The sequence below is a fragment of the Hippocampus guttulatus genome, chromosome 12, assembly GCF_054856545.1.
Source record: "Hippocampus guttulatus isolate MCC_2025c chromosome 12, RoL_Hgut_1.0, whole genome shotgun sequence".
Taxonomy (NCBI): domain Eukaryota; kingdom Metazoa; phylum Chordata; class Actinopteri; order Syngnathiformes; family Syngnathidae; genus Hippocampus; species Hippocampus guttulatus.
Window position 1 is genome coordinate 6,747,967 of NC_141272.1, and position 71,134 is coordinate 6,819,100.

At 42.6% G+C, this 71,134-nt stretch overlaps 5 protein-coding genes across 6 annotated transcripts in view; 1 reads left to right on the plus strand and 4 right to left on the minus strand.

Annotated features, from left to right (window-relative positions):
* Positions 1-5,508: 5,508 nt before the first annotated feature.
* rab38a (RAB38a, member RAS oncogene family) lies at positions 5,509-12,305 on the minus strand. Its single transcript, XM_086125458.1, has 4 exons — positions 11,984-12,305; positions 11,388-11,807; positions 9,759-10,039; positions 5,509-7,520 (listed from the first exon to the last, which is right to left on the minus strand). The coding sequence occupies exons 1-4, from the start codon at positions 12,120-12,122 to the stop codon at positions 7,365-7,367; spliced, it is 996 nt and encodes a 331-aa protein (XP_085981584.1). The 5' UTR covers positions 12,123-12,305; the 3' UTR covers positions 5,509-7,364.
* Positions 12,306-12,527: 222 nt separating this feature from the next.
* On the minus strand, positions 12,528-19,640 carry ctsc (cathepsin C). Its single transcript, XM_086125456.1, has 8 exons — positions 19,184-19,640; positions 18,452-18,597; positions 17,257-17,411; positions 15,846-16,001; positions 15,031-15,149; positions 13,895-14,026; positions 13,329-13,561; positions 12,528-13,214 (listed from the first exon to the last, which is right to left on the minus strand). Exons 1-8 carry the CDS (start codon positions 19,353-19,355, stop codon positions 12,948-12,950), a joined length of 1,380 nt encoding a protein of 459 aa, XP_085981582.1. The 5' UTR covers positions 19,356-19,640; the 3' UTR covers positions 12,528-12,947.
* Positions 19,641-20,940: 1,300 nt separating this feature from the next.
* On the minus strand, positions 20,941-48,539 carry grm5b (glutamate receptor, metabotropic 5b). Its single transcript, XM_086125374.1, has 17 exons — positions 48,374-48,539; positions 47,837-48,271; positions 47,643-47,757; positions 44,454-44,528; positions 44,105-44,279; positions 36,260-36,495; positions 35,217-35,338; positions 34,645-34,769; positions 34,348-34,516; positions 33,986-34,112; positions 31,660-31,777; positions 31,273-31,459; positions 30,856-31,014; positions 30,223-30,348; positions 29,585-29,767; positions 28,206-28,372; positions 20,941-27,552 (listed from the first exon to the last, which is right to left on the minus strand). Exons 1-17 carry the CDS (start codon positions 48,524-48,526, stop codon positions 26,466-26,468), a joined length of 3,759 nt encoding a protein of 1,252 aa, XP_085981500.1. The 5' UTR covers positions 48,527-48,539; the 3' UTR covers positions 20,941-26,465.
* A 10,516-nt stretch (positions 48,540-59,055) lies between these two features.
* tyr (tyrosinase) lies at positions 59,056-64,448 on the plus strand. Its single transcript, XM_086125607.1, has 6 exons — positions 59,056-59,262; positions 59,375-60,240; positions 61,482-61,698; positions 62,474-62,621; positions 62,699-62,880; positions 62,970-64,448. Exons 2-6 carry the CDS (start codon positions 59,413-59,415, stop codon positions 63,215-63,217), a joined length of 1,623 nt encoding a protein of 540 aa, XP_085981733.1. The 5' UTR covers positions 59,056-59,262; positions 59,375-59,412; the 3' UTR covers positions 63,218-64,448.
* Positions 63,698-71,134, minus strand: part of nox4 (NADPH oxidase 4) — a 17,741-nt gene continuing 10,304 nt past the window's right edge. Inside the window, exons 10-18 of one of the 2 annotated variants that reach the window (XM_086125606.1) lie at positions 70,709-70,873; positions 70,547-70,609; positions 69,932-69,992; positions 69,103-69,184; positions 67,838-67,957; positions 67,629-67,737; positions 66,521-66,589; positions 65,287-65,387; positions 63,698-65,208 (exon numbers count right to left, since the gene is read on the minus strand). In XM_086125606.1, coding sequence (XP_085981732.1) covers positions 65,088-65,208; positions 65,287-65,387; positions 66,521-66,589; positions 67,629-67,737; positions 67,838-67,957; positions 69,103-69,184; positions 69,932-69,992; positions 70,547-70,609; positions 70,709-70,873 — 891 coding nt within the window. In that variant the 3' untranslated portion in view covers positions 63,698-65,087. Of the gene's footprint in view, positions 65,244-65,286; positions 65,388-66,520; positions 66,590-67,628; positions 67,738-67,837; positions 67,958-69,102; positions 69,185-69,931; positions 69,993-70,546; positions 70,610-70,708; positions 70,874-71,134 lie in introns of both variants that reach the window. The other variant, XM_086125605.1, reaches the window with a different exon arrangement.

The following is a 71,134-nucleotide window of genomic DNA, read 5'->3' on the forward strand; positions in this document are numbered from 1 at the left end:
TTTCAGGCCAAAAACGCCTTACTATATATGGCCGTTTTTTTCCGGCTAAAATCTCCTTACTATACATGGTCGTTTTTTTTCGGGCCAAAATCGCCTTACAATACATGGTCGTTTTTTCCAGGCCAAAAACGCCTTACTTTACATGATCGTTTTTTTCGGCTAAAAATGGGCTAAAAACGCCCTACTATAAATGGTGGGTTTTTTCGGGCCAAAAATGCCTTACTATACATGGTGGGGGGTTTTCGGGCCAAAATCGCCTTACAATACATGGTCGTTTTTTTCAGGCCTAAAACGCCTTACTATACATGGCGGTTTTTATCGGGCTAAAAACGCCTTACCTTACATGGTCGGTTTTTTCGGGCCAAAAACGCCTTAACATACATAGTAGTTTTTTTCGGCTAAAAACGCCTTACTATACATGGTCGTTTTTTTCGGCTAAAAAGGCCTTACTATACATGGTCGTTTTTTTCGTCTAAAAATGGGCTAAAAATGCCTTACTATACATGGTCGTTTTTTTCGGGCCAAAAATGCCTTACTCTACATGGTCGTTTTTTTCAGGCCAAAAACGCCTTACTATACATAGTCGTTTTTTTTCGGGCCAAAAACGCCTTACTATACATGGTCGTTTTTTTTTTCGGGCTAAAAACGCCTTACTATACATGATCGTTTTTTTTCGGCTAAAAACGCCTTTCTATATATGGTCGTTTTTTTCCGTCTAAAAATGGGCTAAAATGCCTTACTATATATACATGGTCATTTTTTTCGGGCCAAAAATGCCTTACTATACATGGTCGTTTTTTTCGGGCCAAAAATGCCTTACTATACATGGTCGTTTTTTTCGGCTAAAAACGCCTTACTAAACATGGTCGTTTTTTTGGGGTCTAAAAATGGGCTAAAAACGCCTCTCTATACATGGTCGTTTTTTTTCGGGCCAAAAACGCCTTACTATTCATGGTTGTTTTTTTCGGCTAAAAAGGCCTTACTATATATACATGGTCGTTTTTTTTCGGCTAAAAAGGCCTTACTATACATGGTCGTTTTTTTCGTCTAAAAATGGGCTAAAAATGCCTTAATGTACATGGTCGGTTTTTTTTGGCCAAAAACGCCTTACTATACATGGTCGTTTTTTTCGGGCCAAAAATGCCTTACTATACATGGTCGTTTTTTTCAGGCCAAAAATGCCTTACTATACATGGTCGTTTTTTTTCGGGCCAAAAACGCCTTACTATACATGGACGTTTTTTTTTTTTTGTCTAAAAATGGGCTAAAAACGCCTTACTATACATGGTCGTTTTTTTTCGGGCCAAAAACGCCTTACAATATATGGTCGTTTTTTTCCGGCCAAATACGCCTTACTATACATGGCTATTTTTTTCGGCTAAAAACGCCTTACTATACATGGTCGTTTTTTTCGGGCTAAAAACGCCTTACTAAACATGGGCGTTTTTTTCGGGCCAAAAATGCCTTACTATACATGGTCGTTTTTTTCGGGCTAAAAACGCCTTACTAAACATGGGCGTTTTTTTTCCGGCCAAAAACGCCCTACTATACATGGTCGTTTTTTTCGGGCCAAAAACGCCTTACTCTACATGGTCGTTTTTTTTTTTTGTCTAAAAATGGGCTAAAAACGCCTTACTATACATGGTCGTTTTTTTTCGGGCTAAAAACGCCTTACTATACATGGTCGTTTTTTCGGCTAAAAACGCCTTACTATACATAGTCGTTGTTTTCGGGCCAAAAATGCCTTACCATAAATGGTCTTTTTTTTTTCGGGCCGAAATCGCCTTACAAGACATGGTCGTTTTTTAAGGCGAAAAACGCCTTACTATACATGGCGGTTTTTATCGGGCTAAAAACGCCTTAATATACATAGTCTTTTTTTTCGGGCCAAAAACCGCCTACTATAAATGGTGGGGTTTTTTGGGCCAAAAACGACTTATAATACATGGTCGTTTTTTTCAGGCCAAAAACACCTTTCGATACGTGGTCGTTTTTTTCGTCTAAAAACACCTTACTATATGTGGTCGGTTTTTTTTCCGTCTAAAATCTCCTTACTCTTCATGGTAGTTTTTTTCGGCTCAAAATACCTTACTCTTCATGGTCGTTTTTTTGGGCCAAAAACGCCTTACTATATACATGGTCGGGTTTTTTCGGCTAAAAACACCTTACTCTTCATGGTCGTTTTTTTCGGGCCAAAAACGCCTTACTATTCATGGTTGTTTTTTTCGGCTAAAAAGGCCTTACTATATATACATGGTCGTTTTTTTTCGGCTAAAAAGGCCTTACTATACATGGTCGTTTTTTTCGTCTAAAAATGGGCTAAAAATGCCTTAATGTACATGGTCGGTTTTTTTTGGCCAAAAACGCCTTACTATACATGGTCGTTTTTTTCGGGCCAAAAATGCCTTACTATACATGGTCGTTTTTTTCAGGCCAAAAATGCCTTACTATACATGGTCGTTTTTTTTCGGGCCAAAAACGCCTTACTATACATGGACGTTTTTTTTTTTTTGTCTAAAAATGGGCTAAAAACGCCTTACTATACATGGTCGTTTTTTTTCGGGCCAAAAACGCCTTACAATATATGGTCGTTTTTTTCCGGCCAAATACGCCTTACTATACATGGCTATTTTTTTCGGCTAAAAACGCCTTACTATACATGGTCGTTTTTTTCGGGCTAAAAACGCCTTACTAAACATGGGCGTTTTTTTCGGGCCAAAAATGCCTTACTATACATGGTCGTTTTTTTCGGGCTAAAAACGCCTTACTAAACATGGGCGTTTTTTTTCCGGCCAAAAACGCCCTACTATACATGGTCGTTTTTTTCGGGCCAAAAACGCCTTACTCTACATGGTCGTTTTTTTTTTTTGTCTAAAAATGGGCTAAAAACGCCTTACTATACATGGTCGTTTTTTTTCGGGCTAAAAACGCCTTACTATACATGGTCGTTTTTTCGGCTAAAAACGCCTTACTATACATAGTCGTTGTTTTCGGGCCAAAAATGCCTTACCATAAATGGTCTTTTTTTTTTCGGGCCGAAATCGCCTTACAAGACATGGTCGTTTTTTAAGGCGAAAAACGCCTTACTATACATGGCGGTTTTTATCGGGCTAAAAACGCCTTACTATACATGGCGGTTTTTATCGGGCTAAAAACGCCTTAATATACATAGTCTTTTTTTTCGGGCCAAAAACCGCCTACTATAAATGGTGGGGTTTTTTGGGCCAAAAACGACTTACTATACATGGTCGTTTATTTCGGGCCAAAATCGTCTTATAATACATGGTCGTTTTTTTCAGGCCAAAAACACCTTTCGATACGTGGTCGTTTTTTTCGTCTAAAAACACCTTACTATATGTGGTCGGTTTTTTTTCCGTCTAAAATCTCCTTACTCTTCATGGTAGTTTTTTTCGGCTCAAAATACCTTACTCTTCATGGTCGTTTTTTTGGGCCAAAAACGCCTTACTATATACATGGTCGGGTTTTTTCGGCTAAAAACACCTTACTCTTCATGGTCGTTTTTTTCGGCTAAAAACATCTTCTTATACTGTACATGGTCATTTTTTTCGGCTAAAAACGTCTTTCTGTACATGGTTGTTTTTTTCGGCTAAAAACGCCTTACTATACATCACTTGTGTCAAACTCATTTCACATAGTGGGCCACATACGGCCTCAGTAGATGTCAAGTGGGCCGGACCAATAAAATGATACCATACTTTGCTATAAACAACCAAAACAACATGTCTTTCCTTTATTTTGGTATAAAGAAGCACAAGAACATTTGGAAAATGTTGAAATTTAATAAACGTATCTTTTACAAAACATTTCATGAAGCACCTTACATTTCCTTCAACAAATGTGCAATTTACTTTTATCATTCACATTTATGCATTGCAACCGATCCCATTGATTGTACAAACTTTAACAAGTCATTGATATTGAAAAATATAGTAATGCACTTTATGATTAAATAAGATTTATAAACAAAGGAAGTTTTAAACCATTTACACGTGCATATAAAATCTAAATGTAATCCCTGCCTACACCTTACAAACTAAGGAGAGGGCTATTAAATGTGTAAATGTGAGAGTGTTATTGATAGCGTCTGCTGTCATGGGTCTGTCTCAGTGAAGGACTGAGGCTGCTGTTGTCTTCTTCTCTGGTCAAAACAGTGACGCCTAGCGGATACTTAATGAATTGCACCGTATTAAAAATATTAATTCTGTCTTTTATGCATTTTTTTTTTCATTTTTAAATTATCCTGCGGGCCTGATTGAACCTCGCGCGCGTGTGTGTGTGTGTGTGTGTGTGTGTGTGTTTGTGTGTGTGTGATGAATGGAATTCCGCATCGGTGTGCAATTGTAAAACAAGGCTGTGTGTTGAAAAAATAAATCTGAAACTGCATTTAAGTGTGGCTCAATACTGGCTGGCCATATACGGGCCGGAGTTGTAAATTGATTTCTGGCCCAAATACTTCACTCCACAACTGGCCCTCATCTGGTTTGCCAGAGTCAAGCCAGTGCCTCCTTTGCCACTCCTGGTCCGTGTTCGGCCCACATGCATTATGCCAGTGCCGACTCAAGGCCAGCTGTGCCAGCTTCATGCCGAATCCGGGCCAGATGTCTTTGCTGACTGGGAATCCATTCACCTGTTTGGAAAACGAGTGATAAACGACAGCATAAAATCAAACTTAGTCACGGCGCAGCTTCTGTGTGCAAAAACAAATGACAGCCGAGTCGTTCTGAGAAATGCAGCTGTGCGTTTCAAAGAAGTCCGGAAAACAGCCTGTGTGTGCGAGGCTTTACGTGAGCATGCTGTCACATGCCGCTTCAGGAGTCTTGTGATTTAAATTCCATGTTAGGACACCTCCTGTATTCTGTCTGTCTCACTGTCTTGTCTGTTGAGGTTTGTTGCTTAGGAGACCAGATGAGAACAGAGAAATGAATACAGGAAATCCTCTGATAATGTGCAAGTGTGCGCACTTGCGTGTGCGCGCCTGTGTGAGAGTTTGGCTTTTGACATGTTGCTGAAGAAAATTACAATCACAACTCACGTGAAAGCTATTCGCTCTTGCTTCTCTGTACCCTTATGTTGCCTCCACCAGGCAGGTGGTGAAAGGTGAAGATAGCGAGCGGTTACAGCTGTTTTGTGTGTCGGCCTATCTCACCTGTTTTTGTGGTGAACGGAAGTAACGTAAAGCATCACAATTTCAGAGTAAGTAGTATTGTACTATTTTTAGTTTGTGTCAGCAGACACTTTTTAGGTACATTGCTGTACAGACGTCGATGGTTTGAATCCAGGCTTCAGCCTTCCTATGTGGAGTTTGCATATTCGTCCCGTGCCTGTGTGGGTTTTCTCCGGGTATTCCGCTTTGCTCCCACATTCCAAAAACATACGTGGTAGGTTAATAGAACACTCGAAAGAGTTTCATATGGTTATTTTTAGGTTAAATTGCTTTAATGGTGATCATATGAATACAAAAATATACTCGAAATAAAGAGACAGGCAGACAGGAAAGTTGTGGTTTATTCTTGGTGATAACTGGACACATCTTTGGTTCCATAATTTGTCGGTATGTACAGTAAAGTATTTACACAGCGAGGGATCGGCGGTTCCCACTCAGTGTTTGTCTCTATATGTGCCCTGCAACTGACTGGCGACCAGTTCAGGATGTAGTCTGCCTTCCGCCCGAAGTCAGTTGGGATTGGCTTCGGCAACTCCCCACAATGCCTGTTCAGGGTAAGCGTTGTTGAAAATGGATGGATGGATATAACGTATATATGAAACCAGCAGGTCCAAATAAAAATACATTTAGTATGCTTATCTTGCAACAATGTGTTTGTTATTACCTTTTGGAAGCATGTTCAAATCTATCTTAAGTATAAAAATACTATACATGTTTTCATATCCTCTAATTGGATTTATAAATAAACTATTTAGTAAGCATGAATATTACATTTTGGGGGGCGGAGGGGTTGATGAACGGTTATGTGGGAATATACTGTGTGACTTATTAGGGCTGTGCACATAAATTTGTCTGAAGTATAAAAATATTATCCTGGTTAATGTTTTCATATCCTCTGCCCTTGCATTTATAAATGAAATGTTTGGGAAGCATGAAATTTACATTTTGAACAGGGCATTATACTTCAACATGTGTTGTACCCGTGCCCGCGTGGGTTTTCTCTGGGTATTCCGGATTCCTCCCACATTCTAAAAACATTCATGGTAGAGGTAAGATCGGGCCGCCTGAGCCCGACCAAAATATGGTCAAAATATTTGGACAAAATATGGTGTCGATCAGCGGTGTCAAACTCGTTTTTGTCACTGGCCACGTCATAGTTATGGTTTTCCTCGGAGGGCTGTTATGACTGTTAACCCACATAAAATGTATGATCACCTTATATTGTCACATATACACAGCGAATTGATGGGTAACTAGTTTTGAAATCAAAAGCCAGTAAATTGTTTGTTCAACTATTTTTCAATTTATTTTAAGGGACAGATTGGTAATTTTCGTTTATTTTTTTTTTAATATTTTTGCAATATTGCATATTTCACTGCAACAAGACAATGTGCAAGGCACAAAGTGGACACAAATGATTTGCCTTCATGGGCCACATAAAATGTCGCAGGATCTGGATCACGGGCCCCGATTTTGACATCTGTGGTGTAGATAAAGTGCTCTATAAGTGTACCCCTTTGACCAAATTTTTCAAATTGGACTTTTTTTTTCCTTTGGACAATGATGTGTTTTTATTGAAAGTACAATTAGTAAACTTATTTGACTTGATTTGGAACTCGTGAGTTGAACGAATCCCCAACGCTCTGGCTATGAGTCCGAGATCTACTTATTTTCAACTGCAGTTTTGTTTTTTTGCGGAGGAGAGCTGCTTGGCATAATTGCAAAGGAGATAAAGAACACTCTGTTTGTAGTCAGTAGAAAACGGACACAAAAGAGACGAAAAAAAAAAAAAGAGTGAAGCAAACCAAAGAGTGGGCGAAAGACTGCGATGCAAAGGTCATAAGGAGTGACAGCCAACATGTATTGAAGATCTGAACCTTGAACAGAGATATTCCCCCTCTGAACATGTTCATAGACTAATCGCATCTCCATGGTTACAGAAGTGTGAGTGCTAAAGATGCGGGGGACCTTGTTTTTGACAGCAACACGAATCCTCGTCTATTGTTCTCAACCTTTTCTTTTGTCCGCTCATTCCTTCAGCTCTTGCCTTCCTCGAGCCAAAACGAACCGTCGGAGGAGAAAAACATCCTCCCTAAAAATCAAGAAGCTCTACCTCTGCACACACGGTCCAAGTTTGTGCGGAATGACATACACAAGGACGCTCACGCGTTGAGAGCCATTACTGCGATCTAAAGCAGGAGGTGCATGTCCCGCCTTTGTCCGTTTCTAATTGGGGGGTGATGGTGTCGTGGACCTCCGACTGGAGCATGTCGTTCTCACTGGTGATGATGTGTTTCACCAAGCAGTTAGCCGCCTCGTCAATGTTGATGTTTTCCTAAGCGTGAAGATAGAAAGGGGGGGGGGGGGGGGGGGGGGATGACACAATATCAATGCAAAATACTGTCTTGGCCCGAATATAAGAGGGCCCTGATTATAAGACGACCCCCTCTTTTTCAAGACTCAAGTTTGAAAAAAGACTTTTTGAACACCAAAGAAATTTTTATATAGAAAATAATTAAACTTCTGAAACAAATGATTCTAACAATATATTTGAGAGAAAAAGCATGTTATTTTGCCTCATTCAAATCTTAATATCTGAACATTTAAATATGTAAACTATTATTTTCTTCGCTTTTCTTTCTTACCACTATTTTTTATTTTTCTTCTTCGTGCTACCGCTATTTTTTATTTTTATTCTGAGTGACAGGGGTTCGCTTTGGCCTGGAGAGTCAAGTTCAGCATTCGCTTCAACGATATCTGGCGCCATCTAGCGTCATCAATGGGTATAATGTCTAGACCCCGAATATAAAACGACCTCCCACTTTTTCAGTCTTATTTCAATGCAAAAAAACACCGTCTTATATTCGGGCCAATGCAGTAATTGAATCGAAAAATGTTTTCCTCCACTATATTTGGCTTAGCATGTGTACAGCGGGATTTGTCTCCATGCTAAGTACAGCTTAGCCTCTGCCTGTTTGTAAATTCTAAAGTGAAGGTATCACTATATTATGACATAGTGAAATATATTTTATATTAGGACTATGCTTCGTAGGATCTCATTAGATTGTGCAGATGTGCCAACTGTTGCGGGTGTCAAAGCGTGTGCATGTCTACGTGCATGTCTTGTTCTATTTTCCTCCCTTCCCACCTGGCTGTGACATTCCCGCAGCACATCACTCATGACACGCGAGGCCTTTAAGGTTGGGTCATTGTGTCGCTTCAAGTCACACATGCCACACAAGTCAACATTTTTGTCTGGAGTCAACATGACTCCTTGCTTTCCGAGAAGATATTTGAGCAGAAGATATTGATCACTGGGTGACTAAATCAATCAAACTGCCTTGTCTGATACTCTTATATAAGTAGTTCAGGTAGCACAGCTAGAGTACATTGATGGGAGTCAGCTTCTCCCAACACAGTTTAAAACACATCTGATCGATTATAATGTAACTTGGCAAAGGCACAGCAGAGGTCCATGAAGTGAAATATGTGTCTAACAATATGTGATTGAGGCCACAGTACGCACTCAATGATCCTTTTTTAAAATGCAACTGAAGAGTTGACTGGAATAACTAATAACAACTGAATAAATGCATAGAGGAGTACACTGCGCTACCTTTGTCCTCAGCGGCCCGATTAACCTACTTAGAGATCGTATCTGCACAAAAACATCTTTTGTGGGAACTAAAATGGACTTGACGTTAACCCTTAGAGCCCTATTTCTGTATTGAGAAGTCCAGCGCTAGGTCCAGTCTAACTGTGCGCATCGATGAGGTTTTCAGACAGGTTATTCATACTGTACGTATGTATTATTAGTTGTAAAAATAGAAGTAAAAATGTTAGTTTTTGTTGATGACAATGTCACTTATTGTTAATTATTAGTCTGAATTTCTTGAAACTTTTATTGGAAGCTTGGCTTTTTCATCTGATTTGTATTTCATCCGTTATTGTATTTCATTCACAAATTTCATCATTTGACAATAAAGTGGTACTTGAGTTGACTTGACTTGGCTTTTTATCATTAGTTAGAATAGATTTGTTTATTAATTAGTTATTGTTTAGGTGGTGCGGTGATCGATTGGTTAGCATGTCCACCTCACAGTGCAGAAAGGTCCACGATTTGATTCGGGCCTTTGGCCTTCCTTTGTGGTGTTTGCATGTTCTCCCCATGCCAGTGTGGTTTTTCTCTAGGTACTTCTGTTTCCTCCCACATTTCAAAAGCATGCACTGCCGGTTAATTGTTTGCTCTAAATTGAGTGTGTGATTGTGAGTGTGAATGGTTCACTGTTCTCAATCTCATTGTTTGTACAAGTACTGTACAGTAGTTGTATCAGTTGGGCTTTAAAACAAAAAGATTTCATTTTCTATGTAAGTGAGAGTGAAACTGCAGAACTCCCAAAGCACACACTTCTACGAGATACTACAATGTTACAGTTTTTCAAAAGGGCAGTTTGGAAGGGGCTATTGAATTTGAGGCAGATTTTGACCGTTTGTACCCGCCCGTTGCAAGTGAATAGTAAGTGTGTGTGTGTGTGTGTGCGTGTGTGTGTGTGTGTGTGTGTCTGTGTTTTACCTTAGCAGATGTCTCAAACCATCCCACAAAGCCATTCTCCTGGCAGAACTGCTCCATCTTTATTCCATTATTGGTGAGTACATCCCGTCCTTGGTCACATTTGTTCGCCAAGAGCACCGTGGCCACATGGTTCCCATTGGCCAGTGTCACTTTGGAGTCCAAGTCCTCCTTCCATTTGGTGACAGCCTCGAAGGAGGCGGGCCTTGTCACATCAAACACAATGAAGGCGCCCATTGCCTCGCGGTAATATACGCGGGTCATGTTGCCAAATCTCTCTTGACCTATAAAAGACAGAACGGAACGGATGATGGCATTTACATCGGAAACGCGTCCCTACTGACGAAATCTTCTAGTTAAGAAATTTCTTCCAGAATCAATTGATTTCGTAAGTAGAGGTATCACGGTAATCGCTTGATGATATTTTTTTATCAATTAAAGTGGACGAATATCAAAGAGGCTCTTCACATTTTCTGTATGTGAAAAAAAAAATTCTTAAGGAGGATCCCGCCAAAGTGAAGGACCTCATTACAATGAGATCTCACAAGTTGACTAATTGAGTAAACTTCTAAAAGGCTTGGCAGAATGTTTACAGTTCTTTCTAAAAGGGCCACAATAAACACTCTTGGAATAAACGGGCTGGGCCTCAAATCTGGCTCACATGAGGCACAGACACATGACTGCTTGTGCTTAGTGGAGAAAGCGCAGCGCAGAGCTGTGAGCAGCAGGCAACTTCAGCGACTCTCGCATGAGATGATCCTGCTATTGGAATGTTTGGTTCTGCTCTCCCAGCCACAAACCATCATTCATTATCTGAACAACTCAAATCAAACATCAAGAACCAAGGACTTCACTATTTGATTGTGCTCGTATTATTGTACCGGTAATCGTTAGCGAGCTACTGTGTGAAAAATGAAAATGAAGAGGTCAAAGCAAGAGTAACCATTTAAAAGAAAAATAAGTGGACTGAAATCAAGCATTGAAATGGAAAAACACTGTTTCACGCTTTCTTAGTATCTCATTGGGGATTTGTTGGCATAAACTGATAACTTTGCAGAGGTCTCTTTCCAGAGCTCGAGATAAATTGTTGATTTTTTTTTCTCCACACACGAGATGCCACTCATGTGTGAAACAACTGCAAACATGCAAAGTGAGAGAAACGGTCACATGTTTCCATCACATGTGCAGTATGCTTCCAGAAATAGTATTGTCGTTTGCGAATGCTGTACTTTAATGAGGGAAACAACTTCTGCAAAAACTCCCCATCCGAGCAGGCGCTTATGGTTTAACATGGATTTAATTTGAAATAAAAGTCTCCGAGCAATACTGTTATGGTTGATGAAAAAAAAAGGGGGGGGGGGGGGGACCTTATTGTGGTCCCCCCCAAAAAACCAACAACAATTACAGTATTCACATAAATTCCCCCCTTTGCTTCGTTCATATCATTAGTCAAGTTATTTTAAGTAAGCATGCTTGCAAATCACTTCTTTTCTCTTCACATCAATTCTTTTATGGCACTTTATGAGATATTCCATTGCTAAGCTTCTACAGCCTAAACCATGTTATTTCTAACAGCACCCGGAGCGTGTCGAAAAGTAGCCACAAGAAAGTACAAAAGTGGCCGAGTGGTACCTGCGATATCCCACAGCTGGAGGCGCACAGTCTCCTGGTCCAAGTTGAGCACTTTGAGGGCAAAGTCTACACCGATGGTGGCTCTGTAGTTTGGGCTAAAATTGTGGTGCACATAGCGCTTGATGATGCTGGTCTTGCCCACACCCAGGTCTCCTATAACCAAGATTTTGTAGAGGTGTTCTTTGGCATGGTTGTTCTGCATGGTGGGCGAGGAGGGCGAGGGCCAAGCATGAATCCACTGGAGTGGAAGCGGCCACGGGATGAAGAAGTGAGGTGGAGAGTTGGGAGTGAGCTTGTAAGGAAAGGGGAGGTGAACTTGGAATGATCCAGTTTCCGTGTGTGTGTGTGTGTGTGTGTTGGGTGGAGCTGGGAGTGAGCTATTGGGTAGGGACAACCTTGTGACTGACACTGAGGGGTGGCCTGGGTGGTTTCATGGCCCGTAGCATATGAAAACAGAAAAGCGCAGCAGTCACGGATGTATATCTGTGGTTCTTAGAAAGTCCAGCAGAATGTTCACACGCTGACCCACACTGGAAGTCAATGTTTTATTTGCCTTTACAATCAAACACTATGAAAGAGATAAAATAAAAACTCACTGAGATATGTGCTGTCATTTGTCTGTGAATGGCGGTCCGGGGGTCCAGTGGTTAGCGCGTCGACCTCACAGGCACGGACGGGGGAGAACATGCAAACTCCACACAGGGGGCGGGGCGGTCCTGGAATTGAATCTTGCATCTCTGTATTGTGAAACAGATGTGCTAACCAGTGGACACTGTGCCCCAAGTACACAATCAAACACAACAAAATATACACACGTTACCGTACAACATATTAGAAGTGACACATGCAGAACAATACTGTGCCTTTTGTTCATTTTCCCCCCCATAGCTTATCACGTACAGTATTTCCAATTGTTAATTTGTTTAGAAGGGGCAAATAATAATAAGTTTAAACTTTGTGTAACAGCCTGGTCAGCTGTTCAATCTGAAGGTCAGAAGAAGCCACAAGATGCAATGTAGTGGAGAAAAATAATCGACATTATTAAAGTGTTCCTGTGATTTGTCATCAGCCGTTTGATTAACATCACAACATTGTGTATTCAAAAAAGGTGTTATAATGTGAATGTTTTGACAGCGAGACTTGTGTTCATTATGATCTCCCTTTATTATTAAGAAAGGCACACAGACAGTTTAACTCTGATTCACTGACATCAGAACAGCCAGTGTGCTTCCCTGAGATAAACGAGGCCCTGATCGGCAGATATTACAAAGTAACCTCACATGACTTAACCCCTTTCGATAATTACAACCTCACATCTGTTGGTACAACTCACACAAACGCGACACAATCATTGAGGAGATATCCATGCATTTTAAATGCATTTTTAAAATCATAACCGACTTGTAAAGGTGTCCTTCACAAGTGGAGCTGAAACTAAAATCTAACCAGCATACTTGCGATTTCCTGTTTGCGATACTGTTTCGTCATTAAACTGTCAAACCACACATGCACTGCACGAGAGCTCGCTGACAGGGCGTCATAAAATTTTTTAAAAAGCCTCTAGAGTTTGGGGATGGGCTTGGCTGCAACCGCGATGCTTTCGATGGAACACTCATCGCTTCCCCGGCGGATTCTGAAATAGCCCCCCTCTCCCCAGCTGGTGCCCCAGCTATTCTTGACAAGCCAGTACTTCTGGCCAGTCATGTGACAGCGGCCGTAGCCCACCAGCAGCACGGCGTGGTTGGTCAGCTCGAAGGGGTTGAGGGAGTCCAAAATGCCCGTGTGGTGGTAGATGCCCTCCTTGTAGTACATGAAGTCTGGGTACACCTGCAAAGGAAGTGATAATGCATCACTGCAGGCCCATTCCATATCCTCTGGTGGTCAATTCATGACAATTGTAGTTGGAACTGGAAGGAGAACAAGAATACCGGTAGTTTATACCTCAAAGGACACTGCCATAGGGCCATTCTGGAGCAGTTCCATTTTCATGGCTTCCTCACTGCAGCCGCCATAAAATCCTCCCACATAGCTGTACTCCGCTACGTAAGCGCGGCCGCAGTTTTTAGGTATGCCGCAGGGAGTGTTCTTTCCAACGTATGGAAAACAGGACTCATCCACAATACCGAAATCCTGGACGTACTTTCCAATCAGGTATGGAAAGCCGCCATCGCAACCTGAAAAATGAGAGAGGAGGAAAGAGTTTAGACCTTAGTTGGGTCAACGATGAGATGTTTAATAATAACTGCCCAGAGGAAATACAAAACTAGAACACAGCCTATCCTAGCAATCCCCAAGTAGATTAACTCATTCACTCCCAAAGACGTTTTTAAACGTCTTTTCAGACTTGGTCTAGAATTGGCTGGTACTGAATGAGTTAATCTGCTTGTGTCCACAAAACTGCATTCATTAAGTTCACGACATTAGCTTTAGCAATTATGAACATAATATTGAAGTGCTGCTTTGTCTTAGGCGATGCTGTTTTGTAACCTGTGAAACAGGTCCCATACCTTGGGAAAATTCAGAGCAGGAGACCACTTGTTGGGGGCTGAGTATGGGAGCCTCACTGTTGTTGGTTAGGATTCGAATGCGAGCCTCTAACATTCCCATGGAGGCGAAGGAGTAGCAGCTACCGCATGAACCTAGACAAAAAAAAACGTTTTTTTGTTTTTTTTTTGTTGAAATTAGTAAAATGAGCCTTTAAAGATTATTGTCTGGCATACCGCAAGAAATCAACTTTTGTGATATGAATCAGGGTACACACTTAGAACACCCGCAAACCCCAAGGAATAAATTGGGACAATCCGTGAAAATATAATTAACTTGCCAGTCAATCGCAGGGCACACAGAGACAAATACTCGATCTATCCACACACACACACACATTTATACACACTAGGAAAATTTAGAGTCTTCAGTGAACGCAACGCGCGTGTGTTGTATGTGGGAGAAGGTCGTAGCACCCAGAGAAATCACACGCAATCACAGAGAGAACATACAAGGAGCGGAGCCCAGATTCGAACCCCAAACCTCAGAACTGAGTTCACCATGTTGCAGAGTCGACACCTTTTAAAAATACGAAACTATCTTTTCATAATGAAATAGCTGGCAGGAAAAAAAAATGAGGCCAAAGCAATCGCTGCAGTGAAACGTTAACACCACAAACGGGATGTTATGAAACATTCCAGTTCCTTTGTGAATCGAAGCAATGCGTCAATGAGGAGCCGCCTGACTTGACAGGCTTCGGCGCTGCAGTACAACACGGTAGCTTAGAGGGGTTTCGAGTCAAACACTCCAGCCCCCCTCCAGATCCTAAAGCACAGCCCTGCAGAGTTGCTCTCAGACACTCCAACCACTCGGCGCGCTTAATCCCACCACTCACTCACTCACTCACACACCAGGCTGAGCAGAAAGACAAGAAAAGCGCCCAGACGAGTCAGGCCTGCCAGGAGGGAGGCGAGCAAGCTGCTGCTCAGCGTCTGGGGCTCGCCATGCTGCGCACGTCTTTGTGCAAGATTTCATCCGGCACCGATCAAACATATCTTCTCCTACTTCATTATTTCCAAACCTGCGGTAATGAAATGTTATTTTAATGATTGTACGTACCTGCTTAGAATTGAACAGAATTAAGTCGAGTGAATGTTACCTTGGTTTCGCACGGGGCTGACAAAGTTTATGCCATCTACGCTCCTCCAGTCCCAGTGCTGTGGTAGAGCTGCTGCCGACTTGGCTGCTTGAGTTGACACGGGTGTAGGGCGAACATGGCTGAAGCATGGCAAAAAAATCATTTTAAAAAAAGAGACAGGGTGTCACAATAGTCACTAGGATACACTTCCTTTTTTTCCATTTCTTCTCAGGTCTCATTTGGACAGACGCGAGGATATCGGCGTTTGACAGCTGATGCTCTTGAGCATAGCATTCCCTTGCCCATGTCTCACAAAAAGCAATTAGTTACTAGAATGGTCAAGAGAAATCCCGAAATAAAGCAACACATGTTCAAAATCGCCAACACTGAAGACGTGTCGTTGCTCTTTTTCGCTGGCACTGCCGACACACGCGAACATCGACTCGACTCAAGAAAAGCAGCCTATAGTTTACGTTTTACGTTGACTTCATAAAGGCTGTGAGGGCCGCTGAGATACTGCGAACGAGTCAAATGTGGCCCGTGAGCCGTACCATGCCTAGATGTACCGTACTCTAAATTCATGAGGTCGGTGGGTCAGGGGGAAAAAAAATGAGCATCAAACAACCTCTGGTACTTTTTTGATAACCACAGCAAAATTGTTATGTGCACCGCTGTTGATAGTCTCCCGATACAACATAAGGGCATGGTGATTTATTTATTTTTAATCTTTTTAATTTGCTTTTAATCGCATTTTGGAAAAGTCCTCATCAAATACTGCATCGTCAGTGCTGGTTGTTTTCAACTGTGTGTGATAAGATTGTAAAAAAAAAACTCACAGTGGAATATGGGAGGCGGGTCCTCCTGCCCTGTAGTGCAGGTCCTGCAGCGTGTACGTCTTGTATTCCGGGTAGGACACAGCCTTCCAAGAGTTCTGGGCTGAGTTAATGGACTCAATGACACCCCGGTTTGGTGTAAAGGGCCTGTTGAGCAGCCTAAGGTGACGAGACAAATGTCAGGGGCCTGTACTGCTGCAAGCCCTCGGCTCACATGAAACGAAGCAGCAATGCAAAAGTCATACAGTCATCTGAGGCTCGATTGTGTCATTTGATCAGATCTTAAGTTCAAAGCACAGTTTTGACATTGCAACTCTAACAAAAATCATCTTCAAAGTAAAACTCGCCAATGGCCCATGAGACAAAAAGATCCATATTATTTACTCGAGAACGCGCATGAATGCACGACTGACAAAAGGGAAAAGTGCCTCTGATTTATTGTCCAACAATAAACAGCACGACACAGTTAACGCTGAAGCATGGGGAGATGATTTGACAAAATCTTTACAGCTCTGCTGCACACTCGCCGAAGGAAATTTGGTATTAATCATGCACCGGGCTAAATGGAAGACTTCAAATGCAGTTGAACAATGAGCGTAAACATTTACTGACATTTGGGAAGGAAAAAGGCGCCCTCTGATTTTACTTGTGTTTTATAGTACAGGCAACATTTGTTTGGTTTTTTTAAAATGCGTAATAGGGAAAAAGTTCTTAAGTGATTCACTCCCAAAGACGTTTATAAACGTCTTTTCAGACTTGGTCCAGAATTGGCTGGTACTGAATGAGTTAAAAGGAACACAGAGTGCAATGCGCACGAAAAAACTAGGTGGCCGCTGTGTATCAAATGACGCTGTAAATCAACACGATTTTTTTTCCACTTACAAGAAATGATGATATATTTCTATCAATGTGTTTTAATAGTAGAGGACAGTGGTTGTTCTTTAGGACCTGTTTTGTCATCATGGTTGGGGTTCCCTTCAAAGTGATAAAGGGTCAAAGGATTGAAAAAAAAACGTAAGAAAAATGACTGATATGTGTCTAATACTGCAGTGACGTGTCAACAGTCACTTGGGGACACAGGCGTGGTGAGGAAAAAGAGAATAAGCCAATGATTATCGTCTGCAGTTACTGACAATGATCTTGGGGGTTAAGATTTCCAGATTGCCGCTTGTGGTGAAAGTGGCACTGTGAGTATAAAAGTGGTTGCAAAGGTGAAGTACATTAAATGTGGATTAATGTTCTTATCAATTACAGTGAATGTGTTCATGTGATTCACTGACTAGATATGAATCCTCTAAAAGGGTTTTAAGGACTTTACCTAGCTGAGGAAATAGGAGAATAGGTTGTAATGTTGGCGTAGATCAATATAGGTTTCATTGCGTGTCATTTGTTGTTTTGTAAAAATAACATTTACCTGGAGCTCAAGACTGATTTATGGTGAACCCGTGGTGGGATTGGGTTCACTTTCTTGCCAACAAAACACCCCCAGTTGTTTCCCAAGACATCATGCACCCATCCTGGCAGGGTATGGTCACAATAGCTGGTCACCTTCTGGCCCTCTTCAGTGTACTAAAATAAGAGAAGAAAACATTCAAAAACGTTGCACATAGAGTGACGTTTAAGTCATTTCATCGCGACAGATTTGGGGAAAGGATGTACTTTTGGTTCAGGATTTATGAGAACTAACCACCAGAGGGAAGCAATAGCAGACTGTCATGATTCCGTTCTGTTTATTCCCCAGTCTCAGTGGGAGTGGTGTTCCGGTGCGCCACTGTTCCTCGATCGAACACGTACTATTTAAGGACATCCTGCACAACAACTGACTGTCGGATAATTCGTCTTGCTCAAGCCATTGTTCATGTGCAATTTTTTGTTGATGTTCTCAATATCGCCCCGTATTCACGTTCTCCATTCTTGGTTCTCTGTTTTTTGTAAGTAGTTTGCCTGTGTTTATTATTACTCTCGGTTTTGGTATTTTCATGAATGGGTCATCTTGTCCTTTTGGTGACAAGGTATTTTCGTTTGGTTTCACTTGTCTTCTCATGGTGTGTCTACCAGCGTCATTATTTGTTCTTTGTCGGCTTTGCGCCACTTTTTCCTGTAAAAAATAAAATAAAATACTGTATATATACCTGTATATATATATATAATTATTATTATTTTTTTGTATACCTTTATCTGAGTTTACGTTTGTCGAGTCCGATTCTGTTCCTGAACGTTCTGGAACCATAACACAGACTAGGAGGAAGTGAAATAATCTTTTTTTTTGTTTGTTTGGTTTTTTTTTTAAGTCAAAGGAGACACAATGTTTCCTCTATAAATGCGTCATGTGTCATGTGAGAGAAAGCAGAAACAATAATCTGTGGTCCGGTTGCTGAATGAGGATGATGAACATTTGTAAAAAAAAAAAATCAATTCACATGTGCATCTGGGATACAGCATAAAAATAAGAATAAATGTTGAAAAATGACATCAGATATACATGGATCAACATCAGATCTCTTGAAAGTGCCGGGTAAACAGACAGATTGGCTCTACCCCATCAATGTGACCGTGACAACACCACAACAAAACATTCCATTAAAATGACACAATGTATTTTTGTTTACCTTAAAGTATGCAAACCATTTATAGCCGTTGGTGACTACTTCAAAGCCCTGGTTGTAGATTAGGGTGAAGTAACCAGTGTTTCCCAGCTTGTCAAAGGCCACGGACAGCTTCTCAAGGGTCACCATCACCACGCTCTCACCTGTTGCTGAAAAGGACAAGGAGAAGTGTCGACTGACTAGCCAAAAACATCACCCTTGTCTTTAGACAACTGCTGTTAGAGCATACGTTCTATCCATATATTTTCGATACAATGGGGTACACCCTAGACTGTACTGTTTAGTGTCTTTTATTTCTATCTATCGATCTATCCATCCATTTTCTGAACCGCTTTATCCTCACAAGGGTCACGGGCGTGCTGGAGCCTCTCCCAGCCGGCTTCAGGGGACACCCTGAACCGGTTGCCAGCAAATCGCAGGGCACACAGACGAAAAACCATCCGTGCTCACACTCACACATAAGGACAATTTGGAGTGTTCAATCAGCCCATCATGCATGTTTTTGGAATGTGGGAGGAAACCGGAGTACCCGGAGAAAACCCACGCAAGCCCGGGGAGAACATTCAAGCTCCACACCCGCTACCTCTGCACTGTGTGGTCGATGCGCTAAACACTGGACCACTGGTGGACCACCGAGATATATATATATATATATATATATATTGACAGTTGTAACTCTCCCACTGTCGTACTGCCAATACTTTGGCCATAATTGTGAGAACGTAGGTTGCCTACTTTCAGCGGAACAGTTGAGGGTCTTGTCGTGGCCCCCGCTGGACACCTGGAACGCCCACGTCCCCAGCAGGTCCTCGTAGCTGCAGTTGGCCGGGGTGTCCCCCCAACAAACCCCAGTACATATCACGAATGCATACGCCAGAACACCACTCAACCTCATCTTGACAAACATGCAAAGTTGAGCAATTTCGCGTCTTCTTCCTGCTCCACTTGACTTTGCAGTGCTGCCTAATTTTAGTAAGGCAAACTTTTTCCACAAAAACAAAGACGACCTCAATCGTCAAGATCATATTCAATTTACGTACACGGAAGTAGCTAGCACCGAGCTATTTTAGACACATAAAGTTCCATGGAACGAAAGTTTATGCTTCTATCGTCGACTAACGAAGATTTGTAAGTGGAGTCTGTCGGGTATTCTTCATTATTGCTTAATTTTAGCTCCACTAGTTCCGAATTGCAACAGCTACAGCTAACGTGAGTAAGGAAGTAACTATCTTGCTTCAAAAATATTCTTTGTGATGGCACACAGTTTCGTTTTCGCCCTCACGTGACCATAACTTCTGCGCAGGCGTACAAATGAAATCACGTTACAAAAACATGCACGTTCGGCTAATTAACCCTTTCATGCACTCTGTAACGTGTAACTTGATGACATATGTCTGATATGGCCTGGGTTATACTTTGCCCTCCCATGAGTCTTCAATTGGCCAAATGTCTATGTTTTTGGAATGCATCATTACTTGCAGAGAAAATGTATTTCTGAAACGAATGCCTCCATTCAACAATCGGTTGATGTGCTCATCCTGCTTGAGTTCTACTTGACAAGGTGACGCTAACAGCAAAGAGGGTGTTAGTGTTTGTTTGTACTACTGTACAGTCTGTCCACCCAAATCTGTGAGCAATGCAATGGTGAACAGCAAGCACTTTCATTTCATGAACACGTGGGAGCAGCCACTTCACCCTTGTGTTACGTCCTCATTTAGATGAAGTGCTTTCACAATCACTTATGTCCGACCAGACCCATACACCTACGCACTTCAGAATGCCGTTCATACTATAGGGAAGGCCATATTTCTTTGTGCAAAGCACTCTGCAAAGGTTGCCTCTCACTGTTTATGACGCTGCCATGACACATTTTCTCCACACAAATGCAGGTATATGAATGTGTGAGTCACTGTGAATCATTAATATACTATACTGTGATTGAAGACATCTTAAGCAGTTGTGGATGAACAGAAACTACACTTGGAGAGACAATGAAAACACATATTAGTGCTGGATTAAAAACTGCAACAGCATCAAATCAATAAACACTGCTTATAGAAACGTGTTTGCCCACACGCACATCACTGAAGACGAATAAATTAGGTATTGACTCAGTTCGACCTAAACCCATCAGTGAGTGAGTGTAGCTGATGTGCATGTTTGTTATATCCTGAAGAATTGATTTGAATTTCCATATTTTTTTTAAAAAACTGTCAGGAACATTGACATGTGTCCTGCTCATTGTCCAACGTGTGCCTATTGATAAGAAGTGAGTTTGCACATGATGTCTCGGTGGACCCAGCACAGAGGTCTTTTTACCTCATATGTGTTTTTCCAAGCTAGACTTGTCAGTTGCCACCCGTCAAGCCACACGTGTAAAATTAACGAAGCCTCCTTTAATTTGGGTTGGATGAATATTTTGGACAGGCGAAGTGTTTTGATTCTAAATGTCAAGTTTGTTGCGAGCTGTGCAGAATGACTCAACGACGGCACAACGCGAAGACACTTTATTCTCTGAAAAAAACATTTCATGTCTGTTGTATTATAGAACAATCTAAAGCAAGTTAGCCTCTAAAAATGTCAAATATGCTTGAAGCGCACACCCTACGCACTCAGACCAGTACGAATCAATTCCCTGCTTCTACAAAGCACTTAGAAATGTACTGTCATTTTCATATCGCTATGACCGTATCGTCTCAACAGTTCACATTTTACAAATCCAAGGAGATATATGAAATAGATAACTAAATACAGTATTGAAATACAAATCCATCTTGAAGTTTCACAGACATATAGCATACATTCTACATTTCTGTCATCAGAAGAAAATAAATAAATAAAAATGACAAAGCTTCAAAAACATTGCTAAAAATGAATCCTCGGAATATCAAATGGCCAACGGTGAACAAACTTTAATTTCTTTCAATAAACAATAGAATGAAGTTCGTTTTTGTACATGTACGTCAAGTTAATCTCTTATGAAAATAAGCATTATAGTCCATGATTTTTCACAGAAGTTGGTTTGTAAATCTGGCTCCAATTCACAATTTCACAAAAAGAAACAGCACTCGAAATGGGGCGGGGGGGGGGGGGGGGGTTGCTCAAAGTTGGCACCATATGGGTAACTTTATCTTAAAAACACATCGATAAAACAGAACACCAGTGTGAGGATACGCACTTGACACTTTGACTATGTGCTTTCTGAACATCAAATAGCAGAGAGCAGTTATTATTACCATTTGTTTCAGTAACAGTCATTTGGTCCAGTGATGAGTACATGCAATCACTTTCTGCGCAATTAAGCAATCAGTATGACTTTTATTTATTTCTTCGAGTAACCAACCATTATGCCACTGAATCAAAACTAAGCCCAAACTCACTGCTTGGTACGTTGCAAAGTTTGAAAACATACATTTAACACGTTATTGAAATGGAAATGTGCTTTGCTGCTCCCTCCACATTCCCACGTTAGCGTTGCAGAGAACGAGAAATTCCCGCTGAAAAGAATGGAAATGAATGCCTTGACTACCTGTGATGAAGAAGATCCGCTCCAGTGAGCAGCAATGTGCAAACGTCGCTTTCTGAAGGCAACATTCATATTCTTATTGGTAGTTCCACTGTCAAACAACAAGAATCTCATCACAACTGAAAGTGCACAAATGATTGGAGGTTATGCTAAGCAATAACTACTTAGCGTCTATTTGATGACATGGATATTCCTTTCCCCTTAGCTGTGATTTCACATCTTCCATTGCTTGTTATACCTTAAACAGAGACATTAGATTCCAAAGTACAGCGGCACCTCTGGTTATAAACACGTTTACGAACAGATCTTTTCAAGCACCACATTTTCAGAGATAAACGACCTCAGTTAAAACTCATTCAGTACCAGCCAATTCTGGACCAAGTCTGAAAAGACGTTTAAAAACGTCTTTGGGAGTGAATGAGTTCATGCATCATTTAAAATTTGTGAAACCCTTTGGCATTGATGAGTCGTGGTTTTGAACACCAATAAAATGGTTTCACTTATTTCTATATTTGACCGGATTTATTTTCGTCACACACCCTTAAAACTATGGTGATTATAACTTAATGCATTAACGCACTTCCATTTATTTACCGTCGCTATGCGAATGTTTCAGGTTGCCAAGAAGGTCAGAGAAGTAATCAAAATCACAAGGTTCCATTGTATAATAGAAAAATCCACTCGGGAGATCTGCCTGCTGCGTATATTAAAACGATGACCTGCACTTCACCTCTCGCAACTCAATAAGGTATCTGAGACTTTAACTGATAATCATAACATATATAAGCTACATCTCAAAAATGCAATAAAAGAGATCTTCAGTCAGTTGAAATGCAAAGTACTGTAATTGTCAGCAGCCGTACCCGTATCCTGTACACAAAACGTTAAGCATGTATACGCAAGCAGGCTTCACCACCTCTGCCCTGGATTGCACTCGGCCACTGTCTTGTACGCAGCCTCTACGGACTTAATATTCAGCACTGGCAGGTCTTTCTGTGTTCAGTCTTTTCCCTGCACTTCCAATTAAATGCCTCTCTGCCTCTGTCTGCACACAAAAATCCTTGGATCAGTCATAGTGAAATACTGCTTGAACATAAATACATGGGAAGCAATTCTTTCGGTCAGTTTCTGCATTCCAGCGAACAGATACATGAAGTTGGAAAAATACATCGTAAAGAAAAGTAATTCAGCGTCGAATCGGGATGGACCCCAACTTGACTGAGGTGTGGTTATTTGATGTCATACAACAGACAGACTAAAATATACGTCATGAACTACGGTATGTTTGCCAAACAACATAGCTCCATTTGACAATACAGCTGTGTCGAAACCGTCTTCTTTCATATTAAGCATAATATTGAACCCGATTTGGCTGATTTGTCTTTCTCTCCCCTTGGACCAACCCAAAAAGTCATCTTCTTTCAAACCACAAGTGGTAGGTAGTTACTCCACGGTCATCATTAGCCCCATCTGGTTAGTTTTATCATTCTGTTCTATGGGTGTATTGATTGAGCTATAATGTGGCATGTACTGTACATTTCGTCCCTCTCGCATTTTGCAGTAGGTCATTTTATATGTTTGCGAATGCAGCATATTGTATATGCCAGCGGGTTGAAAGAACTTGCATTGTTCGGCACGCACTGCTGAAGCATGCCGATACATATAAATAAATAACCTCCACATGGCCAACAATTGAGTTTCATTCAGCACGGTTCCACGTGGCCCATTATAAAAGTGGAGGAACTATCATTATATTAGATTACAACCTGCATTGTTTGCTTTTCAAACAGTGTTGTAGATAAAACCAGATCACGCTCCTGATCACCATCAACGATTTGGTCTAAAAGCAAACAGTTTAAGATGACATAACCTGGGGATTGTTTTCCCGTGATCAGCAGATGAGTGCTTTTGGATTAAAAGTACATATAAGGATTATCAATCCAATTCTTTGGAGTGCAGTTACAAAACTAAGTCGTGCTACAGGTTTTTTGGCGACACATCATCAGCGCATCATATGTTGAGATAGCGGTTTTCAATCAAAGGAAATTTGATTTGCTTCCAAAATGATTATCCTTTCGTGAATTGTTATTTTCTTTCTGTTAGGTCATGTGATTTTCCAATATAGCTGATGTCACAGCACAGAGTCCCTGGAAATGAGATGTGTGCATTGATCCTGACACAGTTCCACCCCGGGGGGGCTGGGAACAACCATGCACTCATTTCAGCCCTCCCGCCTAGCACATAATGAACAGTAACATGTAAACCCGCTCCTCCCAAATCATCGCCACATCAAGCACAGGCTAATTGTTGGGTCATGGTCTGTCTCGGCATAGAGAAGATGTACCGCAATTTATAATGATGAGCACAGACTGAAATGAATGGTCCCGTTTTTTCTTTGATTCACTGTCAAATTATCTCCAAAAAACAACAACAATATTTATAGTCTAAATAAATGTTGCTTTTACTCAAAGTACAATTCCAGCAATTCGGTCTCGAACCAATGCCATCCAAGCAGACGCAACAAAATGTCTTTCTCGCACACACACAGGTAGTAGAGAATATGAGATTAGGAATACACAACTCGTCGTTTCACCTTGAGCAGTTTTCCAAAAAGAAAAGGGCACGCGTGCTGCTTGGCAAACTACCCCCAGAGAATGCAGAAATAAGTACTGTGTTTCTTAAAAGTGATTCGAAACCCCATTTAGATCTACGGGTACAATTGCTTTTACAATGAAAAGAACAGAACGATCAAATTTAACATCTCAAAATACAACAGGAAGACAAACCTCTTTTTTTTTTGTTTTGTTTTTATGAAACCACGTATTTATTAACAAAGCCTCTAAGGTAGCCCCGCCCAAAACCCTTTGGCACAATAATCATACTAAATAAATGAGGGGAAAGTGGTTAAGATTGCACGACTGTCTGTGTTTTTATGTCATGTGTTGAGTTTATTCTTTTATTTTATGTTAACTGTTTTGTCAAGCGCTTTGTTACAGCTGCAGCTGTTGTGAAACCGCTCCATAAATCAGGATGTGTTGTGCTGCGTTGTAAATGAAAGCTAAATTGGAATGTTAACTGACACATTCAGAGTGGTAGCACGGTTTCGGGGGCAATACTGTTAGTTTCAAGACTGTTTGTCTTTCGTCGATGTGCAAATGATCGTAAAAGTTAGATTCGACACTTTCTTGCCAGGTACAGTTTGTTCATGTGTAGCATGACGATGGAAACGGGCAGGACACAAAGCTAGCCTTGCTCGTGGAAATTGCAAACGGATTCTCCCTTTTCTGTAAAACAACGCACGATCAATTTAGTTGAATGCAAAGAGAAATGTGAAGATTAAAAATAGATTAAAAAAAACTCATCTCAACTAAATGTTATCATTAATTCATAATTATTAATCGCATCGGTGTCTGTATGTGTGTGTTTTTTTAATGTAAGGTTGCCAGGCAACAAGAAGAGAAATTATATACAGTACTGGTACTTGCCTGTGTAAACATGGTAGAAAGCACAGTAATTTAGCATTGACCAAAATGTGTGACTAAAAATACTTAGATTTTATTTGTTTTTAAATGATATGTATAATTGGCCTCAAGTGCTTTCTGCGAACACGCACGCGGCAGAGAGGAGGATTTATCAAAGCTCTGCGACGGACACGAGGGAATAATTTCAAGTTTGCACCTGTGCCGCAGACTGACAGAAGCTAATGATGTGAACTTTTTCCCCAAAGAGATGGAAGTGAAGCTAATGAATTCTGTCAAATATTATGAAGGAGAGTGACAGTGGTACCCCGCTGTCACATTACATGGAAATTCTCGATGAGACTGACATCCAGCGTAACGTCGCTATAAACTGGCGAGTTCAGATTTCAGCCAATAACCAACAAGATTCGATGTAGTCAAACCAAAGTTTCCCTTCAAACCCTTCAAGAATCAAGTTAAACAGAGTAACAGTTTTGACGGCTAATATAAATGTCATGTAAAGATGCTTTTGTGCTAAGCAACATACCGCCGCTGCAACAATAAAGTTCTGCAACCCACAACTTGAGAAATATTTACAGGTTTGCTTCCGGTGTGCGTCTCCACACGCAGACTGTGCGTGTTTGACTGCAGTGCAGCAGATTCATCGTACAGTTTATGTGCCCTTTGGGAGCTTTTCGTTGGTCCACAAGCTTTGCCGCGTTTCTCCTTAAGACAAATAAAACGCACTCATGGAGGTATACGTACAGTACATGGACACGGACCACGAGTGCACAATCGCTAGCTCTAATTAGCTGACAGCCATGTTAGCGTAAGGCCACAATCTAAACCTAAGACATATTTTCCAACCACAGATTTGCGTTGTGGCCAATTTCCTTTCGGATGTAAGGAACATCGCGATGAAAATATGATCTCACTGCACACATGTAAACACAACGTTTTCACATCGTCGCGGGGATGAACGGATTCCAGTCGATCCGTCCGCTTTGTCCTCTCCCTCCGTGTCATTTCTGCCTCACAGCGAAGAGGAACTCAGGCTGTAGTTTCTGAGATTTAGTCTCCTGTACCCGGGCGAAGGAGGTGACGGGGGAGGATGGGAGGGCACCGGGGGGAGACAAAGATCTATATCAGACGCAGCCGAGCTACTACTTGATGCCAGAGAGTCTCGGAAAGGCGACGGGGGAGTCAAAGCAATAAGCTCCTCCTCCAATTCCACCCTTCCCAGTGGCGAGTCCATGAGGCAGGTGACCAAGCCACCTCGCATGGGGGAAAGGGAAGGGGAGGACTGGGGATGAGGAGGTGGAAGAGGGTAAGGCGGATGTGGAAGGGGGACAGGATGAACGGGACAGCCAACCTGGCGGCCCGAGCTCGGCTCGGCGAGGGGGTGGGGCTGGACTTCGGCATAGGTGGTGACGATAGGAGGGGTGTGGATCTCACGAGGAAGAAGATAGGGGTCGGTGGGGTGTGGCGCCGGTGGCGAGTGTTTGTGCGCGTGGGGGTGCGTAGGGGAGGAGAGCAGCATCATGGTGTTGAGCTCGCTGATGTTGGCTGTAAAGCGGTTCACCACGCAGCTGATCTGATCCATCAGGTTGCTTTGGCAGGCCACTGGACGCCCCTCCAAGATGATCAGGCGACCGTCACACCCGGCCACGCCCGAGCCGCTGCTGACCTGGCCGTAACTGCCGCCGCTGCTCTGGCTGCAAGTGCTGCTGGGATACTTGGCGCCGCTTGCTGTCTGAGGCTCCTCCTCCAAAGCGGCGGCGAGTCTCTGGCTCACCGTACTGATTGGGGAGGGCGTTTGTGGCCGATACGTGAGGGAATACCTCTCCTCCACTTCGGATAGGTCGTACAGGTTCTTATCGGCGCCGGTGTCGCTTTGAGAGGGCAGGGAGGAAATGGAGGGGAGGGAAGGGAGGGGCATGTGTGGAGGAAGGTCGGCTCTTCCACAGTACCGCTCCTCAGATGTCTTGGAGAAGGGCTTGATGACCGCTGTCTGATTGTTCTCCTTCCTCTTGATGTGGAAGGACAGACGCTGCCACAAGTGGTTCCCGTGTGAACTGTTGCGCTCGGTCTGGGCCCAAGACACCGACTTACCGTTTGAGCTGCAAAACAAGATCAATTTAAGATTATAAAGTACTCTGGGGGGAGTTCAACGGGGTGAGACAGTGAAAGCAACACAGTGTGTCTAAAGCAAATATAGAGTATGTTGCAATCGGTAAAAAGACCGCTTAATAAGCATTTCCACCAACAACTGTAAAAAAAAAAAAATAAATAAAAGAGGACCCAAATCGATGAAGATGTACAGAGGGGACTGGGGAAAAAAAAACGAGTGGGAAGCGCTCCTGACATTTCTCATCAGAGCATGATTGAAATCTTGCTTGGCAAGCCGTCTGAGTTGATGTAAGCGGCTGACAATTGCGACTGCTCTCATTTGCGAGCCTTTTCAGTGGCTGACCGTCATTGACTTTGTGTATTTGATCCTTTGCTTATTGCTTTAGATGGCAGGAGGGTGGCTTGAAGACATTTATTTCTCTCTCTCTTCATTCTGTTCATCTCTTTCTGAATGGACTCTGATTTTGCTCCCAGATTTTCACCCTTTCTTCGCTACCTCCGTCTTTGCCGTGTCCCCGTTAGCCAATAGTCAACAGTCCATGAGTCATAAGAACAATCGAGCTTGGGGGGGGCTTCTGTTAATCCATCTTTCAGGTGACACACGCACGCGCACACACACACACACACACACACACACGCCTACCTGAGAGTCTCCGCAGTGGAGCCTTTGCGTTTCCACAGGTTGACCAGACTGGAGGAGCGGCTAGCAGCTGAGGATGATTTGCCATCGCCGACATGCATGCGCACCACTGTACTGGTAGTAAAGGCACTGCGCACGTTTCGCTCAGGTTTGGCCAGAATGATGTACACCTTTGATGACAAAGTCAAATATATATTACACCCGAATTGAGATTCAAACCTCTTGATGTGGTGAAGATTTAAATTCATTCTATGATGCAAAATCCAAATAAGGATTCACATTGCGCCTGTTCAGGGACGGGTACGTGAAATGTATTTGTATATTGTTTAGAATTCATTGTTTGTTTTTTTACATTAATTCAACAGAAGAGGAAATTGTTTTTAACTTAAACCATGCCCACTATGAGCTAAAAATTGGTACATCCTATTATTTGTGGCGATGCAAGCCTCACTGCACTTGCTCTGGAATTTGGTTCATCTCCCTGCACCATGCTGGGCGTTCCCAGCTTACTGAGAGTGTTTCCTTTGACACGCGCCCGGCGCACCTGACAATTTGTCGCCTGAAAATAAACTAAACTTTACACCTGCTGGATCTCTGTCGAAGTATTGGCGCAGGGAGTTCAACACAATTTTGATTAGTTTAATCGAGGTGCAGGCAGACTCAGATTCAGAGCTCCGTGGACATGTGGATGTTAACACGACACAAATGTTATCCACTATTATTGTCAAGTCTCATTCACAGGAGGTATTTTGAGAGCACTAATCAAAGGTTGAATTATTCACAAAGTAATCAAGTTCATTATTTGGTAGTATGAGTGTGTGATCACATATAATCACCACACCAGCAGGTTAATATGCTGCTGTATTTTACAAAAGGCGCCATGAAAAATGCATATAAACTCGGTGTATACAGTACATCTCAAAATCACCACACCATGCCATAGTCACTATAATTCAAACTTAAATTGGTTTCTGGAGCATCATCAGAGCGAAGGGATATTTAGACTTTTTATTACTATATGATACTATCCAAAAATTACTGTTGATCCTCACCAATGTCGCCAAACAATCTTTTTGGGGGGGGGGGGGGGGGGGGGTACCTTTATTTAACCAGATCGATCGGTTGAGAACCATTTGTCATATTAATAAGAGATCTACAATCGACACAGTATGTATCTATTATGGGGAGAAGTCTACTGGTATTGCGAGCGGGATTAACTCATTCACTCCCAAAGACGTTTTTAAACGTCTTTTCAGACTTGGTCCAGAATTGGCTGGTACTGAATGAGTTAATGGACAATAACGGAGTACAGCAGACAAACACTGTAACTGCAAAAAAAGGTCAAGTGCGGCAAATGTGTCAGAAGTTACTCCGAAACTTACCTTTGGTACAAACATGCAGCAAAGGGCCACTGTGGCGCTGAGGCTGACACTGAAGCACATGGTGATTATTTTGTAATTGGAGCCAAAGTAGATGGGAACAAAGGCCAGCCATATAATGCAGGTGGTGTACATGGTGAAGGCAATATACTTGGCTTCGTTGAAATTAGCAGGAACGTTGCGGGTCTTGACAAGAGACACAAGCAAACAAATCAGAATAAATAGCAATAGAAATCGTTATTACGCGGTTGATTTTGCCTTATTTGAGCCACGTCTATTGCGTCAAGATTTTGTTCTTCGGCTTTCAACGTCTGGAGAAAATGGATGGCTAGAGGCCACAAATCAAATATCGAGTTTAATTTTCATGTGGAAAAAAAGAAATCGCTCTTCCCTTTATTGGTCGTGGTTAAACACCCAACGGCATTCTTTTAATCGGGCTATGTGAGTTTTCCAATACGAAATATAATTGTTCAAACACGTCATACCTTAAATCAGAGTTATTTTGGACATAACTTAGATGTGTGAAATGTTTACGATTGCACTAAATTGTATTTCATCCGAAATTATAGGAAGGCGGCCAAGTCATTCAAAGTGTTAGTCAACTGCTACAATATGGAGGAGGAAGGAGGACCAGGTCTTACCTTGAAGGCATAGAAGGTACAACTGAGAATGAGCAGGCCATTGTATCCCAGAGGAGCAACCACACCCAAGTTAGTGGTGTTGCATATGAGGTTGACTTGACGGATGCTAGGGTAGTCATGGATCACCTGTGTGGACGGATGAAACCAGGAAGCTCTTTTGATGTACACATGGGAAGGCTTTTTTCCAAGCTTTCATGAAAACTCATTCACTCCCAAAGACGTTTTTAAACGTCTTTTCAGACTTGGTCCAGAATTGGCTGGTACTCAATGAGTTAAACTACTTTGATGCGGGAAGAGAGACTACAGAACAAGTCATAACAACAATCCCATCATCCAAAACAAACAAAATAAAACTATTTTTGTTATGCTGTCTACTGAAGACAAAAAATAAGCAGAGATCAACATTTTAGATTTCATTTCCAGCTATTTACATCCGGATGTGATACACAATAACATTTGTTTGAACCAACCAAGCAAAAGCATTGCAATATCTGACTATTACAGCAATTATTCCCAATACCGATGGTATTTGTGTGGAGACTGCCGTGTGTGGTAATGCATGTGTCAAGACTTCAGCCAACTATTGACAAGCAGAAGAAAAAAAAAAAAAACACGGGAAGCAAACACACTGACCTGGGGTGGCTCCATGAGGCAGAGCGCTACAATGATGCCGAGCTGTAACAGTATGAGCAGGAAGGCAATGATGAGCTGGGCGCAGGCAGACATGAATCGAGGCTTCTTAGTACAAATCTTCTTCTTGCTGCCTGCCAGGATCCGTGCAATTCGGTTGGTCTAGAAGCAGGATGCAAAGATTATCAAGTCCTTTTTAAGATTATGCCCACTCCGTTATCACTATTTTGGCGACATTGTATTTATTCCTGCCCAGCTACATGATCTCTCTGTGCCATTCACATCCTTTTGTATTGTTCTCGCCAGCATCTGAATCCGACACAATTTGTACCTAGGCCCCGTAAACCAAATCGCAACCAAGGCGAGGAAGCGCAGTCCAAGGGTGTGGACTGAATAACACAGCGCTTCTCGGATCCTCACCTTGGTGACCAAAGCAGAGTAGCTCATGGCGGGTGACAGGCCAATTCCCAGGCGCTGGAGGTAGCAATGGATGACGTGTGGTTTGGCGATGAGGCTGAAGGTACACAGGTACCCCAGGCAGATACCTGCCAGAATTATATAGCAGAGCTCCCTGCTGGAGGATTTCACCACAGGAGTGTCCCTGAACCTAAAAGGCAATTCCACGAATCAGAATGATTTGCCATGCACGCGTAACGTATAGCTATTCAGAAGATGATGGGTGTTGGTGGAGAACATTTTCTATAGATTTTATTGGTACGTTTTCTTTCATTTTTACAATTAATTAGAGTTACATCTTTAATAGAATGTGAACTGAGTACTGGACATTTTGTCAAAGATATGCGTTACCTAATGAAGACGGCGGTGACAAAGAATGTCGCCATGAGCCCAAGGCAGGCAAAGACCACAGCAGCGATAGGTTCGGGGTCCCCCCATCGTAAGTACTCCACCGGAATTGGATCACATCCTGGTTAAAAATGGAAACATATTTGTTTGGCATCGATTCAGAAGGGAATTTAATAGACAGCTTTTAAGAGATGTGTGGAATTCTGAGGAATTCAAAAAGAAGGGTTTGGAGGGATACGTCAATACCGCATAAGATTTAAAACTTCAAATGCAGACAAACTCTGGAACGTTACTGACCAGAGAAGCACCTCAAAGCCCAAAACTAATCCTCTCTTTCTGCTTATTTCACTCTCCCTGCCCACCGCCTCTGTTAGTCTCCATTGATCTCCTTCTCTCCCATTCTCTGCCCCAATTTGAATTTGAAGTCACTTTTCTCAACTGTATTTTCTTGTTTTGTTCTTGATTCTATCCAAAATTCTCTTATTTATTTTGAATGCTTTTCACAGCCATGACAGAGCAACACCTGCCTGTCATAAGCTCTCTGAATTGGCTTTACATCTTTGCCTCTCCTGCTCTTCATTTCCTCAAATTCTTGTATGTGTGTGTGAGTGTGTGTGTGTGTGTTGTGCAAGTGCATGTTTTCAATGCTTCCATAAGACAGTCTCACTTTTCACAATAAAACATGATGGTTGAAAGTTGCACTTTTTTTATATATTTTTTTTTTACTGTTTTGGTCAATCTCCTCCACTTGCAACTTTCCTGTTTTGAAGAGAGAGCCAGGAGGGTGTGCAGAGAAAGAAAAAAAATGTATTTACTTAGTTTGAACATAAACATCAGTTGCACATGATTGCACAGTGTTGAAGTGACATGTTTTTTTTTTAATTTTTTATTTACCAGTTCCAAAAACACACTGGAGCAACAACTCCTCTGAGCTTGGCAGGTGACGGCAAGTTTTAGCTTTGCACAAGGTGCAGGTGTGCTGTTGTGGCTCAGCCAGTTATCCTAAACTGAGTGGGCGCGTAGCAATTACGGAGGGAGCGGGTACTTGAATAATAAGTGAATAATGGACTTCACAATGATGCCGAATTCAAATGCGCTTCTTTTGCAGGCCTTTACTTTTCAAAGGCAAGCTTGCGTGCAAACGACAAACTATGTACAGGAAATGTCCAACTTAAAGCATGTCAGAGACTGATTTTGACCTATGTTATGCAAAAAAAAAAAGCAGTTACAAAAGTTGGATTTTGATGGTGTGGAACCTTTAAAATCCACAATCTCTTGTAATGTAGCTAAATGAGGTAACCTACATATAAATGATATGGAGTACAGTTCCACCTTGGACACAATAATGTGGCCAGTGAATACATCGTGTGGCACAATGGAGGAGCACAAAACCCCTAATGACACCATCCTTTGTGTTTATCTTTCATTTTGTGTAATAGGCCTGCTCCACTAAGTGAGGAGGCTTCTGTCTCTGCCATTGAGGCTCAATTTGAATTTTCAGCAGGATTTCTATTCATGTTTTAATCATTGCACGGCAAGCAGCATAATGAGCCGCTGAAAGAATAACAAGGCAATATTCATTCGCTTGGAAAGCGGTGGAGTAGAAATACATTTTCACGGCGGCAGAAATATGTTTGCATTGAGAGGTGCTCTTAATGCAGAATAATTAAAACACCGGTGATCATGCTGGAAGCAAACTAAAAAGAGCCGGGCAGCAGTGGAGGGTGGCGAATATAGAATAATATGAAACCATCGCTCGCTGCGCCAGGAATAAAATGTTGATGTAATTCAAGGGAATACTGTTTATCGGTGACATCTGCAGGGGTGGCATGGTAGAAGAGCGGTTACCACGGCCGCCTCACAGCGCACAGGTGCAGGGTTCAATTCGGGGCGCTGGCCTTCCTGTGTGGAGTTTGCCTTTGATCTCCCGTGCCTGCGTGAGTTTTTTGGAGGGACTCCAATTTCCTCCCACATTGCAAAAACATGCATAGTAGGTTCATTGAGCACTCTAAATTGGCACTCGATGTGATTGTGAACTGTGAACTGTTGTTCGTCTCTGTGTGCCCTGCGATTGGCCGGCAACCAGTTCAGGGCGTGCCCCGCCTACTGCCCGAAGACGGCTGGGATAGGCTCCAGCACCCCTCGTAAACCTCGTGAGGATATCAATAATAATAAAATAATACCGGTACATTTTATTTACAGGCACCTTTCAGGGCACTCAAGGTCACAATACAACATCTTTAAAAATAAGCAGCTTGGATAATGGGTGGATGGATGTTTCATCTGCAACATTATGAAATACAAAATAGAGTTAAACACAGAGACTAACCTGTGAGGTCATGAGTGGGCCAGGAGCCCAGGTCACATGCTCGGCAGGTATACTCATCAAACACAAATTCATTTTCTTTACAGGGAGTACACGTCCAACAGCAGCTCACCTCACCTTTACGGATCACCTTGAAAAGAAGCAAAGTACAGTACTGTTGCTCTGTCACTACTGTTTATGTCAGTTTACAGGCCAGTAAGATTTCAACCAGCTATACATATACAGTATGCAGTAAAAAGCAATTGCACTTATTTTTTTGTGTATTCAAATCGCTCAAGCCATGAACCGGCATCTCACTCAGCAAGAAAGACTTTGTCCCTTTTAACCAAGCTCAGCCTCGACCGACTACTGATCAGTCACCTTACCTTAATTTGCCCTTTGTCGCAGGGTTCGCTGCAAACTGACTTGATGACAACATCTTTGCTGGACCATATTTCGTCATCATCTATTTTCAATCCGCGGTTGTCCCAACTGCCCACGTTAATGTAATCGTAGTAGTCCTTTCCCATCTTCTTGAAATTCATGATTTCATACCTGGAGACAAGAGCATGTCCAGTGCATTGTCATCGACAAACTCACGTGGTATCACACATGCTCCGCTCTCTGTTTTCCCTAGCAAATGAACAGGCACCAAAGTTCATGACCTTTCACTTGAATAATACCTGCCAGGCGAGTCTCCATTCTTATCAAAGAGGATTCCCTCCCCAGATACTCCAGTAAAGTTAGTTTTCATGAGGAAGTCCAACAGCGTAGCACCATCAATAGGCCTCATGGCGTCACACAGGCCCTTCAAATGCAACATTATTATAAAAAAAAATTACCATTCCTGCAAACACAATATATTTGGCATAAAAGAGCAAAATAATATATTTTTTTCCATATTTATTTTTTAATTTATTTATTTATTTATTTTTGAGCAGAGGCTTCGTTGAACCCCTGAGACTGATTCACCGAACCCGTAGGGTTCCATCAAACTCAGGTTCAGAACCACTGGTTTAAAAGAATGGGGATTTTATGATTTTTTTTTCAGTTTATTTTTTGTATTCAGAGCAAAACTTGCAACAATTTGAGTGCAAGTATTTGCAATGCGTTCTTTTAACAATAACACTGCTAACCATCATTTTGGCCACGATAATTCAAATCGAAAAATTGCATACGGTTTCATCTTGACATGCATGCATCCACACCTGTCGTACTGTAACTACTCATCATCCATCACCACAACAGCACCTACCTGATAGCCTGGGCACAGTGCCCGTTGCATGTTATGCAGGCCATATGCCATCGAATAAATGGCGTTGATGACGAACCCCATTTTAGTGTCCTGTGCATACTGCTGCCGGAGAGATTCTCGTTCTGCACATTAGGGTGGGGGGTTGAGGGAGGGGGTGGCGTTTGAAGAATAAATTAATGAGGAAGGAAGCTATATGACAATAACTCCTGATTTAATATTGCCCTCAGTATTTTGTATGAATCTCAACAAGGCTTTCTTCATCAAAGGCCAATCGACAGCCTCTCGATACTTCTCGGGAGCCACTTCTCCTCGGCCTGTCTCATTTCTTTCTGCCTCCTGTTCATTTGGATTTCACATCCCATTTCATTCGAATAGAGGAGACGTGATCCCTTTGAAGTTGTGCTCTCACAGTATTTCTCGCCCACCAATTCAACCAATGAAACAGAGAGGAATAGGGAGAGCGGGAAGGTGGGGGGGGGGGGGGGGGGGGGGAGCCCAGAGAAATAAAGGGGACTGCTGCCAGAGGCACAAAATCTATCCGTGCTAAAGCGTAGAGCTGTGTGTAACTTAAAGGCATGGATAATAATGTGAATGTTGAATGCGAGCAGCCTATCTGTTTGTGTGCTTTGCGACCAGTTCTTGCAAAAAGCCACTCAATGAACAACCTATTCTTGATATGGCAAGATCAAAACAACTTGATCAGTTTTTCACTGATGTAACAGCCAGGTCTAGTCATAAACACACACGCATGATGTTTGTTCATCTCATGATAACCACTTGCACAAACTAATAAGATCAAAAATGAGCTCAAAGGAAACGCTGTCAGAGAGGTATTGCTTGAACAATTTCTTGACTATTGCGAGTGTGGCATACAGTAACTACAATATTGAACCTTCCAATTATTGTAGGTTGTTCTGATTGCAAATTAATAAAGAGACTGAGAAGTATGAGCATGCGGTTGGATATGTTCATTCCGGCTTTGCTTAAATAACAAGCGGTCGTGAGCAAAGGTGTGTGCATAAATTAAGGCTGTCGCTACTTACTGCTGCAGGTGCGGTTGAACTTGCTGTTTTCCTGTGGGTGGCCCTTCAGTCGACAGTGGAAGCGATGTTGCCAAAATTCTGTAAACCAGGGGTTCCTCAGGTTGTTGTCAGGGCGCAGTTTAAGGTAGTAGTCGTCGAACCACTTGACGTCAGCAGACTGAAGCTTGATGGTGATGCCACCAGCAGCTTCCTTCACGTAACCATCCGTCACGTCATACCTGTCAGCCCAGCCGTCACTGACGAGACAGAACAGATTCTTCTGAACATTTTTAGCATATCAAGGAAATTACTCATCATCGTAATTCATGATGTGGCCATGTGTTGTATGATTTTTGCTTTTGCATAATCCTTGATTCTCGACAGCACACGCCAGCAGCGCATGCCTCTGACAATGTATAAACTAGCATCAGTTGTAAAATGGCTGAAAGGCTGCTTCGATGGCATTGACACTTCTTATGCTGACGTTATGAAGGCACTCCGTGACAGCCACCAGGCCATGTTAAGAAACGCGGCCGGTGAATAAATCCAACAAACCCGTCACCTCATCTTCACTCTATCCTCAAATTCCGCACATTGCAATGTCACTGACGGTACTGCCTATCACGCAGAAAATTTTATTTCAGTAGACTGACGGGGATATGGAAATTGACAGTTTGCCTCCCATCTTGAGTTTAGCAAGGGCAAATATTTGGTTGGGGGAGGGGTGGGCGGCACGTACCAAAGATATACAATAACTGCCTGTTTATATCACTGTGTGGGTCAGCTACTGCAAGATGTAATGGTGGTATTGCAATCCGAACAATCAACTTGATGAGTTGATGCACAGCGCATGTCAACCACATTACAATACTCCATTCTTTTTCTCTATTAAACTGCAAACTTGCATCACTTTTTGGAATGTCCTAAATGCTACCAAAATACAAAGAGAGACCACCATTACACGCACACACTCACATACGCTAACAGGTCAGAACTGACCTGTTAGCGTATGGGCTAATAGGTCAGAACTGTTAGCCCAGTTGGGCTAACAGGTCAGAACTGACAAACTTGGGCACACCACTCATAACTTTTGCAAATTAGCTACTAAACTCAGAATTGAAGTTTTTCATCATACATTCCGATGGCCAAAAACGCTTGCCAAAGCTATCTTTCATTTACATCACAGTCTGAGATATTATGATAAAACACGATCGCAAATAAAGGATGTGATGAATGCGCCAGTCATTTCTAATCATGCTGTGAAGGCGGGGAAATAATTGTCGCTCACACATTGTGATTGAAACCTAATCAGAGTCACCCCTGTTTCTGGGGATCACACTGCTTTGCAAGTATTTGTGTCTATATTAGGCAGAGTTAGTGAGTTCATGCGAGAAATCAACATTTCGAAGGCAGAGATCACCATGTCTCTCGTTTGCAGCAACAAAAGAAGGGAGAAGAGAGTTTTCCAGAACCAACAGTTGCCATGTTTTTTTTTTCACATCTCACACAACCATAAAAACATACTCTTGATTGCATATATGATGCCAATTACAAAGTGTTAGTAGGAATAGATTTCATGACACACAGGCGCTCCAATTACACTGACGCTATGGAACTACGTGGGTGATGTTTCAGTAAAAGGGCTTTGCAAGAGCTCGACTGTGTTTCGGGGGGCAGGATGACTACGAGCCGCACGTTGACAGGACGTGCTTTTGTGTGAGGCAGAAATACCGATCAGAGCTGGGGCTGATACCAGCTCGCTCAAAATGACTGATGCTAATGACGTTTTGGTTCTCCTCTTTCCAACTCCCTCGGTCTAGGACCCAAGGGCTGTTGCCATGGTTCTCAGCCCACGCTCAAACAACTGTCTGCGCTTCGTGGTCTCATAAAAACACACTGTTTTTCCAGTACTGTATGTGTGCACAAGCATATTCACTAGCATACATTTTAGTGTTCGCTCTGAAAGAAACGTGAGCTGCCGATAATGGAAATGTGATGTGCACGATAGAACATTCTGTCTATTGTAATCCACACAAGCTGCAGCGTAACCTTTACACTATTCAAAGCCATGCAGTGAGCATTTCCATGCCATCCTTAAAGAGTGAAAGTGGAAGAAACCGTAATCCATTTGTAAATTGTTAATTTGCATTTGATTACTTCTTTATTAAAAAATCCATCTCAAGCCTGAAGTATTTGACTAATGTGGCTAAGCATAATTGCACCATAAATCAAGGCAAACTCGATTCCATATTTCATCCAAGCTCACGTTCAAACGTTAAGTGCGCCTTTACCAAAGTCTTTTGAGATGGGAAATGCTCACTTGATTAATTGCTTCACTTTCACCTCAATCATGTTGTGTTTAAAAGTAACACAGTTACAACCATTAGTTTGATTAACAGGTGTATGAACAAAAATTGTCCTGAACTGTAGCAAAATTTGTTTGGCTCAAAATACTGTAATTACCGATACGTCAAATAGTGTGTCTTGGCACAATATTTCATTCTGCTTCAAAACAGTGCAGGCCAATGGATCACTGCCATAATGAACAATGCTGTATAATAACATAATAATAACAGCCACTTTGCACATGCCTACGCACAGGTATACAAGTGCACACACAAATCAGGAGGTTAATTCAAATATGTAGCATTGATTAGTTACAAATGCAACACAAAGTTTGAAAAGGTTGATGCAAGCGCTTTTCCTTCCGCCGAAAATGAATGTCCGATCTAAATGCTCTAACGCCATCTTTCAAATGTTCAGACCCCCAAGTTTTTTTTAATATCTGGGGATTAACAAATGTGGTGCAGTCCATTCAAACTGTGTGTAAGAATCTCTCACTATTCGCATATAATCTCCCCACAGAATAGCTGTTTTACAATTGTGGACAAATACAAAGAGATCCAATCAGTGTATGAAACACTCCTTTTCAAGAGACACAGACAGTTGGGGAGAGAACATGTGCCATCAATGCGCAATGATTCGTGTTAATGTTTCATGGCAAAACCAGATGAAGCGGGGGGGGGGGGGGGGGGTATAAAACCACACCACAACAGAGTATCACTGCCTTTAGTTCGAATAACTTAAAGGGCGCGGAGGTAATTTTGAAGATATTCTGATCGTGTTTGAAATTCTATACAGAGAAGAAAAACAAGCAGTCGAACGTAACAGCGCTCAAAACGCATTAAGGTGTATGAGAAGTGTCTCCCAAATTGACAGACTTCTACTGACCTCACAAAAATGGATGGGCGGCCAGTACCCGCATATATGCTACTGTCGGGAAGTTACTTCATGTACTGTAATTGATCTGACCAATTCAGACAGATGACACTCAACGACACCAGAGGAAGAGCAGCCCACATTTATTCCCCCGGCACATGGTCCAGTTTCACTCACGACTGATGTCAAACCTCATTACACCCATCCTCGTTTCCTGACATCACCACCTTTGTTGTGACTGCTATTTTCTATATTACCATGATGAAGACTGAGAAACCACTAGTTGTCTTTTGGAGTTTTTCCATGCCTAAAAAAGAATGTTGGTGCAGCAGCTTGCAGGGTGCCACAAATGTGATGAACAGAATGGTGGCGGGGGTTAGTTACAGAAGACTTGCGCTCACACAATTGGATAATCGATGCTGGACGGTTCATCCTTCCATTTTGTTTATCTTATTGACTCCGAGTTCTGATATGAGATTGTAAAAAAAATACATAGTGGCTTGAACTACTGCACTGGCATTGAATCTATTTGCAAACATCCATCCATCCATCCATTTTCCGATCCGCTTTATCCTCACAAGGGTCGCGGGGGGTGCAAGGGTGAACCGGTTGCCAGCCAATCGCAGGGCACACAGAGAGGAACAACCATCCGCACTCACACTCACACCTAGGGACAATTTGGAGTGTTCAATCAGCCTGCCATGCATATTTTTGGAATGTGGGAGGAAACTGGAGTACCCGAAGAAAACCCACGCAGGCCCGGGGAGAACACGCAAAGTCATTGGATATAGTAATATCTTACCCATTTCGACCTGCCCATCCATTCATGCATTGACACAATTGTGGGTAGGGCTGAACTTGTGAAGTGACTTTGGGCCAGTTCATCACAGGACACACCAAGACAGACAACCATTCATACTGAGATTTGCACAGTCATTGAGTGGGAACAAGTCCCCCGTGAGCCATGTGTGCAGAAGCCCGCCCAGCGGAGCACTCCACTAGCAATGATGTACCATTTGGATTTGTTTAAATAAAAGATTTGTCACTGGGAAATAATTTAACACAATATGTATGTTGCACATACGGCACATTTGACAATAAAGTTGTACTTGACTTGACTATATCTTGAGCAATGCTGAAATGCTGTAGGCCGCACGCAGGCCAGCGTTAATTTCGAACGCCGGCAAGGTGAACCCCGAAAAAGACAAAAACGCAACTACTGACATCGCACTGCATCTATTCTTTTTCCCACCGCTGAACACAAACAACAGAAACCTTTATCTGGATGCACGGACGCACAAGCCTTTAATGGCATATCTTTGGCAAGCTAATGATGGCCCAGTGGCTGCCTTAGACAAAGCAGTCTGAGACATTGTCCTCTTTACACGCTGCCATTAATTACATGGGTTGCAGCTGTGCATGCACGCGCCCGCACACACACGCACACACACACACACACACACACACACACACAGATACAGAACTCGCGTGTTTGACTGCAGGGATTAGCATGGAGTGGTGCAGCTAATGCTCAGTAGCGACACATTATTCAACTTATCACCCACAGAATCATACGTGTGTGTGCGTGTGTGTGTGTGTGTGTGTGCGCACGCTCACATTCGTGCATGGGCGTGCGTGGGTCCAAATGAGAACCAGGCACCTCCTCAGTAAATTAGCAGTGTGTTATTCTGGACTTTAATTGCACTCCCCACATCTCAGTGGTATCACATGCCCACAGACAGAGTGCTCATCTTTTTCTCTCGGTCTTCACTTGATACCCCAACTCGGTCCTTTCTGCGCTGCAAGCCTAGGCCAAAAAGGGTCCTTTAAATTTGTTAAGAAAGTTCAAAATTATTTGAGAATGCAACTACAGCTAAGGAAAGGGAAAAAGAAGGTTTGGTGAGAAACTGTAATTTCCAATCTACACAAGTAGACATCCTTATCTGTCCATCTTTTTCGAACATTCTCCCTCACACTCTATTTTCTTGCTTTCAGTCATGGTGGTTGCTATAGTAACAAGCTGGGTAGGGTGCGGGGAGGCTGTGATGCAGCACACATACAGTATCACCAGGAGCAGAGAGAGAAAGAAGGACGGCAAAAGCGAGTGATTAGCGGGTGACGTGGTGTCAGTTGCTCATTTTGCTTTGTCACTAAGCATCCAGATTTGCCACTTCTTCATTTAAACTTTGCCCAACTGTCGGCTAAATCAAACTGATACGAACTCAACTAAATATACCAGCAATCTTCAAACGCATCACTTTTAGGACCAATGCCGAAAATGTTCACGGAACCTGACTGTTGAAAAAAAGTCGGGAAAAGCATTTAGAACTCGGTATTGGAGGTTTAAGCAATTTTAGAATCAACCAAACAGGACTTAAATTCTCATTTCGCAGTTCAACTCGAAATGTGGAAAGAAGCAAGCGTGAAGCAGAAGAGAATACCTTTTTTATTTTTTTGGACAGAACTGTTGTACCATTTCCCACAGTCTGGTTTGTCGCAGACTTCTAAAACCTTTTTTTTTTCTCCTCCCACCTTTGTTCTATTTTGCTTTCATTTCTTCTGATTGCAATTGATTTCCAAGGCTGCACACGCAGTACTCATTTTCTGATACATCCACCACTAAATTGCACCGTTGCCCCGTGAAGTCGGCGAAGTTCAACTAAAATAGAAGTGACCACATTCTTGTCGAAATGTTCAATGCTTTTAAAATGTGGTAACCTCGTGTTGTACGCTCATATTTCCCATCGTCTGCTCTTTCTCGAGGGCATCGCTGTTCATGTTTCATTTAATTACCTTTTTCCGAGTTCAGTGTCTGGACTAAATTAGAGGTTAATTAATTTCCCATTCAGGAACAGCATGACCAAGCAAGACACTTTGTTAGGTAGCCTTTCAAATGTCTGATGAATGAGGTGAGCACAAAAAAAAAAAAAAAAAAAAAGAAAAGGACATGACAAGATATGAGATAAAAGGACAAAATTCAATTGAGTAACTACAAAGAACCGACAGAGAAAAAAGATTTGTGCCCTTTCTTTTTCTACATGAATCCACATATGATGCTTTAAACTAATATTCAGGGGAAGTGGTATTTGGAATGTTAAAATCAGTATGGCACAAACACGACGTACTACTCGACTACAACATGAAAAAGGAGTCATATGGGTGCACAACTACTATATTAAAAATATATATACCTATATTTTTATTTTATATAGGATTACCTGTGGGGCCACTTTTGAGTTTGCACATGGCAGAGTTTAAATTTGAGCCAGCTGAATTCCTAAATTTCATTGTAATGCATAATTCTCTGCAGATAAACATTAAAATGAGATTCTTTCCCTTCTTTTTCCGTCCATTTTCATCCATTACCCATCATTATAATTCACAGAATTTCTACAATCGGAGCGCTGGAAGAGGAAGAAACATTCCCCGGCATGGTTAGACATACGTACAGTTTTAATTAAAAGTATGTGAGGCCTTTCGTCATTGCGGACGCTCGAAATGGTCAAGGCACGCCGAGCGGTGTTAAACACTCGGTTTAATCAGATCAGTGGCTAGTGAATAATTATCTTTATCATCATCTGTGCGCTCTTGTGGTAATATAATTATCTTGACATAAAAGAGTGCCTTCCCAACAGAACGGGGCTAATCATTTTTTTTCTCCGGACCTCTGCTGAGTCGAGCATTCACCCGTGACCACCTCGAATCTACTCCCGGTTTAGTACGGGACGAACGTAACTGAAGGCAAGCGTTTAATACACTGAAGTAATCAAAACAAATTGGCCACTAAGACTGTACGCGCAAGGCTAATATACAAGAGCACCCCCAAACGTGCCAACTCCAAATGTGGAATTTCCAGCCAGCGCCCTACATACAAAACTTGCAGTCAAGCAGATGAGTTTCACTGTGTCAAACCAGCATGCATCATTTCCTCCATATTAACAGCCAGGTAAATTCTCCATTCATTTTTTTTTTTTTAATCGCCCCACCTCTTCTTTCGGAATTACAAAATAACTTTGTGAAGTTTTTTTTTTTTTCAATCTGCTTTAAATTCTTGATCACACGTTCAACAGTCAGAATGGAATAGCCCATGCAGGATGGTAGACTTTACCTCACTCGGCAGGATGACGATGATCATGTTGATGATGATGATGATGATGGTGGTAAGGATGAGCACGATGATAATAATGAGCGTCATGGTGCAACACGAAAAGGATGTTGTTTGGTTGTCTTAGCTACAGAGTGTAGATCACTGCAGGAAAAAAAAGTAGATTTATATCATATTGGAGATATGTTAATGTCCATCATGTGGAAAAAAAACGTATCAGGGACAGTTGTTGGTGGCATGGGTGAAAACAATTCGATATTGATTTTGTGATTATAACAACATTCTTAAACGTTCAGAAGCATGACACGCATGAACCGATCAGTCGAGTTGTTTTTACTTCTGCATGTGAAATATACGAGGGATCGCTAGAAGTGAGAACAAATGCAAAGTCGCGGGCAATGAAGACGCTTGAAAGAAACCTCGGCTGGTAAAATCAGCGGATCGGAAGACTTTCTGTGAGCATTTGATCAGTTCATATTCGTCTTTTTGATCTAAACTGGAATCCGTTCACCCACATTCGTGAACACGGCAATGTCACTGACCTGCCAACGAGAAGAAACTCTCCCACCAGTCCTTGGCGCCTCATAGCCATGAGGATATTCCGGACAGTCATGCCCTCGCAGAAGCACGCCACCACCCTGGCCTTGGGCAGGTGGGCCTTCAGCCTTTCCACCAATCGGTCGAAGCTCTGCTCTCCAGCATTGCTCCAGATTTTGCCTGAAGCAAAAGAAACCGGCACAGCCTGTAATGCTTTCTGGTCTTTTTGGTGTCCTGCATTGCATTTGATTTTCGCTTTTGCAATTCATACTTTCAATTTTTAACCCATCAAACACGTGCGATACCATGCGTCATAAAATCTCAAAATGATTTGTCTCGGTGTTCATATCCTACCAGAATGAGCGATGCAAATGCCCTCTTTGGCCGACATGTCCTTGAATGCTTCCATCCCACTTTCGCCATAGTTGCCTGGAAAGACAAAAAAAAAATAAAATCAGGTTTGCAAAAGACGGAGGAAAAACAACTCAGAGGAAGGCATGGGACAGACATCCCGACCCACTTCCCTGACTCGTCTGCCAGAGCACAATTCATTAATCTCACATTTGTGTCAGGGAAATTGTCTCCCTACTGTGGCGCCCGTTTCTTTGCCAAAGAAAGTGGGTGACCTGGAATTTATGCAAATGAAAGTTTGTACACACTGGCAACAAAAATGATAGGATTCCCCTGCCGAAAATCTCCCTCTTTCCCTTTCATTTGGCCATTTTTTTTTTCATTGACAAAAAAAAAATCCCTCCACCAGGTGATGTTCAGAATCACTCAGATATATTAGCTCTTGTGGTCCGCCCCTCTCTTAACTATGCATGAGATCAATAACAGAAGGTGATCTCAAGTAGGCTGCTTTCAACTGTGGTGCAAAGTAATTTGTGAACAACCAACAAGGCCAAGAAATAGTCGGGGGTACAGTTTGGCTAAGAAAATTTAAAAAAAAAAACACACAGTCACAGGAGATGTGTGTGTGGGTGTGTTGGGCGAGGGGGGGGGGGGGGGGTGCGGATGTCGGGGTCCATGGCATTGACGAGTGTGTCAGAGCTAAGTATAAATTCCTGTAATTAGTCGCTCAGTGAGAAGAGCCGCAGACAGATGGTGCAGACCATCCTACCCCACACACTCACACGCACACGCACGTGCACGCACACGCACAGAGTTTAAGTCATCAGAATCGATAAAGCTTGTAACCTACTTCAGTCGAGTCTCAACAGGGATTTATGTGCGAGACATCTTTTTCATCGAGTCTCCCTGTAATTCTTTCTGGCTTTGAACGTTTCCCTTTAAACTGTATGTTATGTGCACTCCATTCCTGGCAGTATTTCCCAATGATGTCTCATTCTTAACTCATTCCCACTCTTATTTTGTTGAGAAACTGCACGTCACTTTTCTTCACCTAAAATAAGTTTTGTTTTGTTTTTTTAAATACAGTAAAATTTTTCAATGCAGTCCGCATAACATCCATAATCTGCCCGAGGAGCTGCATTTAGGTCTTAAAAAGCGACTTCCTCAAGGCCAACTGTCTCCTTTTTACAAGAGAGAGGCATATTCCTCGGGTGTCATTTCCGCTGACATCCTTCCTTCCTCCGCTCTTCCACTTCTCTCCTTCCTCCATCCATCTCACTTAGTACTCTCATCCTCTTATCACATCTCACCTGCTCGTCCCCCATTTTAACATGCTTGTCTCTCTCCACTCCTCGGCCCTCATCTCCTTTCTTCCCTGCCAATGCTTCACCACGGGGTAAAAAAAAACAAAAAAAAAACAGCATGTAGTCAACATGTGTTTGTCCACCGCCAGGATTTCTTGAGTTACATGCGCATACAGTCGCATTCAGATAAAAATCCAAAGAGGCACACAGGCTCAATGGCATTCACATCATGCCACTTGGAGAACTGAAATGACATATAAACAGCTCCGTGGTAGCCTTGAAGTAAAACTTAATTATAATATATACTCGGGATAGGCGAGTACCAACACCAGGTATCGATATCGGGCTGATACCCGGCCTTATCTCAAGGTTTTGGTACTTGCCACAGCTGCTGATACCAAGATGAGATAAGGAACTGAAAGAACGCATGGCTGACAGATTAAGATACAATTTTATAAGTATATGAATATTTATAAGATTTAATTAAGTTCACGCTTTTGTAAGAATTGACCCAATCTATTATATGCACAACTTTAAGTCATGGTTTGTTTAAAATTTTAAAAAAAAGTACATAACATAAAACATACATGTTAAAAATGTATATGACGCACATTCAACTGCTTAACATACGCACACGTGTAACACACATATGACAAGGATTAGCATCCTTATAACCAGCCGTTCATTAATTCTGCAGTTACTGTACACACTCTTATCTATTCCAAGCACTCCATTTACGCAAACCACACACACACACGTGCGCGCACGCACACACAGTGTGTGTGTGTGTGTGTGTGTATGTCCCATTCCTCTCTCTTCCTTGTTTCATCCAAACCTCTCATTCCCACACCACCCCCCCCCTTGATGCTTCCCTCCCTCTTTTTCCCCCATTTTCTTTCTCACACCCTCCCTCTCTGGCTGTGTGTGCCTTGATTACATTTCAGAAAGCAACACCCGACCTCTAATATTTATTCCAAGGTCATATGCCTGTGTCCTAACCAACACATGGCTGACATACTACACACCTTTACAAAGCAAGTCCCCACAGACACAAACAGCATTTTAAAAACAGGAACCCAATCAAGCATCATGAATAGCGATATGCAAAAACATACTCATGCACACACATAAGAGGAGTAATCGAATTTTCACTCGTGAAAATGTGTCACATCGCAGAAAAGAAATTACATCCTATTTGCTTGGGCATGCCCCAGGTGGGCAAATGGCTTCCTAATCAATAGTCTGACTTGATAAGAATTGTTCAACTGTAATCCCTGAAGCACAATGAATCAATCTTGCACTCCTATTTCAGTCCTCCTGAAGACAACCACCACACTTGACAAAAATGTGAAGTAATAGCAAAATAAAGTGGCGGTCTCGGTGTGCACATCCCCTTAATCTGCTGATTAAGTAACCAATCCGATTCAAACATGTTAACTCATTCACTCCCAAAGACGTTTTTAAACGTCTTTTCAGACTTGGTCCAGAATTGGCTGGTACTGAATGAGTTAATTGTCACTGGCCAACGATGAAAATGCCTCGGGAGTGATGAATTCTAATCCAGATGATGTAGTAAGTAGACTTGTTGCATTTGACAGCAAAAGCCCCGGTCAAAAGATGAAATGATTGCTGTGGTAGAAGTCGGTCACGAGGAACCTCCACGATTATTTTCTCCCACTCTAATTGAAGTTCAGTTGAAAATCGGTGCGATAACCCGAGGACGGTTATTCATCTTTGGATCTTGAGCGGCGCCAGAGAACCACAGAGGGGAAAAGCAAAGGCATGGACTGTGCATGTCCGTGTCTTAGATACTCAAGTACACGTTGGTGGTGGAGGAGGGGCGGGGGGGGGGGGGGTCCAGAATGGCAGGGTGTGTAGGATGCTGTACCTTCAGTGTTGATGGCAGACACATAGCTCCAGTTGTATCTCTTGACAATGTCCACCATGGCCCTTGCCTGTTGAGCGTCTGATGGCACCACCCGCATAAAGTACTTGTAAAGACTCTGCCAAAAGTAGAGATGAAATGAAGAAAGAGCGTCATACGATTATTTATGAGCAAACATTCAGCAAAACGTGTCTCACCTTATCACTAAGATCCATACTGGTGGCAGAGTAGGCAATTTGTGGTATGTTGAACAGCTGAAGAAGGTTCTGGACCTGGATTGCTACTGAGCTTGATCCCGGCCCGATTAAGCCCACAATGGGCTTTTTCCCTCGCATGGGAGTGGCAGAGGGGTCGGTGCACTTCATGGCTGCTCCCCCACCGCCGCCTCCCCAAGGGGTTCCTCCACCCCACTCCTCTGCCTCGTCGGAGGATACCAGCGAATCCCGAATAAATTCGATGCTCTGCTCCAGAGCCACGGCGGAGTGCCAACAGGAGTCGCGGATCTCACATCCGAGGGTGATGTTGGGAAGGATGTGAGGGTCCGCGTTGATGCGGTCCAGCGTGTGCATCATGGCCTCCACCCGCTGGATGCCGTACTGCTCTCGAACCGCGCCGCACTTACGTTCATGAACCTGGACGAAAAGGAGTAAGGATTCAACACGACAGGTAAGAAATCTTAAAAATCTCGGTCAGTGTAGTTTTATAGCAGTCTTCCAAAATATTCCCAAACCAACCTTGTCTGCAGGGGGCTGATGATGCACAGAGAAAAGGGCTCCAATTATGATGTCGCCGGGGATGTGGGTTACAACTCGCCGTTCACTAGACTGGACAGAGTCCGTTTGCTCAAACGTCGCCCAAATGAAGAAGAGGAGTAGCCGCAGATTCATCTTGTGTTTGTTTATTGAGCCAAAGGTGAAATGAAAAGATCCTGTCACAGGCAACGACGACTGCTCCTGCAAAGACTTTTTCTGGCCATGCCAAAAGCACTCGTTTCAGGTTGCTTTAACTCATTCTTTTCTTCCGTTGTCTTCAGATGTCAACGTTGGACCGTCACTAAAAGAGTGACAGGTCTCGCAACGCGACTTGGGAAATTTAACAGAAAATCTTGACTGAGGCTTAAGAAATGATCGAAGTCCAAAGGCAGAGCTCGTGTCCAAAGTGCGTGGCAGCAGACCGACATGTTCACATGAACCTGCAAGAAGGAGGGAGAGGGGGGGAAATGCGTCAAGCTTAAACACCAAAAGGTGCTACAGGACATAACGCCCACGCACATTACATGTAATCAATGCAAAAATAATAATACATATTTTGCAAAATAATGATGGCAAAATAGGGACATTGACATCTCAATTGGAAAACTGAAGTGCAGTGAGGTGTCAATGGACGCCCCAACTCACAGTGGGCCTTTTTAAAGTGAATCCCCTAAAGCTTGAAACATTTTCTCTATTTTCAAAGGACAGCACATCTGCGGGAAAAGCGCAAATGATTTTCGTGTGATTGCAAAGTTTGCTGTGCTTGTTTGTAAATTTGGCAAACCGGTCGAGCCAAGTTGGGCGTGATTAGGGAGACGCGCCTGCCGGAGTGACAATTTGGTGGCAGTAAGTCCATCTAAACTTGCGACTGCTCAGATCACAAAAACAAAACCCTGGGTTTGATGCAACGTTAAGAAAAAAATTACCTTAAATGGAAATTATTTGAATGTCAAACTATATTAAAGTGCATCATCAGCATAATAACAAAAGGAGTCAAGCAACGCCACAATCGGTCTCATCAGCATAACTGATCCTTCATTCACCATTTTTTTTATTCATTTGATCAATACGCATTTATTATTAATTAATGAAAAAAACGTCAAAATGTTACATCGAGCATTGCCTGCACAGTTAGGTTTCAGTCCATGATGTCAAAAGTTTGGACTCGGGAACAAATTATGACACGCGCAGTTTATTTTGAAAGTGAACCAAATGGAGGCCAACTATGTAAAATTGCAGAACGGATTTCGCTCCACCACAAGACCGAAATAGGTAGGAACAATGCATGAGTATACCATCGCATAGTAGACTGTTCATTTGTTTGCCTATCTTGTATATTTCTATTAAACCGTCGGGGAGATGAGTGATAAATGTATTTCCTTGGGTAAACCGTTAAAGGCAATCATCCCACTGTTCTCTACCAGAGACCTGACAAACGATTTACTGCACAGGCTAGCAAAGCAGCCGCTTCTCAAGCGGAGGAGGGTGAAGGTCATGTGAAGACCAAAAAGGTCACAGGTGTCTGGGCTTTGCTGACTGGGGGGGGGGGGGGGGGGGGGGGGGGGGGGGGGTTGACAGAGAGTGGACAAGGGCCATGAAAATGAATAGTTTTAAGGCGTAAAATTTTAAACTAATAAAATGGAGGAATGGGGTGGGGGTGTGGGGGCGCAAGGGGTAAAAATAGGCATTCTGTGAAAAACTAATTCAAGTGTTCAACCAACCTAATCTGTATATATTTGGAATACAGAAGCAAGTTGAAGTATCTGGAGAAAACCCAAGCAAGAACATGCAACCTCCACACAATAAGCCGAGACCATCCTCAGAACCGTGAAGCAGATATGCTAACTATTTACCCTCCGTGCCACAGAGTTTCATTTGTGAAAAAGTGAAGAAGCAGCCAAAAAAAAAAAAAAGCAGCAAGGGGCAGTCTAATTGTAATTAACATGACAGTGTCAGGAAGGCAGCCTCGTCAACCGCTGCTCTAGTAATGAGCGAGTCAAAGAGAACAGCTCCTCTTTCACACACTTGCACGCAAAGCCACCCACTCACTCACTGAAGACAAACTACTACTGTTTCATTTCCAATTTTTTTACACACTCGGTCATACGTGCTTGGGTCTCTCTATCGCACTCCCCCCCCCCTTTGTGTCTCTATCTCATTGTGAAGACCTCGCCTCTGCTAAAAGCAAGAGAAACTCCAATCCTCGATTCACCCCCACACCCCAAAAAAGAAATTCTCACGACATGATGCATTGAGAAGTTTATTCCAATTCTACACTCTAAATTGTGTCTAAATAGATTTTAGAAATATTTTAATTCCTAATTTATGCAATGAAGAAACCTTGAGGGGACTTACGGGTCTCGGGTTTAAATGACAATAGAACAATTGCTCACCCAAAAAAAAAAAAAAAACTATCACACGGGAAGATAAAGAGCATTCTCCAATTTGATCACTTTAATAGTCTGCCGATTGAAGTGTGTATATGTGGGGGACCTCCTAATTTATAAGCAATGACATGTCGTTCTCATTTTTATTCCACTTGGATGACCTACATGAAAATGAATGCCACGTACCATTCAGAGTAAAAGTCAAAACTGTATGGACAACACAAACACTTGGAGAATAATTAACAGAATGTAAAATGTGTTGAAATATTCTGAGGAAAATAGGGCAAGCTGGGTTTTCTCTTGTGCAAATCTTTCAAGAAGGGAAGCTTTTGCAGAGTGAGCACAATAACGCCCCATTTTTTGGGCACATATGCACCACCAAGAACATGACAGCGCGCTGTGATAAATCCTTTTTCTGATCTTTCGTTCTCATCCCTAATTGCTCACCTGATGTTTTTGAATTATTCAACAAGTTATTAAAAGGTTCAAGTAATATTACAGATGTAACGGCAAATAAACAGATCTACATCTGAATTGATTCCATCTTGATAGAAAAAAAGGTCACATCACTATCCAAACAAGGGAAATTATTTAAATTATTATCCTGAAACCTTGCTGGCCCAGTGTCAAATCATATGCAATAATGAATTGCCCTTTCCTGCTCCATCTTTAAAGTCTTAATTAAGAAGGATTTGCAAAAATATGATCATGAATGACCTGATCAGACAGTTAAGGGCACCCTCCGTTTCTCTGCAGAGCAGACACAGCCGAAATCAATAATCAAGAATTGTGTCACGAAATAAAGACACAGCAGGGTACTAAAAACAGAGTGGGAACTGCCCCCGTGGGGGTGGAAGAAAGACGACGTGCATGCAATGTCTCCAGTAAGTCCCAAAGCCGAGTGGACTCGGAACTGCTGACACTGCAGCAGCAAGATCAGACAACATGGGTACGAGACGAGTCCACCTGACAAGATCTCATCCTAAAATCACTTCACGAGCAAATGTTTGACAGCCAAGCAAAACCCCGTTCGCGCTCTCTTACCCTCTGCCTGCTGTACGGATTTCATTCGCACGTTTTAACGGCGATTAACAACTCATCACGAGGCGTCTTCTGCGTGCATGAGACAATAGTGATAAAAGACGCCTGGCGCAGCGCTGCGCCCACCAGCCGCAATGGGAGAAGAGTAGCCGTTCGGAATCCTGCATAGACACTTCGGTGCAAAACATGAAAGAGTGAGAGCGCTGCACACGAATACAAACATTGCCGATGTTTAGACTGCGTCCCAATAGCACGACGGGATCTCCTTCGCACCACATGCAAGCGCCCGTTCTTGCTCGCGAGATACGATGCCTTTTCTGTATCCATTCATAGTTTGCGAAGATGACGATAAACTACGGTAAAATAAGTCTGGGCAGGCGTGGGGGGGGGGGGGGGCAAGACGCCACGTGAATATGAAATTAATTACAGTTCACGTTGCTATTTCTGTCGGAGCTGCCGCCTTACCTTCCTCGCGTGTGACGCCTCTTGATAATTAGGTCGCAATTTTGCTCTCTACGAAGGGGGGGGGGGGGGGGGGGAAAGATCGCAGCGATTGCGTTCGGTTCAATGTCAAAGCCACCAGCAGCTTTGCCTCACAACTGCCACCGCTTCCCTCCGTTTTCCAGTCACGCACACCTGAGTCTCTCTCCAAACACCTCTCCTTCACCCACTGCTTGCTTGCACCGCACGAACACACGCACACCCGCGCACCGTTTCGCCCTTGTCAACAGACGCCGCGACGACACGTCCGTTTATATCCTCAATTTGATACAAAACGCTCATATTTGGGTACACTTGGTCACGGTAAAGTAAGACAAGCGCAGTCAAGTACTCGCTCCCAAAAGTCTCCTGAACAGGTGCGCCAAATTTGGCGAGGAGCTAGCCAAACTTGACGCACATTCATCTAGCCGCTAGGTGGAGCTAAACTAAAAGCTTTTCGCGATTAACCAACCCCAATCTTTGCTTCATGCTATACAATTATGAGCTGCTGCAGTTACAGATGGAAGTGTCATTTTTCTACAGTGCACGTGGCCCACTATCAATTCAAAGTGCCTCGAGTGTCCTCATCAGACTCACTCATACTCGCTCATCATGAAAATGCAGCAGAATAATGAAGTGACCTCTGCCACAAAAAAAAAATCAGGGAATAAAATCATGTTTTTTCAAGACAAAATAGTTATTATTTTGTGTGTATTCTTCCTAGATAAAGTCACAATCCTATGATATTGAAGTCATATTTAAGCATGTGAATTTCAAAAATAAAACTTCTCATATCAGACCTTTTATTATGAAAAGGTGGCTTTATTCTGCAAGAATACGTTCTTGTGTGTGGGGGGGGGGGGTCCTTTTGTTGTTGGAATAATTGGACTTTATTCCTGTTATAATACGCCTTTTGTATGGAGAATATCAGATTGATGAGATGCATGCCAATCCTATCAGAGCTTTTAATAAGCCCAAAGCCAGAGGATGAATTGATTTATCATTTATTTTGTTTTATTGGCCACTTATTTAGGTATGCCGTTTTTAAAAATTGTACAACGTAATCATTTTTTGCTCTATTGAATTTCATCTGGAAAACCTTCAATGTGACATACGATACATTACAACAACTGGATTATTTAGGATGTGATGAAAAGAAACTAAACTGTAAAACTGCTATTTCATATTTTAAACTATAGTGTCATTGTTGCGTGCCATATTCCCAATGAGTCCTTTTAAAAGCGATTTTTAAACGGATTGATTCCGAAGACATTGATATGCTGCACCCTGTGCATGCTCATCCTCACATGTGCTCGTTCAGTGACGAAGAAAGGCGGACTTCGCACGCCTCTGTCCTCTCAGATTAATGAGTGTCGACAGTATATGGGAAAAACATCACGGATCGTGTTTCAAATTTCATGGCAATGGCCGATAACTTGCTGATGCACCCAAACATGCGCTTCCAACTTCACCTTGTATTTGTTTTGCTCAGCTTTCAGAATGCATGAGTACGTTCTAGTGTACGCAGTGTTTGAATGCACGCTGACGCAAACATGAGAGCAAAAAAAAAAAAAAAGAATGAAAATAGATATATGTAATCAGCAGCGATGTAGACGAGTGGTTTTGGTCCAGGATATGTTCCCAGACAGTCCAATGAATATATGATCAATAAATGGAAAGCATACCTTTGCTTGCAGGACAGGTGTGCAGACTCGGAGAAGAACAACATCCCTCATGTGTCCATCATGGCATCGCCGATCGCTTTGGTTAATCTACTTTTTCACTATGGCAACAAATGAACCCCCCCTTCTCGCGCTCGCTCACTCTCGCTTGCTCTCTTTCTCAATGCTCCAATGAGGAGCCTCCACTCACATCATAGGCCACCCAACCTCTCTCCCACTCCTACCGTCGCTCTCTCGCTCTCACTTTCTCCCTCTCTCTCTCTCTCTCACACACACACACACACTCACACCTACCTCCACCATACCATCTGGAGATGGATACTGATAAAGAGTGAGAGTGAATCATGAGGGAGAGACGGGGAAGAAGTAATATGGGATAGAAGGGATTTTAGAGCTTGGCTATGACAAGGCTTGGATTAATTTGCCAGCCAAATGCATTTCAGATTAGTGGACCATTAAAAGAGCATAGAAAGCCACATGAACGCGCGCACACACACACACACAGGCTGGCTGCTGTGATGAAGTGATAGCCTTACTAAATCTGACCTCTATCTCCCATTCCCTCCCCTTTTGGTGTCGTTTGGTTCACTCCCCCTTTTTAATCTTGTTTTGACACCAACAAATAGGCTGTGATGAAAACCATATGTGTGCAATCACGTGAATACAGCGGAACATTCCAATTGTTCATTGAAGTAAGGTGTGGGAATACATTCTCCACATTGAATTCATGTTGAGGATGTATGTAAACACAGAAGCGGGGTACACACGCAAATCGAGCGTTTCCTCCCTCTTCCGATCAAAGTCCACCTAGGCTCCCTGATGTTTGAAAGTGTTTCCTGTACATAAGGGGTTTGTTTGGAGTGATTTACTCAGAAAATGGTCAGGACAACAATCAATAACGTTCAACGATATAACAGTTAATTGCAATCCAGAAATGTGATTGGACAAGCTTCATCCTAAATCCACATTTCAAATTGTCTTTTGGACGTTTCAGGGACGTCGTGTCTTCTGGGGCAAAGAAGAAAAGGACCGTTCGGATTGAGCAATGCTCAAAAGTCACTATCTGTGATGGTAAGGTAAGCTGTGTTCGTGTCCATGGTAACGTGCACCTCTGTGAAGACGCCATTCATGCTAAATGGTACTTAAAGCGATATACAGTATGCTGCCATCCAAGCAATGTCTTTTTCAAGGATGTCCCTGCTTATTTCAACGAGACAATGCCAAGCCACATTCTGATGTTGCAATAGCGTGGCGTTATCGCGAAAGAGTAGAAGTACTCCACTGGCCTGACAGCAACCCGCAACCGTCTTCCGTTGAAAGTGGGTGGAACCGCAAAATACGACCACTGAGACCCCTGAGCAACACATGGATACACGACGCGGGTGGAACACAGTCTCCTTCTGCTCACTTCACAGATCTATGATCTCACAGACCGTGAATGTCTGATTGCAGGTCCTTATAAACACACTTTGTCTCATGGTAAATGGGCTGTCACTTGTATAGCGCTTTTCTACCTCGGCTACTCAAAGCGGTTTACACTGTTACCTCATTGACCTACCGATGACGCAGCATCAGGAGCATCTGCGGGACACTTTGACATGGTGGCATAGGCCGGGGGTTGAACAACGAACCTCTGGGTTGCGAAACGACCACTCTTAGCAGTGAGCCATGGTGACTGCACCCCATACCACACTTGCACTGGGCATGAAAATAGAACCCGAAGTGTACAAACAGGAGCGGTTACTCAGCCCGTAGGCTAACTTAGCTAATGAGTTCACAGTCAGTTCGATTGGCTTCATTTTGTATTTATGAACACAAAGCGACGAAAGAGACACAATTTGACGTGAGGTGGACTAATTGTCCAACTCTCTTTGTGAAAGTCCAGCCATCCATCCATTTTCCGATCCGCTTTATCCTCACAAGGGTGCTGGAGCCTATCCCAACCGTCTTCGGGCAGTCGGTGGGGGACACCCTGAACCGGTTGTCAACCAATCACAGGGCACACAGAGACAAACAACCATCCAGGCTCACACTCACAACCAAGAACAATTTAGTGTGTTCAATCATCAATTCTATCATGCATGTTTTTGGAATGTGGGAGGAAACCGGAGTACCCAGAGAAAACCCACGCAGGCCCGGGAAGAACATGAAAACTCCACACAGGGAGGCCAGAGCTGGAATTGAACCCGTACCTCTGCAATGTGAGGTCGACGCGCGAACCACTGGACCACCGGGCTGCTTCTTTGTGAGAGTGAAACAGTAAAACAAGCTTGGCTTCTTAGCATGTCATACTAACACTCAAATGAACAAGTAATAAATTGTTGTTGAAATATTCCACTCAATTGTCCAACTCTGTCATGTAATACTACGTTTATACGTCAATGAGGAGGCACAAAGGCAAAGACAAAAATGGATCTTCTTCAGGTCTGCACTCTCGACTGTTCGGTTAATCACAGTTACAGTTAATCATTAGTTCTTTGATTGCTTGCCAAATGTTGATGGAAAGAACGCCAAAGACAAATGTCCCACATCAGTCCTCCACACCGCACCCCGATGGAAGTGCGGTGCGGTGTCACATCGTATTATTTGATTTTCTAACTTGATCTTTTCAAACCCCAGAATGATCTGAGGCGTCCCGTTTCGCTAGCAACCTTTGGCTCTTGTCGTCAATAAGAGGAGCAGCTACCAGGCAATCAATCAGAACCACTTGTGCCATTCTCGCTTATGTACACACGGGGATTACACTCACTTAGAAACTGGGTCAATAAATGGATTACTGTTGATTGAGTGAAGACTAACCAGTAATGAGCGAGATCCAATTTTCATCCTCGGGGAACGGCATTAAGATGTATGATAGGTGAACATTACCCATTGATAATGGTGTGTCCATGAATTTGTGTATATGCAATACATGTTGTATATTAAATGCTCAGCCGATTTAAACTTTTGGGGTGTTCAGACAACAGTAAGATGATGAATCATACGGTACTTAGCAATTAAAACAATGTTTTGCCATGAACGCACTGCAGATTTACAGGGTTGCCACTCATATGGCATATTTACATTTCAATTGGGACAAAATGAGAAAAACACCAAACAAGGGTATCGGGGGAACACAATTGATCCTGGATGACAAACAAATTCATCAAGTATTTTTTGCAAGTTAAATTATTTCAACAAGACCTGTGAGTGAATGGCGGCCAGTCCAGGGTTCACCCCTCCCCTTGCCTATAGTCAGCTGGAGGAGGCTCCATCTTAAACTTCAACCTGACCGGGACAAGGAGGGCAAAATGGGTGGATGATGTCAACAAGCTCTTGCAATGAATATTCAAACGAATATTTCCTTTTTATGCCACGTTCCAGCAATGACACCTGAACCATTTTTCCGACTGCAATAGCTTATTATTACAAAAGAAGAATATTGCCAGTTCGGCAAAATGTGAAAACAAGCTGCAAAGACATGCAAATCCCAAACTATTTAAAACAAGATCCGATGTGTGTGCGTAATGGACGAAAAGTGGCAAGACCCATGCAATAAATTAACCCCATACATTCTTGAACTGCTTGCTGGTACCACCCCTCATGTTGTGTGGGCTTTGGGGCTTGCTCAGAATTCCTACAGTACATTATAGGGATCACGCTGCCCTCTTGTGTCTATTTAGAGGCAAAGAAAGCCTTGCTTAGAAGAACTACTTATTGTAACATTTGAAATTGAGAATGCGCATCTTGAGATACAATTTCGCGGGTTTGTACTCTTGCTTTACACAATCATTACTGGGGAAAAAAATGGAAAGATCTTTCTTTTTCTTTATCTCCCCCACACACACACTCACACGCATTCTCCCAGAGGAGCCTTGCGGTCAGATCTATCCTGTGATGTTCATTCCTGTGCGCTCCAGCGCGTTGCTGCCGCATATAAGCCGCATCCCGTGCCTGGTTTGCGGCAGCATGTGACCACCTTGGGGTCTCGAGGTCTGAGCAAACTTCGAGCCCGAGCCCGTCTGTATAGTGGCCCACATGAGCACAGGGGAGGTCAAGTGCATGAGTGGAGAAAGCAGATCTGTTCCTGTATTCTGGCAGTGAGCGTCACGCTGTATCATGTGGTACGGATAATGAAGACACTTGGAGACTTTTGTATGATCCATTCATTTGTTGTTCCGATTCATTTAAAGATGGCTGAATTTAGTTGTCAAAGCTTGGTAGATGATAAAGACCCCGTAAATAATTTGTAAATTGCTCCACTAAATTGGTGCACAGGAGGATTATGCACGACTAACAAAAAGTTTTGGGATATTCAGCTTTGGGGTGAATATTTTTTAATAAATATGGGCTTCAACTTCTTCAACTCTATCGTATAAATGCAATTTTAGTATCAATAGCAAAGTATGAAATGGTAAAAAAAAGTCATCAATGATCATCATCTGCATCAGAAACAAAGGCCTTTGTCGACAATTTCTTGTCACTGTGTTCAATTAAAACGTTCAGATCAAAAGTAGCCTACAGGCACCAGTACTCGGTGCCGGTGAATACTCATAGAGTCAAAACTCTTTTGGTTTCGGTCTGAAAAAAAGGAGATTCACTGTATTTGTAATTGCTTAAATTAAGTACCATTTTCGATCAACACCTAAGAGATCCAATTCTCACATCTTATTCACTTTTTTCTTTTTTTTAACAAATTGTAGTACTCTTAAGAAAATGAGAAGGGATCTACATGATATGCACATTTTCTTTAATTTCCCATAACGTTTTCATTGAAAAACAAAAGTGAGAGTCAACATAATGCTCACACATATTTGGCAGCCACTAAACGCTGATTACTACACTAACCTAAACTTGACCCCAAGTTTACAAGTTACCAAAAAATTTCTGACCTCATTTTGCCAAATTTACACTTCCTTTTCGGTTTTTCCACAATTTCAGCCACATATTGCCATCGTGAGCAAACGTGGAACTTCTGAGAAGGGGCGGAACATACGCCCAGTCAGGCATTTGCGCCTGAGGTAAAGTGGAGGAGGGGTCAGCTGGTCTGAGGTCAGCTGGTCTTAAGACAGAATGAAAGAATCTGGAATATTATTCTAAGCATGTGATGTTGGGTGAGGGCACACACCAAGTTGCGTGTGCGCGAGAGGGTGTGTGTGAGATCACACATTCTGTCTGAGGACAGCCCCTAAATGAGTTTAACGAGATTGGCGAGAACAGTAAACTGCTGGCAGCGTGAAGAAAGTGAGGGTGGAAGGAGGTTGGATGCTTGGCAGGGCAAATCCTCAAACAGCAAAATAAGGTAGTTTTTATAAAAGTGGATTTCTTCCATATATTTTATCAAGGCGACTGCTGTAGTGAAAATGAATTAGTTTGCGGGTGAGTAAGCGGAAGTCCCTTTTTCTTTTCGATAGGTGTTCCAGTGACCGCTGCTGAGCGCCAACATTCCATCATGAGGAGCCCGTTTCCAGCCGTGCTCATTCTGCAGCTTGTCGGGACCTGCTTTTGCCAATTCCCTCGGCCCTGCGCCAACACGGAGAGCCTACGGACCAAAGAATGTTGCCCCGTTTGGGATGGAGACGGCTCGGCGTGCGGTGCCCTGTCAGGCCGAGGTTTTTGCACCGAGGTGCTCGTGTCAGACGAGCCCCACGGTCCGCAGTACCCCCACAGCGGAATTGACGACAGGGAGCGCTGGCCTTTGGCCTTCTACAATCGAACCTGTCGCTGTGTGGGAAACTACGGAGGTTTCGACTGCGGGGAGTGCAGGTTTGGCTATTGGGGAGCAAACTGTGCCGAGTACAGGGAATCAGTGCGGCGAAACATCCTGACGCTGTCTGCTGCTGACCAGCAAAAGTTCATCTCATACCTCAACCTGGCCAAGAACACCATCAGCCCCGACTATGTCATTGCCACGGCAACCAGAGCAGAGATGGGCGAAAATGGTGAGAATCCAATGTTCAGTGACATCAACTCCTACGATCTGTTTGTCTGGATGCACTACTACGTGTCGCGAGACGCCTTCCTGGGTGGGTCGGGGAACGTGTGGACCGACATCGACTTTGCCCATGAATCTGCGGCCTTTCTGCCCTGGCATCGAGTCTACCTGCTTCACTGGGAGAATGAGATAAGGAAGCTCACAGGAGATTTTAACTTTACCATCCCATACTGGGACTGGAGGGACGCCCAAACCTGTCAGGTGTGCACAGATGCTTTGATGGGGGGCCGCAGCCCCTTCAATCCCAACCTCATCAGCCCTGCGTCCGTCTTCTCATCGTGGAAGGTGAGGATATTTTCATTCGCTTCTCCCTATTAAGTGTGTAAAAATGAAAGTCTGAACCCAGGCTCAAAGTAGAGAATGGTTTGGTTGTTTGAAACCAGAGAAAATGACAATTTTCCACTGATTTAACCAGTGAAAATAGCAAAGGAAATCCTTTTATCGAGCATGGTTTACCCAAAAATTTCAGTTTAAGAGGTTAATTAGGGGTCCACAATTACTAAAATCTATTGGCATTCAATTGGCTTAAGCATACAGCATACATTACAAACATACAGAGACATGATACTGAAGTTTTGTCTTAGTTGAAAATCTCACCTAGAAGCTGTTTTTTGTTTTTGGTTTTTGTTTGTTTTTTTTTTTTTGCTTTTTCTGAATTAGCTGGGATGGACCCCAGCACACCCGCGACCCTCGTAAGGATAAAGCGGTACAGATAATGGATGGAAGGATGAAACGCCCTAAATGCCACAAGATGATAATTCTACTTTTGTAATAAAAAGGGATCAGGCACCATCTTGTTGGGTCTCTGTGCCAAAGAACTGTAACAAGTTTTTAAGTTCAGGAGAACAGAAGAAGTGACAAGCGATTTGTCACGATTTTCGGCAGGGCACAGTCCCTATTCTTGTACATTAGTGGCTCTCAAACTTTTTACACCAAGTACTACTTAAAAAAATACTTTGCTCTCTAAATACCACCATAGTGACCGACATTAAAATACAGCGATGTATTAACCGAGTAGCAGTTGATGTTAATCAAAAACAAAGCATCGGCTTTATTCCTAAAACATATGCACGGTAATATTATTGGAAGCCACAGGAACATTATACATAATTTAAATATAGCAAAAAAAAAAAAAAAACCAAAAAAACTTTACTTAAGTAATGATTAAAAATTGCACCTAAATAGAAACAAACATCCCGAAAAATTTTAATGCAAATGTATTGTACTTAATTGTTAAATGCAAGTTAACTGTATTAAACAAGTGTACTGGAGTGGATTACAACAAATTATGTAACATTATGCACGGTTTGAATATTTATTTCAGTGATTCTTGTGACACTTTTGAGGCTCATTACGGTACATTAACGAAGAGTGCATATTATTATAAACGCATACAAATGTTATGTTTGCATTCACAATAATGAACACTTTAATGTTCACCTTCCTCTTGAGTTCTGCCCCTCGTCCTAAATTGTTAAAGAAAAGAAGTTGAATTACCTTTTGCATATCGGTCTGCGTACATGTAGGTGATCTGCACTCAGCCCGAGGACTACAACAATCGTGAGGCATTGTGCAACGCGACAGGGGAAGGACCGCTGTTGCGTAACCCCGGCAACCACGATACCAGCCGAGTGCAGCGACTCCCAACATCAGCTGATGTCGACTTCACCGTGGGCCTCCGGGAGTACGAGACCGGAGCCATGGACCGCTTTGCCAACATGAGCTTCAGGAACGTTCTTGAGGGTAAGAACAGTAGCCACACACACACACTAATACATTAGTATTCCTGTACTCACATGGCTAACAACTGAATGGGAACATAATCCTCGAGCTAATCTCTCTAATCTAGAGGAAGATTTTTGGCCCATTTGCAAACTCACACGGGGATAGATATTCATCATGGTGAGAATGTCTATCCCCATTCATTTCCTACACCAATTAGATTGAGTGGGGTCATGAGAGGCGGCGTACAGTCAGTCAAAGGCCTGACACATCTATCTATCTATTTATCTATCTATCTATCCATCTATCCATCTACCGGTATCTATCCATCCATCCATCTGCTCTGACAGCCATGCAACAAAGATAAAGGATAAGCAATAATAGCACATATGAGAGTTTACTTCCTGTCATTTCCCTTCAAAGTAACGTTCCAACTGCATGACTGCAATCGTTCCGAATGAATTAAAATTCAACCCCCAGTTGTACTAGTTATTTGGGATTTGCTGTCTTGCATCCGACAGCGACACAGACATCTATCCTGCTGAACATTTGCCTGTGGTTCCAAATGAGACATCATTTTCAAAGGAAAGCGACAGCATCAGATGCGCATGAAATGTTTCTTTCATTCTTTTTTTTTTTTTTTTTACTGGCAGCCTGGCATTCACCCAGAATGGGCCCACCGGTTGAGAATTTCTCATGTATAAATTTTACTCCCTTTAGCTGTAATCGAAAGATGCCTTGATATTTTTGTCTATAATATAAAGGAAAAAAAGTGTGCTCACGTTCCCTCCTTCAGGTTTCGCCAGTCCAATCACAGGCATGGCGGTTCAAGGCCAGAGCACCATGCACAATGCCTTGCACGTCTTCATGAACGGCTCCATGTCCTCTGTGCAAGGTTCCGCCAATGACCCCATATTCCTCCTGCACCACGCTTTCATAGACAGGTACAGTAAAGCGCCATCACACACATTATTATTCCAGTTCATTCCCCACACTAACACCCAGGCCTTCTTTTGAGCAGCATCTTTGAGCGTTGGCTGCGAACCCACCAGCCTACACGGGCCTTCTATCCATTTACCGACGCGCCCATTGGCCACAATGACGGCTACTACATGGTGCCATTCCTGCCTCTTTATAGAAATGGAGACTATTTCCTCTCCACTAAGTTAATGGGATATGAATATGCCTATCTGTTGGATCCAGGTCAGTCCAGAAGATCGTGAGTGAGAGCCTTTTTCATTCACCAGCTTTGTTGATCTGAACTTGTGTCATTCTGTCTGCCTCCACTGCAGGTCAGCGATTTGTTCAGGAAATCCTGACACCTTACCTCCAGCAGGCCCAGGAGATCTGGCCGTGGTTGCTGGGAGCCGGTATCATCGGGGCGTTGATCACGGCAATCACCGCGGTTGTGGCCGTTGTGGCAAGAAAGAAATGGAGACGAAACCAGAGGAGGAAGAGGACGTCCATTTTTGGAGAACGACAGCCGCTTCTTCAGAGCAGCTCAGAGGAAGGCTCAGCTTCCTACCAGACTACTCTGTAACACACACACACACACACACACACACACACACACACACACACATACATACTTACACTAGCTTAATGGCATTCTGACAGGTTCCTGAGTTTCTAAAGATAAAATTTGGTGAAGAGTTTGTGCACCTGAATCACATGTTTTCTCCTCATTTTAAAAAAGCAAAAACATATGTTTACACATATAATGAGTGTCCATTCTTACAATCTTTTGCATACCAAACCAAAGATTTAGTCCATTAAGTAAAATGCACAGTAATTATTCAAATGTCATAAACACTTTCATGTATTTGTTGATAAGGTATCTAGGATACACTGCACATGTACAAAAAAAAAAATCTTACTCACAATGTCAGACGCTGTAAATTGTTGATTTGGGTGCACCAACCTTCATGAAGTTTTTAAACAGCAAGCTGAAAATCATTCAGGAAGATATCCCACATATTCCAAACATTTACCAATACAACCATACAGTGAGGACGTGCGGGTACACATGCATGTATTGATAATGATATTGATAATGATAATTGATGATGATAATAATAATAATAACAATAATAATATGAACAACGATTCACATGCTTGAGTTAGGTGAAAGAGCTTGCCTTGAAAGGTGTTTGCTAAATATTAACATACGGTATTCTATATTCAGAAATTAAATGGGTTTTAATCACTATTAAATGTACAATTGTATAATTATTTTTGATATTATGATGACCCAATTGAAAGTGAAGGTCAAATGAAATACAATGACATAAAAATTTTAAAAGTGCAATTATGTTATATGTGCCTCCACTAGTCTAAACACAGCAATCTCATTAAAATTGGATTGTGGAATAAGAATCTAACAGATAATAAATCCATGTGACCAAACCCAGAAATTCAACGGCAGCAATTCAAACCCATCAACACTTTGACGTGAATTTCAGCCAACAGCAGGGGGCAATGCTACATAAAATTTCAGCCTCTGCGGATGGCTGAAAATGGGTGAATTTGTCTGGTTAATTTTTATTCCACCAACTCCATTTGAAATTCCGTGTTTAGTGGGGGCACATAAAGTATATTATAACAAAGAAAATGTCTGATTTGACTTCCACTTAAAAGGAAATGACCTTGTTTTTACACAAGTGAATACTGTACACTCACCGAAAAACTGGTGCTCAAGGATCGTAATGCACGTGATTTCTCACAAGCTCATGAAATGTGAGTGGCTGCATTAAAATCAGACCTGATCCAAATTTTATCTGTGGTCCTTTCATTGGCAAAGAAATGAAAATCCACACATGATGCAGTATCTCAAGTTTGTACTCGCAAGTCACTGCAAAAAAATCTTCAGAATGACGGTTCAGATCTCGAAAAACTTGAAGTGACTCGTATCTCAAGGTGCCGCTGTATATCCAGTGTAAAGTGTAGAAAAAACAAAAATGCCTTTTGTGGAATGATTAAACGATTCTTTCAGTATGACACGTCAACACTGTTACACAGAGTGATGAACTCCCTAAGTATGATACACTCATCAAGTTGTGTTTGTGGCCATCACTTGTTGCGCTTAATCACTCTATAATCCAAATAAAGCTCTAAATTCATTAGCAGCTTCCAAAATGAAGCACATTCGAGGTGGTTCATCGTGAGATGGGCTGTTCCCGGTGAACTTCAGGGTGCTGATTTCTTCCCAGGGGCCTCTGTAAAGCACCAGTTTAGGCTGACCGGGGATAATAACGAGTAGAGTACTGTACAGTCGATCTGTGAATAGCCAATGATCAAGTCCCTTTTTTGGGACAGTTCCTTTGAGAGTGGCTACATTACATACACCCAATGTAATTTCAATGCCAAGTGATTGAATCCAAACGAGCTACGCTTTTCCTGCTGAAGGCCAATCAGCTGAAGGACTCTTTGTTAAATTCAAAAGTAGTTCCAGGAAAGTGAGCTGAGTTACACAGTCTGTGAAGAGTCCTGGAGATGCCTTTGGGTCCACAACAGAACACCCCAACTCGCTTCCTGAAAAGTCACACACGAGCACGAGGACAGCGTAACTGTTTGAAGCAAGATGAAAAAATGATCTTTCTTCGTACTCACCGCTTGTTGGTCCTTCCAATTTCATCAAACAGTAACTTCCACCTGGGACGACCCACCAGTAGCCGTGATGCAAGCAGGCGGTATTTCTCCTCAGTTAGGCCCTTTAGGAAGAGCAAAAAAAAAAAAAAAACCATTGAAGAAGCACAAGCCAGTTGAACCTTCGGTTGTATATGTGTGAAGGAACTCAGGATGGCCAAGTGGGCGTGTCATAACTACCGTATTGGCCCGAATATAAGACGGCCCTGATTATAAGACGACCCCCTCTTTTTCAAGACTCAAGTTTGAAAAAAGACTTTTTGAACAACAAATTAATTTTTATACAGAAAATAATTACAGTACATCTGAAACAAATGATTCTAAAAATACACAGTATTTGAGAGAAAAAGCATGTTATTTTGCCTCATTCAAATCTTAATATCTGAACATTTAAATACGTAAACTAGAGTGCAATCACATTCGTAAATGAATGGCTTCTGGTTTTTGAAATGTAAATTACATCATAACTTCTCCTCAGCTGCCGGTTAACCCGGCCGATCTTCGACCCACTTTTCTCCAGATTGTCGCTACGTTTCTCCATTTTCTGTTATCCCTTCTATTATTTTCTTCTCTTTTCTTTCTTACCGCTATTTTTTATTTTTCTTCTTCGTGCTACCGCTATTTTTATTTTTATTCTTTGTGGCAGGGGTTCACTTTGGCCTGGGGAAACAAGTTCAGCATTCGCTTCAATGATATCTGGCGCCATCTAGCGTCGTGAATGGGTATAATGTCTAGACCCCGAATATAAGACGACCCCTACTTTGTCAGTCTTATTTCAATGCAAAAATCACTGTTTTATATTCGGGCCAATACGGTAATTGACATATTGTGTCTTACCCTCCACGGCAGAGGCTCCGTCGAACCCCTGAGACCGATTCACCGAACCCCTTGGGCTCAATCGAACCAAGGTTAAGAACCACTGGACTAGCAGAAATGGGGCTACACTGAGGATAGGGGAGGGCTACCAGAAATCTCTGCAACCCCAGTTTGGCCCCTCCAGAATTTTATTTCATACTTGAAAATATATTGATAAATAATTTTCTCAGCCTCCCCAGTGTATGGTTGAAGTTCTCATTTAGCCCCAGAAGAGAAAAAAAATCCTGCAGACGTCCCTGTATTCTCTTCTACATTACATGTGGAAATAATGGATGATAAAGTGGCTGTGTGTGGGTTTTGTGTTTACCCGTGCGTCACCTACCTGCAGGTTGTCTGCCTGACTGACGTACAGTTTCAGGTTCAAGTAGTCAGGTTTGTTTTCATGCCATAACTAGATGACAAAAAAAAAGAGAGGACATTTTCATGGCACGAGGCTTCATTTAATTCCATTGTTATGTCCACTACTATCCACGTGATGGCGGCACAGCCCCCACTGATGATTTCCTTCATTATAAAGGCTGTCCTCCTTCCAGTTACACTAAAATACAAGAGTGGTCTTTCTATGCACAATGATTTAAACATGATTTGAAGACGAGGTGGCTCTCCACTCTTTATAGCGCTTCCCTCTAACCAATTAGAGTTTAAGTGTTTAGATGATTCAGTTGTGAAGATAATAACCCAGAAGAAGCATTTTAAGGACTTTATCTAGCTCAAGAATTTTCTCCAATTTCCACTTTACTAGTTGATAAGAAACATTTTTAAAAATCAGCGTTTTGTCCCTAGACGTGTTTTTCAGGCTGACCTAAAAAAAAAATCCTGTTTTCTATTCACGTCCTGGGCGTGACGTGAAGACACGCTGCTAGAGGAATTGCTCCCTGTGTGGCTCAAGTGACCATGCACGAATTAATAGATGTTATTAATAGAGTTATTGGCGCCGTCAAGTGAGATATAGGCTATAGGCTTCTATTTTAGATTCATATTTTTAGATCCAGAGGAGTCAGTGCCGAACTAGTCATGAATGGTGATGGCGCCACGATGTGGATTTTTGTTGTTTAAATATTCGGAACAATCGCAACATGTTAATGAGTTTGCGGCCAGTGATTATTGTAACATTTGGCAGCTCTGCGTTTTTTTGTTTTTGTTTTTTGCCACAAAAACACCCATTTGTAGTTTCACGTTTCAATGTGTCTGATTGAGGCACAAAATACAAATTGTGTTTCTCAAACCGCGATGCCAATCCACTTATTTGTGTGTGTCCCCTTGAAATCCTGAGAAACTTTCAGTGACCTTTTCGACAGGCAAGTCCGGACAGCTTGGGACAAGTAGCTCCTCTCTTCTTAGCGGAATGGTCTGTCCTCGAGTCATTTGAAATGACCTACAATGCTAATAGTGGACCAATCGCGTTGTTCATAGAGTGCGTGCAAGCCAACCTTATGATGTAGGGTCGACAGCAGCTCAGCGAACCAGTAAAACGACCGGAGCTCCCTGCAGACCCACACAAAGTATAACCTCTTCAACCTGAACCCCATCCAGCCGTCACTGGGTCCACAATGAGGAGGAGGGACAAGCGGAAACATTCAAAAGGCAGCTGGAACCAATCTCCACCGTTCGTGTGATGTACAGTTGGGGAAGCACTCACAGAAGAGTATGCAGGACACAGGCGAACGGCGTCACCCCTATTCCGCCCGCGACGCAAAGGCTGACGTCATAGTTGAACACTTCCTCCGAAGGACTTCCAAACGGACCGTCCACATAAAGCCTGAACATACACATGCACGCAACATAAATGTACAGCGCAAATTAAAACACAGACACAATTAATTGGACTTCCTACACTGGGTTATGTACACATGCTCGGATAAACATCCTGCATCTGAAATCCCACTACGTTGGTCTGTGCGTGTGCGCGTACACACATTCGGCGTCTTCACAACAGTTACTTAAACAATTGGATTTAATCGAGAACACACACACACGCACACACACATTCATGATTCTCATGCACACAAAAGCAATTCAATCCACTGAAACTTTTGAGTAAATTACTAAACTAACAAAAGGGTTCATTGGGTTTGTCTTTCTCTGTAAAATGCAGTTCTGCCAAATAAATTGTCGCTTGTCGTAAAGGCGTGCCTTACGTCTTTCTCCATGAAGCATAAATGGAGCGCGGACATAAACACACAGAGAAAAAGTGATGTGGAGCTCTACATACTTTAACTTTTGCAAGATAAATTGTTTTCAGGATGCTCTTTTTTGGAGTTTGAATACCGGTAAATATTACACTCCCGTCATTGAAAGCATGGACCTCGGTTGCTCTCGGAGTGCATCAAATTAAAAAACACATTTCAAAGGCCTCTCTCAATCACAAGCCCTTAGAATTGCCATTGATGTTCTGCCTTTTATAATGACTTTGTACATGATAATCTCTCGGGACAAGTCTTTTTGGAGACATTTGAGAATCTGGCCTTTATTGACTATGACTGGAAAGGTGGGAAAAAAAAATCCTGACCAATATTTTGTGTATTAGAAAGCCTAGTTTGTTCCGTTTGTTGATTAAGGCCAGTAGGAGAATGCATGTTCCATTTCTTCCTCGACGACCATTGCTTACAGTTTCAGAAGTGTTCAACTGTACTGTCACAAGACTCTCATTCACTCCAAGTCTTCCTACGTCGGCTTCTCACACACTCAGAACAGGAAGAGCACAGTGTCAGAGGGTCAGGATCTTTCACCCCAATGTGATTTGAAGCTTGCATGAGAATTCACTCCCCCTCTCTCTCCCTCCCTCTCTCTCTCAATCTCTCTCTATCACACACACACACACACACACACACACACACACACACACACACACACACACACACACACACACACCACACACACACACACACACACACACACACATACTTGGGGTATCTTCTCTGATGCACCACAGGGAGGATGTCCAAGTCTCTCTTAAGGTCAGGAAGTAACATCTGTGTGAAGCGCTCTGAAGATAAAGGGAAAAGAATGATTTGGGCCCCCCCCCCCAAATAAACAAGAGGATATTATTGGGATGCAACACAACACAGGATTGCAACATGTGTTATTGGATGTGTCTTTACATTTCTAGTAGAATTTTTCCTTGTGTGGTACTTTCACATGTCATTGTGGCCAATTCAACAGCTAACGCAAACAAACTAACTTCCCCTCTAGTGTTCACAAAGCAAGTGCGCATGTGGAAACAACACAAGTTTGCATTTGTCACAGCCTCCCACAGGAAACGGCCCGCTCCCACCTGGGTCGTGCCCCTGACGCGCCGCATGTAGAAAGAACACATTTACTTTACATGCGTTTTGCTTTCGTTGTATTTTTGTAATGCCAGCTCAAAAAAGATCCAAGTGTGTATGTCTCCGACTGTCCTAACAGCACAATATGGATCGCGCAACAATAACTCGAAATAATGACAAAAAAAGATTGGTCCTCACGGTGGATATTGAGACATGCAATCCAAGGATGTAAGACGGTTTCTGACATGATAATAACACAGCAAGAGGCCTGTTAGACTCAAGGTTAACAATTAACACCCATAGAATACACACACACACGCACACACACACACAAATAGCGATCTTTTATGCAAATAATGTAGATTCTTCACAGAGAAAATAGAAAAATAGAAAAGGCATACCTCATTCTCAAACATGTGCATGGGTGTGTGCGTGTGTGTGTGTGTGTGTGCAGTAAATACACTCACCAGTCCAGTCTCCGACGACCCGAAGATGAATGCCGAACGTTTCTTTGTTCTCTGTGGGACACTGCAAAGTTAGAAAGCAGACAGTGAATCACAAAGAAAGACAAAGAAACGCACACACACACACACACACACACACACTCATCGTGCAGACTCTGAGACAACTCAGTTACTGGAGAGTACTATAAAAAAGACACAAATAAAAAACATGTGCAAAGAGCTTTCCAAAGCAACATGATTTTCCATTAATCCTGTTGAATTACACCCACACACAGATGGATACACATGCACGCCTTCCGGTTGGCAGATCCTGGCCTCAGGGTCGGTCTGCTCTCTGTAAGAGTGATTCCCTCTACCGTCACACCAGTTGTGCACAGTGTGTGTGTGTTTGTGTGTGTTCCCAGCAACCCTACAAACGATGTGTGCGGCTAAATCACGAGAAGCCCCTGCTGTCAATTAAGTGAGTTCAGGTTGTAGAGGGGGGAAAGTAGTACAGTACATGTTTTCCCAAAAAACGAGGCACTATGATGGCGTACCAAGGGTATGTATACTCATGCGTTTTTAATATCACATGTTGGAAACATGTCAGAAAAAGCTGGAGTTGTGTTGCACTCTTACCGCCGTGAGCGTGAAAGGATGGTTCTCAAATGACGAGACATTGGGACAGTTGAGGACAATATACTGTGACAGGATGGAAGGAGTTGAAATTGAGAAACGAAGAGTGCAAGCTGTGAATACAAGAGCAAATGCACTTGAGATGTAACCAAACAGACATCTTACCTGCCCCGGACGAGCTTTAAAGTTCTTCTTAAGCATTCGTAACTCAATGACATCACAGGGGTGCCTGATGACAGTTACTATGGTAACCGGATCACTGCTCCGGATATAGCGGTACAGACGCTCCGCACAGTAGAGACACAGAGGACCCGACACCCACAGCCATGTCTATTTGCACAAACACACACACACACACACACACACACACAGCACATCCAGTATGAATCAATTCACCGCAAAACCTTTCGTCAGCTCACCCGCAACCCGAAATGGGTACAGAAAATGGCCAAAACTCGTGCTGCTTTTTCACAGCACCGTAAAGACTTAGCTCAGCTCACAATTGATTTCCTACAATAGGCATGCATAAACCAAGCTGCTTCTAAACGCATCAGTCAGCATGAAACACACTAAAAAGTACGCACGGAAGCT

Excerpts from the sequence above, each read along its gene's own strand:
- tyr (XM_086125607.1), top strand. The coding sequence starts at position 59,413 with ATGAGGAGCCCGTTTCCAGCCGTGCTCATTCTGCAGCTTGTCGGGACC. Across the intron at positions 60,241-61,481 it reads CCGTCTTCTCATCGTGGAAG|GTGATCTGCACTCAGCCCGA; the intron begins GTGAGGATATTT and ends GCGTACATGTAG. Across the intron at positions 61,699-62,473 it reads CTTCAGGAACGTTCTTGAGG|GTTTCGCCAGTCCAATCACA; the intron begins GTAAGAACAGTA and ends TCCCTCCTTCAG.
- ctsc (XM_086125456.1), bottom strand. The coding sequence starts at position 19,355 with ATGTTTGTCAAGATGAGGTTGAGTGGTGTTCTGGCGTATGCATTCGTG. Across the intron at positions 16,002-17,256 it reads AAATCAGTCTTGAGCTCCAG|GCTGCTCAACAGGCCCTTTA; the intron begins GTAAATGTTATT and ends TCGTCACCTTAG. Across the intron at positions 14,027-15,030 it reads CAGCCCCGTGCGAAACCAAG|GTTCATGCGGTAGCTGCTAC; the intron begins GTAACATTCACT and ends TTTTTTGTCTAG.
- grm5b (XM_086125374.1), bottom strand. The coding sequence starts at position 48,526 with ATGAATCTGCGGCTACTCCTCTTCTTCATTTGGGCGACGTTTGAGCAA. Across the intron at positions 48,272-48,373 it reads ATCAGCCCCCTGCAGACAAG|GTTCATGAACGTAAGTGCGG; the intron begins GTTGGTTTGGGA and ends CTTTTCGTCCAG. Across the intron at positions 35,339-36,259 it reads GTTCAACCGCACCTGCAGCA|AACGAGAATCTCTCCGGCAG; the intron begins GTAAGTAGCGAC and ends CCTAATGTGCAG.
- rab38a (XM_086125458.1), bottom strand. The coding sequence starts at position 12,122 with ATGCAAGATTCAATTCCAGGACCGCCCCGCCCCCTGTGTGGAGTTTGC. Across the intron at positions 10,040-11,387 it reads CCAGCTGTGGGATATCGCAG|GTCAAGAGAGATTTGGCAAC; the intron begins GTACCACTCGGC and ends TGTCTTTTATAG. Across the intron at positions 7,521-9,758 it reads GGTTTGAGACATCTGCTAAG|GAAAACATCAACATTGACGA; the intron begins GTAAAACACAGA and ends CTTCACGCTTAG.